We start from the raw sequence: 72,089 nt of genomic DNA, 5'->3' as shown, positions 1-72,089 counted from the left end.
ATCATCTTCTCAGTGCTGGATCTTACAAGCAATTACCAACAAACCATCACTACAGCTGTGGTCGGTCAAATGGCACCATGTGCTATATTTTCTCTACTTCTATGATTCCAAATTGTACTTGATTAGGAAATAGAGATCCTAATGCTTCTAAGACTCGTGAAAGATTCTTTGATGCTGCCGCCTGCTTTCGAACCTCAGTACAACCCCAGCGCCAGCGTCTTTCCAAAGGTAACGTTATCTACGTCGGCACAGAAGGAGAGGCCATTCTGTTCCTCGAGCCTGTTCTGACATTCAGTCAGATCATAGCCATACCGTATCTCGACCCCATTTACCCGCCTGTAATGTATGCACCAGTGAGTGTGCTCACAGGTATGCACTGTGAGTGGCTCAGCCAGTCACGTGATGTTCACAAGACTCAATAAAACCCCGGCCAGTTGGGTCTAGGTCATCCACGATGAGGTATGCAGTTGTGAGCCTGGTTGATGATTGGTAATGTGTAGTGTGATTGTTAAACCTTTGTTAATAAACCAACTAAGTTCTTAATTGCAATGTGTTGCTATGAATTCTTAAGCAAAGAACCCATGAAGCAAATACATTACCGTGCCTTTTCTCCATATCCCTTAATACCTTTACCGAACAAAAAGCTATCGATCTCAGGCGTGAAAATTTCAACTGAACCCCAGCGCATCCACAGCCTTTTAGGGGGGAGAATTAATAATTTCCACTATATTTTGTGTGATAAAATGATTCTTGATTTCACTCCTAAATGGCCTGACTCCAATTTTGTGATTTAACCACCCCCCCCTCCTTGTTCTGAATTCTCTGCATCAACCCCATCGAATCCCTTTATCACTTCAAAGATCACAGTTGGATCACCCATCAACAATCTAAATTCAAACTCATGTTTATGCAACTTGTCCTCCTAACTTAACTCTTTGGGCTGGATTTTCTTTGTAAATCGCCCCTGCCTTATCCTCGGTCTTTTCCAAACGCCGGAATGCTGCTGGTGCGCGCTCCTGCGGTTTTCGGGCGCTCCATGTTGGCGGTGGTGAAGCGGTGTGGGAGCGAAGTGCGGGAGTGAAGTGTGGGAGTGAAGTGTGGGAGCGAAGTGCGGGAGTGAAGTGCGGGAGTGAAGTGTGGGAGCGAAGTGCGGGAGTGAAGTGTGGGAGCGAAGTGTGGGAGCGAAGTGCGGGAGTGAAGTGTGGGAGCGAAGTGCGGGAGTGAAGTGCGGGAGTGAAGTGTGGGAGCGAAGTGCGGGAGTGAAGTGTGGGAGCGAAGTGCGGGAGTGAAGTGCGGGAGTGAAGTGTGGGAGTGAAGTGTGGGAGTGAAGTGCGGGAGTGAAGTGTGGGAGCGAAGTGCGGGAGCGAAGTGCGGGAGTGAAGTGCGGGAGCGAAGTGCGGGAGCGAAGTGCGGGAGCGAAGTGCGGGAGTGAAGTGCGGGAGCGAAGTGCGGGAGCGAAGTGCGGGAGTGAAGTGCGGGAGCGAAGTGCGGGAGCGAAGTGCGGGAGTGAAGTGCGGGAGTGAAGTGTGGGAGCGAAGTGCGGGAGTGAAGTGCGGGAGTGAAGTGCGGGAGTGAAGTGTGGCGGCGGAGGCCGATCGACTCACGAATTTTCGGCTCACAAGTTGCGCGCGCACGGCTGTCAAGCTCCGCCCCCCCGCCTCGAGAGGCACCGACGAGAGGCCAGAAACTGGGGGAGGTGTGGAGGGGGGGGGGGGGGAGTGAGCTCACTGTGGGGTGAGGGGAGCGGGGAAGACAATGAGATCGCTGTGGGGGGGGGGTGTAAGATCACTGTGGGGGGGGGGGGTGAGATCGCTGTGGTGGGGGAGGGAGATCACTGTGTGGAGGTGGTAGGGAGATTACTGTGTGGGGGGGGGAGAGTGAAATCGCAGGGGGGGGAGTGAGATCACTGTGGGGGGGGGAGTGAGATCACTGTTGGGGGGGGGGTGAGATCGCTGTGGTGGGGGAGGGAGATCACTGTGTGGAGGTGGTAGGGAGATTACTGTGTGGGGGGGAGAGTGAGATCGCGGGGGGGGGGAGTGAGATCACTGGGGGGGGGGGTGAGATCGCTGTGGGGGGGCAGGGAGATCACTGGGGGCGGGAAGTGAGATCGCTGTGTGGGGGGGGAGATTGGGATCACTGTCGGGGGGTGGAGTGAGATCACTGTGGGGGAGGGGAGAGTGAGATTGCTGTGGGGGGGGAGATCACTGTAGAGAGTGAGACAGACTGGAGGGGGAGAGACTGGGGTGGCGCAGAAGAGACTAATGTGAGTGAGACTAGTGAGTGAGAGAGACTAAAGGAGTAAATAAGGCTTTATTAGACCATTGATATTATTGCCTAACGCTAGAAAATACTACAATCTGTGTAATCTCAAACAAACCTGTCAGATCTGTGTCCATGCCGCCCACTTAAGGTCCACATAAGATCCAGTAAGACCTGCTTTTTCAGGGCGGTATTAAGGTCCGGTGGTAAATGGAGCTTAATGATGAAACTTCCATTTTGGGCGGTATTTGGGCGGTAATATATGAGCGGACAGTATCGAATACCGCTCGGCAGTAATGACTGTGGAATTTACCGCCGGCGGTAAGTGGGCGGTGAATGGGCAGTTTGAGAGGAAACTCTAGCCTTTGAAGCCCCGGAATCATTCTGGTGAAGCAGCGCTGTACCCGTTCCAAAGCCAACATGTCCTTCCTGGGGTGCAGTGCCCAAACTTGAACGCAATGTCCAGATGTGGTCTGAGCAAGGCTCTGTACAACTGAAACATAACTTACTCATTTTTGAATTCCAACCCCCGCTTCCCCCCCCCCCCCACTCCCCTTGAGATAAGGGCCAACATTCTATTAGCCTTTTTGAATATTTTTTAAATAAATAAAAATAAAACTTGAATTTATATAGCGCCTTTCACGACCATAACTGCAGTTATAGAAAGACTTGCATTTATATAGCGCCTTTTACAATCACCGGACGTTTCAACGCGCTTTATAGCCAATGAAGTATTTTTTGGAGTGTACGCACTGTTGTAATGTGGGAAACACAGCAGCCAATTTGCGTACAGCAAGCTCCCACAAACAGCGCTGTGATAATGGCCAGATAAACTGCTTTCTTGTTATGTGATTGCGGGATAAATATTGGCCAGGACACCAGGGATAGCTCCCCCTGCTTTTCTTCGAAATAGTGCCTTGAGATCTTTTACATTCACTTGCGAGAGCAGACGGGGCCTCGGTTTAACGTCTCATCCGAAAGCCGGTACCTCTGACAGTGCAGCGCTCCCTCAGCACTGCACTGGGAGTGTCAGCCTGGATTTTTTGTGCTCAAGTCCCTGGAGTGGGACTTGAACCCACAACCTTCTGACTCAGAGGTGAGTGTGCTGCCCACTGAACCGCAGCTGGCACTTTTCTACTGGTACACTAGCTTTTAGTGATTTATGTGCAGGGTCATCCAAATCCCTTCGCTCCTCCAAGGCAATCGCTGTCTTGCCAGTTATAAACTATCCAAATTTTCTTCCCGACTGGGAATAACATCTGCTACAGTTTTGCCCACTCACTTAATCAGTTTATGTCCCTTTGAAACTCCCGGCGCCCATCTAGACAACTTATTGTACCTCCTAACTTGATGCCATCTGCGAACTTACATATATAACTTGCTATTCCTTTATCCAAGTCTTTGATATATATATTAAAAAGCTGAGGCCCCAGTAAAGATCCGTGGGGAACGGCGCTTGTTACATCCCACCAATCAGAGATCAATCCTTCCCTCTGTCCCATACCTCCCAACCAATGACCAGCACGTGTCACACGGTTACCTATTATCTCCATATGTTGTCTGTGCAGCATCAGCTGCAGAAGAAACATCCTCTAAATTTTATTCACAGTCTTCCTCAGAGCTGAGGGAGCGCTGCACTGTCGGAGGTGCCGTCTTTCGAATGAGACGTTAAACCGAGGCCCCGTCATCCCATGGCACTATTTTGAAGAAGACCAGGGGAGTTATCCCCGGTATCCTCGCCAATATTTATCCCTCAATCAGCACAACAAAAACAGATTATTTGGTCATTATCACATTATTGTTTTGTGGGAGCTTGCTGTGCGCAAATTGGCTGCAGAGTTTCCTACATTACAACAGTGACTATACTTCTTTCCTTCCTTCCTTCCTTCCTTTCTCATAGAGACAAGGCTGGCACAGGTGGAAGTCTGGGGCACAGAGAGTGATGCCCCCTTTATATTGGACAACCACATAAAGAAGTTGTGTAAAATATTTGGAAGGCCAAATTCCGTCCTGTAACTAATTGGTGGGATCTTGGGCCCAAGCATGCCACCTTCCAATGTCCTCCATCCTTTGTGAGGAAGCATCTTGATATTGTACTTCACGCTTGTATACTTCAGGTGAATTGACTGCAAATATAAGCATAGAATCATGGAAGTTTACAGCACGGAAGGAGGCCATTTCGGCCCATCGTGTCCGTGCCGGCCGACAAAGAGCTATCCAGCCTAATCCCACTTTCCAGCCCATAGCCCTGTAGGTCACAGCACTTCAAGTGCACATCCAAGTATCTTTGAAATGTGGTGAGGGTTTCTGCCTCTACCACCCTTTCAGGCAGTGAGTTCCAGACCCCACTACCCTCTGCATGAATAAATTTCCCCTCAAATCCCCTCTAAACCGTTTCTCTAAATTTATGCCCCCTGATTGTTGACCCCTTTGCTAAGGGAAATAGGTCCTTCCTATCCACTCTATCTAGGCCCCTCATTATTTTATACACCTCATTGAGATTTCCTCTCAGCCTTTGTTCCAAGGAAAACAAATCCAACCTTTCTAATCTGTCCTCGTAGCTAAGATTCTCCACTTCTGGCAACATCCTCATAAATCTCCTCTGTAGCCCCTCCAGTGCAATAATGTCCTTCCTGTAATGTGGTGACCAGAACTGCACGCAGTACTCCAGCTGTGGCCTAACTAGTATTTTATACAGTTCAAGCATAACCTCCCTGCTCTTATATTCTATGCCTCAGCTATTAAATGCAAGCATTCCGTATGCCTGCTTAACCACCTTATCTACCTGGCCTGCTACCTTCAGGGATCTGTGGACATGCACTCTCAGCATGCATTGTAATTCTTTGTATTTCTGGTAACATAGTCACAGCACCCGCAGAAATACAAAAGTCCGTGGATGCACCGCTATTTGAAAGTCACCAAGATTTTAATTATTGGCCAAAAGACCTTTCCCAATGGTTATGGTAAGTCCATAACCGGCTCTTGTCAATTTTCAACCATCACCAAGTCTGGACTTCATGAAGTGTTGGTGCAGTGTGTTCATAGAATCATAGAATCATGGAAATTTATAGCACGGAAGGAGGCCATTTCATCCCATCGTATCCACACCAGCCGAAAAAGAGCTATCCAGCCTAAACCCACTTTCCAGCTCTTGGTCCGTAGCCTTGTAGGTTACGGCACTTCAAGTGCATATCCAAGTATTCTTTAAATGTGATGAGGGTTTCTGCCTTCCAGACACCCACCGCCCTCTGGGTGATAAAGGGTCTCCTCAACTTCTCTCTAAGCCTTCTACCTCAACTATTTTGGTAACTTTCTACCGGGGTTGAGCACTTTGCTGGAACCCTTGCATTTATTGCTACGTAAGGGTGACGACTGGGTTTGGGGTAAATCTCAAGAGACAGCCTTTAACAAGGCCAGAAACCTGCTATGTTCTAACAAGTTACTTGTATTTATGACCAGTGTAAATGTTTAGTACTAGCTTGTGATGCATCTTCATACAGGGTCAGTTGTGTGTTACAGCAAACCAATGTGTCAGGCAAACAGTAACCGGTTGCATATGCATCAAGAAGCTTGTCTAAGGCTGAAAGAGCCTACAGTGTGGTTGAAAAAGAAGCATTAGCATGCGAATACAGGGTTAAGAAAATGCACCAATATTTATTTGGGCTCCGGTTTGAGCTCGAAACCGACCACAAGCCGCTCATTTCGTTGTTCTCAGAAAGCAAAGGTATTAACACCAATGCTTTGTCCCGCATCCAAAGATGGCCACTAACATTATCTGTGTATGATTATGTAATCCGCCACAGACCAGGCACTGAGAACTGTGTGGATGCCCTCAGTCAACTACCATTGCCCACCACCGGGGTGGAAATGGCGCAACCCGCAGACTTGCTCCTTGTAATGGATGCTTTTGAGAGTGAGGAGTCACCTGTCACGGCTCGCCAGATCAGGACCTGGACTAGCCAGGACCCGGTGCTATCACTCGTAAAAAGCTGCGTCCTTAATGGGAGCTGGTCGGTGGTCCCAGGGTAAATGCAAGACGAAATTAAGCCGTTCCACCGACGCAAGGATGAAATGTCCATCCATTCGGACTGCCTCCTATGGGGGAATCGTGTAATTTTGCCCAAAAAAGGAAGGGAAATGTTTATACGTGACCTTCACAGTACCCACCCAGGCATAGTCATGAAGAAGGCTTATCGCCAGATCGCACGTTTGGTGGCCCGGCATTGACTCAGAATTGGAGTCATGCGTACACCAATGTAACACTTGCTCACAGTTGAGCAATGCACCAAGGGAGACCCCACTAAGTCTGTGGTCAAGGGTCCACATAGATTACGCTGGCCCCTTTCTAGGAAAGATGTTCTTAGTAGCAGAGGACGCTTACTTTAAATGGATTGAATGTACAATAATGTCGTCATGTACATCCACTGCCACCATTGAAAGCCTCCGGGCCATGTTCATCACCCATGGTTTGCCCGACGTCCTTGTTAGTGACAATGGACTATGCTTCACCAGCTCGGAATTCAACGAGTTCATGACCCGCAATGGAATTAAGCATGTCAGGTCTGCGTCGTTTAAGCCCGCATCCAATGGTCAAACCAAACAAGCAGAGCTTGAAATGCGTGACGGACGGTTCCCTGCAGACCCGGTTATCTCGGGTGCTGCTCAGCTACCGCACGCGACCCCACTCACTTACCGGGGTTCCCCCTGCAGAATTGCTAATGAAGAGAGCACTCAAAACCAGGCTCTCCTTAGTCCACCCGGATCTCAATGATCATGTAGAAACCCGGTGTCACCGGCATAACATGTACCACGATCGCACGGCTGTATCACGTGACATTGAGGTTAATGACCCTGTGTTTGTTCTTAATTACGGTCATGGTCCCAAATGGGTTGCTGGCACTGTATTGGCCAAGGAGTAGAATAGAGTGTTTGTTGTCAAACTTTTGAATGGACAAGCATGCAGAAAGCATTTGGACCAGACCAAACTGCGGTTCACTGACAACCAAGAACTGTTTGAAGAGGACATTACCATCATTGATCCACCCACACACACCCAACCAGCAATCGACCTCGTGGTCAACCACGAGGATGAACCCACCGTGCCCGACAGTCCGATCAGACCAGCCACACCACAGTGCAGCAATGATCCGACCAACTCCCCCACGCCAGGACTTCAACTCAGGCGATCAACCCAGGAACGCAGAGCCCCGGATCGCCTCAATAAATAACTTGTATCTAAGACTTTGGGGGGGGGAATGATGTTATGTATGTAAACAGTACCAATGTGTAAGACTTGCCACCAGGGGGCACACCTGTGGGAGACCCAAGGGTTACCTGCACACTCCGGGCAAGCAGGTATAAAAGGCAGACTACCATGCTGCTTCCTCACTCTGGAGTTACAATAAAGAGACCAAAGTCACAACAGTTTGAGCTTAAGATATACAGTCTTGTGGAGTTATTCTAACAATCCCCACTACTTTAAATCTATGCCCCCTGGTTATTGGCCTCTCTGCTAAGGAAATAGGTACTTTCTATCCACTTTTTCTAATTTTATACACCTCAATTAAATCTCCCTTCAGCCTCCTCTGTGCCAAGAAAAATAACCCCAGCCTAACTAATCTTTCCTCATAGATAAAATTCTCTAGTCCTGGCCACATCCTCGTAAATCTCCTTTGAAACCTCTCCAGTACAATCACATCCTTCCTGTAATGTGGTGACCAGAACTGCACACAGTACTCTAGCTGTGGCCTAACTAGTGTCTTATACAGTTCTCGCATAACCTCCCTGCTCTTATATGCTAAGCCTCGACTAATAAAGGCAAGTATCCCATTTTATCTACCAGTCCTGCTACCTTCAGGGATCTGTGGACCTGCACTCCAAGGTCTCTTTGTTCCTCTACACTTCTCAGTGTCCTACCATTTATTGTGTATTCCCTTGCCTTGTTTGACCTCTCCAAATGCATTACCTCACACTTCTCCGGATTAAATTCCATTTGTCACCTGACCAGTCCATTGATATCTTCCTGCAGTCTACAACTTTCTTCCTCACTATCAACCACATGGCCAATTTTAGTACAAGGTCTGCACCACACGTTAAAAAAATCCACCCACAGATATCTTCCACCCTTCAACATGTAGTTCGGGACCTGGAATGTCAGGTCCCTCATTGAAACACCTGTGAACTCATCCCTTTTTGACGTGGAAGCAAGTCATCCTCAATACGAGGGACCGCCTATGATGATGATATCTGTCCCACCTGTGACAGAGACTGTAATTCTCATAAGGATAAGGGGTAAACCATTTAGGACCGAGAGGAGGAGAAACTTCTTCACTCAGAGAGTGGTGAACCTGTGGAATTCTCTACCACAGAAAGTTGTTGAGGCCAATTCACTAAATATATTCAAAAAGGAGTTAGATAAAGTCCTTACTACTAGGGGGATCAAGGGGTATGGCTAGAAAGCAGGAATGGGGTACTGAAGTTGCATGTTCAGCCATGAACTCATTGAATGGTGGTGCAGGCTCGAAGGGCCGAATGGCCTACTCCTGCACCTATTTTCTATGTTTCTATGAATCTTTCCTCATAGCTAAAATTCTCTAGTCCTGGCAACATCCTCGTAAATCTGCTTTGTACGCTCTCCCATACAATCACATCCTTCCTGTAATGTGGTGACCACAACTGCACGCAGTACTCTAGCTGTGACCTAACTAATATTTTATACAGTTCTCGCATAACCTCCCTGGTGAGATCCTGATCTCGGCTGTGCTGTCAAGGAACAGAGGGAGCAGATTAAGGGCTCTTCTCCAGACGGATGAGAGGAAAAAGGCAGATGACTTAGCTCCGGCTGCTCCCAGAGCATCCTGAGTTGGTCAGCTCAGTAGTGCCGCAGACAGATGTCTGGTCCGGGGGTCCTGCCACTATCTGAGACAGGGAACGGAATGTAACCGGAGAGACCTGGAGATGGAGGGAGTGGAGCAGGAGGAAATCGCATTGGCTAATTAATCTATCTGCTGGTTGGATTAGCTGTAAATATCCTGTTATGTAACTAGATAAACAGAAGGTGCGGTCCAAAGTATACTTTGTGCAGCTTATTGTAATCTAAGGAGAAATTCCAGCGTTGCGATCACAATCGGATATTTCATTAAACGACAGCATATCTGCAACCCGATACGTGAAATTGAACAGACACCGGTGTCAACCTGCTGGAGGAACAGGAACGATACACCGAAATATGGGTAGCTGTCGCCAGAGCCCTGCGTTTGCAATCAAGAAGCACGGTGTGGTTGACATTCTGCAAGTCCTTTGTGGAGGGATTGGAATGACGAGAGCACCGTTCACAGCACTCATCTGTCATCTGCTTATTTACAGAAAGCCAGGGTATCAATGGTATCTGCACCGGGGAGGGGGGGAGGAGGTCTATGAGAGGTGTAGCACGCATGCTTAACTTGCGTAGGCACAGTGCCAGCCTTTAGAAATTGGAACCAGCTTACACACACGCTGGATTGGGTTTCAGTCTGTGTGTGCGCTGCCCAAGGTTTCTTCCTGTAGCTCAATCTAAGTGGGCGGGGGGGCACCGAAATGAAGGAACCCAAAATCCATTTAAGAGCAAGTTTAATCCTATCTCCTCCATTTCGTAGCTGTGTTTGTTGAGAGCCAAAGGCTGTTCCTTATTCATTCCAGCTTGAGTGCCCCCACGTGCTCGAAAGGTAACCTGGCTGGCTATTTTCCCCCGATTAAATTGCTCCACCCTAATCACCAAGGAACGAGCAGCAGTCAGGAGAAGGGACTCAAAACAACAACAACACATTGTATTTAAATAGCGTTTTTAATGTAGTGAAACGTCCCAAGGAGCTTCACAGGAGATAACAAATTTGACACCGAGCCACATAAGTAGAAATTAGCGCAGGAGACCAAAAGCTCGGTCAAAGAGGTAGGTTTTAAGGCGTCTTGAAGGAAGAAAGAGAGGTAGAGAGGTGGAGAGGTTTAGGCAGGGAGTTCCAGAGCTTCCGGCCCAGGCAACAGAAGGCTCGGCCACCAGTGGTTGAGCGAATATAATCAGGGATGCTCAAAGAGGGCAGAATTAGAGGAGCGGAGACATCTCGGGGAGGGGGGGGGGGTTGTGGGGCTGGAGGAGATTACAGAGATAGGGAGGGGCGAGGCCATGGAGGGATTTGAAAACAAGGGTGAGAGTTTTGAAATCGAGGCGTTGCTTAACCGGGAGCCAATGTAGGTCAGCGAGCACAGGGGGTGATGGGTGAGTGGGACCCGGTGCGAGTTAAGACACGGGGCAGCCGAGTTTTGGAGCACCTCTAGTTTACGTAGGCTAGAATGCGGGAGGCCAGCCAGGAGTGCGTTGGAATAGTCAAAGTCTAGAGGTAACAAAGGCATGGATGAGGGCTTCAGCAGCGGATGAGCTGAGGCAAGGGCAGAAACAGTTCGCGAACCTAATCTTTAAAAGCCCAAGATGCTTGTGCCAGACTAACTCTCACCAGTTGTATTCCACCTTTAATGTTCAACGTGGAGTCTACCGACTATCACGTTATTTGTTGCGTGGTAAAGAAAAATACAATGCAATATATTTTACAGATTACTTCAAAGCACCTCGCAGGAGTAAATAACCCAATCAATTTTGGTTTTAGTCGGGAGCAAGTTCCTGGTAAAAGAACCATTTGTTTGAATGATTTTTTTGGGGGGGTCAAGTATTCAGGTTCTTAAAAACCAGTAAGAGGAATTTATAGTTGTATATTAGAGTGGGCTGAATCCTCTTCCTGTCTCACTGCAAATGTGCAATCATTGCCTGTCCTCGCAGATTTTAAACAAAAGATTAAGCATTGTTGCAAAATTTCAGGAGCATTGAACTAATGCTTCGGAAATGTCAAGTACAGTAACATGTCGATCGGTGTTGTATTGACTTTGAATTCTGGACCATGCTGTGTCTGTCAAACCACCTTGGGCAGCAGCCCATTTGTAAACACGCTTTCAAGCCTTTCCAGGGATATCTGGTGATGTTAATCTTCAATAAATAAATAAATAAGAAATATTTGCTCATAGGCATCAGGAATGTAACCTTGCCCATAGACTCTCTGGTGTTGACTGGGGGGGGGGGGGGGGGGAGGAACGTAACACAATCACAATCACTAAGGAGGTGGTACTCAGTAAGATAATGGGACTAAAGGCAGATAAATCCCCTGGACCTGATGGCTTGCATCCTAGGGTCTTAAGAGAAGTAGCGGCAGGGATTGTGGATGCATTCCTTGAGCAGTATGTAACGGAACCAACCAGGGGGCAGGCTATCTGAGATCTGGGCCTGTGTAATGAGACAGGATTAATAAACAATCTCCTAGTAAAGGATCCCCTTGGAATGAGTGATCATAGCATGATTGAATTTCAAATTCAGATGGAGGGTGAGAAAGTTGGATCTCTAACCAGCGTACTAAGCTTAATTAAAGGAGACTATGAAGGTATGAGGGCAGAGTTGGGTAAAGTGGACTGGGAAAATTGATTAAAGTGTAGGACGGTTGATGAACAGTGGTGTACATTTAAGGAGATATTTCACAACTCTCAAGAAAAATATATTCCAGTGAGGAGGAAAGGGCATAAGAGAAGAGAGAGCCATCCGTGGCTAATTAAAGAAATAAAGGACGGTATCCAATTAAAAACAAGGGCATACAAAGTGGCCAAAACCAGTGGGAGGCCAGAAGACTGGGACGCTTTTAAAAGCCAGCAAAGAATGACTAAAAAAATGATTAAAAGAAAGGGAAGATAGACTATGAAAGTAAACTACACAAAATATAAAAACAGATAGCAAGAGTTTCTATAGGTATATAAAAAGGAAAAGGGTGGCTAAAGTAAATGTTGGTCCCTTAGAGACCGGGGAATTAGTAATGGGGAACATGGAGACGGCAGAAACTCTGAACAAATATTTTCTATCAGTCTTTACGGTAGAGGACACTAACAATATTCTGACAGTGGATAGTCAAGGGGCTATAGTGGGGGAGGAACTTAACACAATCACAATCACTAAGGAGGTGGTACTCAGTAAGATAATGGGACTAAAGGCAGATAAATCCCCTGGACCTGATGGCTTGCATCCTAGGGTCTTAAGAGAAGTAGCGGCAGGGATTGTGGATGCATTGGTTGTAATTTACCAAAATTCCCTGGATTCTGGGGAGGTCCCAGCAGATTAGAAAACTGCAAATGTAACGCCCCAATTTAAAAAAGGAGGCAGACAAAAAGCAGGGAACTATAGACCAGTTAGCCTAACATCTGTGGTTGGGAAAATGTTGGGGTCCATTATTAAAGAAGCAGTAGCAGGACATTTGGGAAAGCAAAATTCGGTCAGGCAAAGTCAGCATGGATTTATGAAGGGGAAGTCATGTTTGACAAATTTGCTGGAATTCTTTGAGGATGTAGCGAACAGGGTGGATAAAGGGGAACCAGTGGATGCGGTGTATTTGGACTTCCAGAAGGCATTTGACAAGGTGCCACATAAAAGGTTACTGCACAAGATAAAGGTTCACGAGGTTAGGGGTAATATATTAGCATGGATAGAGGATTGGCTAACTAACAGAAAACAGAGAGTCGGGATAAATGGTTCATTCTCTGGTTGGCAACCAGTAACTAGTGGGGTGCCGCAGGGATCAGTGCTGGGACCCCAACTATTTACAATCTATATTAACGACTTGGAAGAGGGGACTGAGTGTAACGTAGCCAAGTTTGCTGACGATACAAAGATGGGAGGAAAAGCAGTGTGTGAGGAGAACACAAAAAAATCTGCAAAAGGACATAGGCAGGCTACGTGTGTGGGCATAAATTTGGCAAATGGAGTATAATGTTGGAAAGTGTGAGGTCATGCACTTTGGCAGAAAAAAAAATCAAAGAACAAGTTATTATTTAAATGGAGAAAGATTGCAAAGTGCCACAGCACAGCGGGACATGGAGGTACTTGTGCATGAAACACAAAAGGATAGTATGCAGGTACAGCAAGTGATCAGGAAAGCCAATGGAATCTTGGTCTTTATTGCAAAGGGGATGGAGTATAAAAGCAGGGAAGTCTTGCTGCAGCTATAGAGGGTATTGGTGAGGCCACACTTGGAACACTGCATGCAGTTTTGATTTCCATATTTACGAAAGGATATACTTGCTTTGGAGACAGTTCAGAGAAGGTTCACTTGGTTGATTCCAAAGATGAGGGATTTGACTTATGAGGAAAGGTTGAGTAGGTTGGGCCTCTACTCATTGGAATTCAGAAGAATGAGAGCTGATCTTATCGAAACATATAAGATTATGAGGGGGCTTGACCAGGTTCCCGGTTAGGGAACCAGTGGGGCTTTGTGGCTTAATGTGTAAGGCGTCTGATCTTTGAAACAAAACACTGATGTTATCAGAAGATTGTAGATTCGAACCTCACCGTGGTCATTTATTTTAGCCAATCAGAGAATTAAGGGTTATGGGGAGCGGGCGGGTAAGTGGAGCTGAGTCCACGGCCAGATCAGCCATGATCTTGTTGAATGGCGGAGCAGGCTCGAGGGGCTAGATGGCCTACTCCTGTTCCTAATTCTTATGTTCTTATGTTCTTATGACAAGGTGGATGCAGAGAGGATATTTCCACTGATGGGGTAGACTAGAACTAGAGGGCATGATCTTAGAATGAAGAGCCGCCCATTTAAAACTTAGATAAGGAGAAATTTCTTCTCTCAGAGGGTTGTAAATCTGTGGAATTCGCTGCCTCAGAGAGCTGTGGAAGCTGGGACATTCAATAAATTTAAGACAGAAATAGACAGTTTCTTAAACAATAAGGGGATAAGGAGATATGGGGAGCGGGCAGGGAAGTGGAGCTGAGTCTATGATCATGATCTTATTGAATGGCGGAGCAGGCTCGAGGGGCCGTATGGCCTACTCCTGTTCCTATTTCTTATGTTCTTATGTATATCCCAGCAATTTGTTTTCCTTCAAGTGTTTATCCAATTCCCTTTTGAAGGCTACTATTGAATCGGTATCCAGCACTCTGTCAGGCCGTGCATTCCAGATCCTAACCACTCGTTGCGTAAAAATGTTTTTCCTCATGTTGCCTCTGTTTCTTTTGCCAATCACCTTAAATCTGTGCCCTCTGGTGGATTGGCGGTGGGGGAGGTGGGATGGGGTGGGGGATAGGGGCTGGTTGGTGGGGGGGGGGGGGGGAGTGGTGGGTGCGGAGATGGGTGTGGTCGGGGGGGGGGGGAATGGGGATGTCGGTGGAGGGGGGCGGGGGCAAGGGATGGTGAGGTCCGAGGCTCCGGCGATATTTTGTCTCGGATCTTAATGGTGCCGTCACGGTGCAATGGCCTGCCGGGGATGACTAAATGGAATACAAAAAAAAATCAGACTTCGGTAGATTGGTCCCAGGGTTGGAACGGGGATTGGGGGGGCGGGGGGTTGGGGAAAGGTGGATGGGGAGAATTTTCAGGGACGTGGGTCGAGTCGGTTGTCATTGCCCCGGTTGAGTTTGAGGTCAGGGTTGTGGTTCAAACCGGATAGAAGGTCATGGGTTAGGGGGCCCTCGAGTATTGGGGGCCAGAAGAGGAAGATCCGGTTTCGGGGCTGGGGGGGGCGGGGGTGGAGGAGGAGCAGGGGTCTGGAGTGGCAGCGTTGGGGGTCCATTAAAGCAGGGTTGGCATGGGGAAACAACACTTGAGCTGGGGTAAGCGATTTTGGCGACACTTGATGGCTTTTGGGAAGATCTATCCTCTGTGGCTTCTGAAGTCAAAATGAATCGAGTTACAATTTGCGAAGTCAGTCAGAACTTGGGCTGGGCGGTTCCAAGTACACACTCCACAGAAGATTCAGGGTGTGGCTTATCCTCCAAAGGGGACCAATCAGCATTTGGTGCAGTGAAATTGGAGAGCCAATCAGAGACAAGGGTAGTACAAATAGACGCATCCTATCCAATATGGCGGTCGGTGCACTTCCAACAAGAGGTGCGCGCACGATTTCTGCCCGCCATTTTGGGGCCTTAATAGACCACAAAACGCCTGTAAAAATCACGCTACGCGGCCAATTTCTAGGCCCAATTCTGCTTCGAATTTATGCTAAACTAGTCAGTCTCACATGATTTTATACGAAGGGATTCAAGACCAAGTATAATCTTCAGATGAAGCGGGGTTTGAAGCTGATTGATATTTGGACCAAGTGGCACCGACATAATTTAGTTTACCTTTTAAAGTCATGGATTCTGCCCTTATTTTTATATTTCCGTTATAAATTTCTATGTTCACGAGTACAATGGGAAAGTGCCTGTGTAAACTGCAGCGCCTCCACTAGGGGAAAGGCTGTAATTGCAGTAAGAGAAGTTTATATAGGCCATTCCCATTATAAATGTGGACCTAGGGATTTATAATGTTGCAAGTTGACAGGAGTTGCGTACATAAGACATTTAATATATTATAAATTACACATTAGGGTGAACAATTTCGGTGGTGGGAATACCAACTGGATGTCGCTTCTGTCAAGAGCTGGCTTTGAAACTCTGCATAAACGCTGGTTAGAGTACAATCACCATCACCCTTCTCGACAGACAACCCTCAATAAGGAGCCAATGAGTTTTAAAAATAAAACTTGCCAAAAGTCGACTTTTAAAAGCAGCTGATTATAATCCGTTTCGGCTGCTCAGGCAATAGTTTAAGACGCACAAGTGTCGAGCGCAGCAAATTGCACGCGCAGACAACTCGAGCGGAAAAAAAAATTAATCATTAAATGTTTTCGGGGGGTTGATTATTATTTAAACATTCCAATATTTATTGCATGACCGCCCAACTTTAATGGAGATCTACTGGTACAGGTCGCCCTCTCCCAACTCCAGAAAATATTCCTGCTCACTGGAGCGGACACGTTGCTCGCTGACTCTTCGCCTCCCTTTCGAACAAGGCTGTCTAATTAGGATGCCTGATGAAATATGTGCGGTTACTTTGCACAAACTGTCAGGTTCCATCAGGGTCAACGGGTCCGAGTATGAGCCAGCTGTCTCCTGGAATTAGGAACGTGTCTAATTTTGTTACTATTATTTATGCATGTGCTTTATTCCGCATCCCATGTGTGCATTAAGTGTGCTGTTGCACCGAGCGACTCGGTGTCCAGGCAATAAGTGCTGGTGGAAGGGAAAAGGACGAGGCCTGGGTTCGCCAGCCTGGTAGAGTGGAGCCACCTTCAGGCGAATTCCCCCCTCTGCCAAAAGCCAAGCTGATCTTCTGCACCCTTCGAAGGATGAGGATGAGCAATGCTCTATGCCAAAGAGCAAGTCTCACCCCTGGTTTTGCTCAGGCCTGTAACACTCTGGACATTCTTTGTTAAAGGCACTAACTTCCAATTTGCAGGCCAGTACACACCCCGCGAGCGCCCTACAGTCTGATAGATGCCCTGCGATCGCCCTACAGCCCGATAAATGCCCCGCGATCGCCCTACAACCCGATAAATTCCCTGCAATCGCCCTACAGCCCGTTACGGGTGCCCTGCAACCTGCTGCTTGAGCAAGCGAGGACGATTAGAGGTTAGACAGGGCAGGGACTGCTCAGGGATGGATTTTCAGGTTAAGACTGTTGTAATAAGAAAGGGAGAGAAATTGGGGTCATTTGCACCTCCCGTTAGCATCGCCGCAAACGACATTTCGCCCGAGCGCAGCTCCGCTAACGACACCCGCTAAATTCAGCGGGTTTTAGCGCTGGAGATAACGCCCCGCTCCGCTGCGCCGGCAATGATGATGTCACCACCATGCGCAACGCCCCGTTTTTAAACCCCGTGAACTTCCCCCGAATTTGCGCCGGGGCGATGACAACGGCGGCTTCAGGGTGCGCGTACCGGGCTGTAGGGCGCTCGCGGGGCACGTACCGAGTTGTAGGACGCTCGCGGGGCACATAGCAGCCTGTAGGGCGCTCGCGGGGCATGTACCGGCCTGTAGGACGCTCGCGGGGCGCCAGTTAAAGGAGAGGTGGCGCTCGCAAAAAAAAAAACCTGAGGACTTAACGGTCATGGCCTGATGCATCGCGGAACGCGGGGTGCGTGCCGCGATCTGGCAGCCGGGCACTCCGCTCCCTCATGGTCCAGGGATGGCCCCTTTTCCCGTCCGCAGAGTAGGCAGTTTGGCCCTCCCCTTTAATGAAGGAGAAAGCCCTTCTATGCGGCCGTGCTACGCGTCACAGCGTGTAGCTCCGCTCCCCTCGGCCTGTGTTTCCGCCCCGCCAGCGCCCCGCAGACGAGGCGGAGTGCGTTATTTTGCACTCCACTTGCTCTCGGGGGGCGGTAACCCCAATATCGCGAGCGGGGCGGGACTTCCGCGCCCGGTGCAGGAACTCTCACCTCGCAGCCGTTACCAACACCAAACGACAGCGGTTACGTTGCGGACGGCATGCTCCCACAAACGGCAAATGTGCTGAATAACTGGCTAAAAACTGTTTGCAGTTGAGCGAGGGATGGTGGCCAAGAGAACTCCCTGCTGTTCAAACAATGCCATGCTATTCTGCTACAGACAGGTGGCACCTCTGCCAGTGCAGCACTCCCTCAGTACTGTTCTCAAATGTCCGTCCAGGTGATGTGCCCAGGTCGTAGATTGGGCCTCCATCCCACAAACTTCAAGATACAGAAGGAGGAGTGCATTCGAGTTGTTTGTGTTCTCCCAATTCTGGCCTCTTTCGCATCCCTGCATTCCTTCGCCCCACCCTCATCCCTTTGTTACCTCTAGACTTGACTATTCCAACACACTTCTGGCAGGCCTCCCAAATTCTACAATACGTAACTAGAGGTGATCCAAAACTCGGCTGCCCAGGCCCTAACTCGCACCAAGTCCCGTTCACCCATCACCCCCTGTGCTCGCTGGCCTACATTGGCTCCCGGTTAAGCAATGCCTCGATTTCAAAATTCTCATCCTTGTTTTCAAATCCCTCCATGGCCTCGTCCCTCCCTATCTCTGTAATCTCCTCCAGCTCCACAACCCCCCCCGAGATGTCTGCGCTCCTCTAATTCTGCCCTCTTGAGCATCAATGATTATAATCACTCAACCATTGGTGGCCGTGCCTTCTGTTGCCTGGGCCCCAAGCTCTGGAACTCCCTGCCTAAACCTCTCCGCCTCTCTACCTCTCTTTCCTCCTTTAAGACGCTCCTTAAAACCTACTTCTTTGGCCAAGCTTTTGATCACCTGCCCTAATTTCTCCTTATGTGACTCGGTGTCAATGTTTTTGACTTATGATACCCCTGTGAAGCGCCTTGGGACGTTTCACTATGCTCAAGGCGCTATATAAATACAATTTGTTTTTGTTGAAAAGCTACAAACCCTGCAAGTACACCTTGTCAAATATTTTTGTCCTAACCCAAAGGGTTTTCTTTAAACTCAAGTTTTGTTTGTAATGCTAAAGTTCATAAGAACATAACATAAGAAATAAGAGCAGGAGTAGGCCATACGGCCCCTCGAGCCAGCTCCGCTATTCAATACGACCATGGCTGATCCGATCATGGACTCAGCTCCATTTCTCTGCCCACTCCCCATAACCCCTTAATCCCTTATCGGTTAAGAAACTGTCTATTTCTGTCTTAAATTTATTCAATGTCCCGGCTTCCACAGCTCTCTGAGGCAGCGAATTCCACAGATTTACAACCCTCAGAGAAGAAATGCCTCCTCATCTCAGCTTGTACGGGTGTGAGCTGGAAACACCAACCTCACCAGCGACGGGGACGGCCAGATTCAGAGATACATTCCACCAGCTTAATGATGGTTCGTTTATCGGCACTGGGTCTCGGCAGGAGCAGGGCAGCAGCAGATGGTGCCAGGTTACATGGGGGCAGAGCCTTGGCTGGTTGCTATGCGACGTTGCCAAGCGTCGAGGAGCCCTGTGTTGCTATGTGTGCGGCGGCGGGCTTGTGGTAGTCCGAGGAGCTCGGCCGGGGACCACCTGCATTGCTCAAGTCGTTAATATCGGCGCTCCATTTCGCTGGGAAAAGGTCAAAGTGGGATTTGTGCCTCGTTGGGCAGCAATGTTATTAAACCGAAGTTCTCGTCGGTACATTGTTGTTGCTTAGTGGTTGGCCTTCCCGGTACTCACACCTACGAAGCTATGTGCTTGTAATGTATTTGCTTCATAGGTTCTTTGCTTAAGGATTCATAGCAACGCATTGCTATTAAGAACTAATTGGCTTATTAGCAAAAGATTTAACAATCGCACTACACATTACCACTTCATCCACCAGGCTCACAACCAACGGCGTAACTAGAGGGTGTGCGCCCCAATGCAAACATAGAAATTCTATTTTTATAAATAAAATATGGAGCATAGACTTTGAACAGAACAAAAGCAAAATAGGACAGAAAGCCCTATAAAATGAAAAGTTTGAAAAAAAAAATCCTAAAGTTCAAAGGTCCCCTTCAGGAGAGAGCCCCAATGTTACTGCTTTGGCTGCAATTGCGTAGTTACGCCACTGCTCACAACCAACTGCCTCATTGTGGATGACCTAGACCCAACTGGCTGGGGTTTTATTGAGTCTTGCGAACATCACGTGACTGGCTAAGCCACTCCCAACTCAACAGCTCTACAACTATTTTGGTAGAACGTGCAATCGAGTCCCCCCCTTTGCGCAAGGGCACTACAACCCACAAATTAACAAATAAAACTTTAACGGGAACTTTAAACGGTCAAATTAAATAAAGGAAGGCCGCGAGCGTACCGGTGGATACCGCGTGCTCCATCCCCAGGGACACCCGCGGAAGAGAGGCAGGCAGGCGGGCTGAACGACCCCCTCGGCCGCCCGCTGCCTGAACCGGCTGATGCCCCCCTTGGCAAGGCCCAGGAGCAGTCCTACGAGGAGGCTTTCCGACCTGCCCGCTCCCCTCCGCACAGGATGCAACAGCTCTACAAACCTGTGAGCAGCCTCACTGGTGCATACGTTACAGAGGTTGAAGCCTCACATTAGACATCTGGGCAAGGAAAACCCACAGGTTCCATTCTGACCCCTGTACCTCCCCTTCTCACTTATATTAACTGTGCCTGTGCAACTTAAAATTGCAACAAAGCACAGTTAGATTTCACCTTCTCCACTTTTTGAACAGTAAATATGGAATCCATAAGGTGCCCATGAATTTGGCCCAATTCCCAGGCTTTTGTGAGGGAGGTGCGTTACCATTTGTCCCACTGGAGCCAACATAAAGAGCAGCAGAACACGACACGATGGGCCGAATGGCCTCCTTCTGTGCCACGATTTTTCTATGATTGTATGGGCTGGATTTTTCAGAGCTAGCCACCTCAGTTTTCGCCCCTGGAGGGGCGGAAATGGTGGCGATAAGCACTTCTGGGCGGGCAGCCAGCTTCCAGCGCCCCGCCGGGATTGTCGGGGCAGGTTTCGGCGAGGCGCGGAGCATTGCCGCCCGGGAGAGGCGGGCCGGTGTGCAACGCCCCTGCTTACGACACCAGCTCCATTTTGGAATCCTGCCCGACCCGTAGCGCCCCCTGCTGGGAACAACTGAACAAACAGGCAATCCAACCTATACCGGCTGCATTGAGGTCAGTAATGTCCACCTCAGGTGAGCGCGATTGTTTCCTTTTTTTTTTGCGATTTATGTTGTGGTGGCGTGGGCTATGGATTGGAAATGTTTTGGGTGGGGCGTTTATTCAAGGTTTTTTTCTCCCCAGAACTCTCTTGGAGCGCTCCCGGGTCAGTTCTTTAGCTCGGGATTTTCACTTGCTCAGCCGGCCTAGTCAGGAAATTGTGTTAGGGAAAGTGATTGGATTGAAGGCCGATAAATCCCCAGGGCCTGATAGTCTGCATCCCAGAGTACTTAAGGAAGTGGCCCTAGAAATAGTGGATGCATTGGTGGTCATTTTCCAACATTCTATAGACTCTGGATCAGTTCCTATGGAGTGGAGGGCAGGTAATGTAACACCACTTTTTAAAAAAAGAGGGAGAGAGAAAACAAAGAATTATAGACCGGTTAGCCTGACATTGGTAGTGGGGAAAATGTTGGAATCAATTATTAAAGATGTAATAGCAGCGCATTTGGAAAGCAGTGACAGGATCAGTCCAAGTCAGCATGGATTTATGAAAGGGAAATCATGCTTGACAAATCTTCTAGAACTTTTTGAGGATGCAACTAGTAGAGTGGACAAGGGAGAACCAGTGGATGTGGTGTATTTGGACTTTCAAAAGGCTTTTGACAAGGACCCACATAAGAGATTAGTGTGCAAAATTAAAGCACATGGTATTGGGGGTAATGTACTGACGTGGATAGAGAACTGGTTGGCAGACAGGAAGCAGTGAGTCGGGATAAACGGCTCCTTTTCAGAATGATAGGCAGTGACTAGTCGGGTGCCGCAGGGCTCAGTGCTGGGACCCCAGCTATTTACAATATACATTAATGATTTATACGAAGAAATTGAATGTAATATCTCCAAGTTTGCAGATGACACTAAGCTGGGTGGCGGTGTGAGCTATGAGGAAGATGCTAAGAGGCTGCAGGGGAACTTGGACAGGTTAGGTGAATGGCCAAATGCATGGCAGATGCAGTATAATGTGGATAAATGTGAGGTTATCCAATTCGGTGAAAAAAACAGGAAGGCAGAATATTATCTGAATGGTGACAGATTAGGAAAAGGGGAGGTGCAACGAGACCTAGGTGTCATGGTACATCAGTCATTGAATGTTGGCATGCAGGTACAGCAGGCGGTGAAGAAGGCAAATGGCATGTTGGCCTTCATAGCAAGAGGATTTGAGTATAGGACTAGGGAGGTATTACTGCAGTTGTACAGGGCCTTGATGAGGCCGCACCTGGAATATTGTGTTCAGTTTTGGTCTCCTAATCTGAGGAAACATAGAAACATAGAAACATAGAAAATAGGTGCAGGAGTAGGCCATTCGGCCCTTCGAGCCTGCACCACCATTCAATGAGTTCATGGCTGAACATGCAACTTCAGTACCCCATTCCTGCTTTCTCGCCATACCTCTTGATCCCCCTAGTAGTAAGGACTACATCTAACTCCTTTTTGAATATATTTAGTGAATTGGCCTCAACAACTTTCTGTGGTAGAGAATTCCACAGGTTCACCACTCTCAGTGAAGAAGTTTCTCCTCATCTCGATCCTAAATGGCTTACTCCTTATCCTTAGACTGTGACCCCTGGTTCTGGACTTCCCCAACATTGGGAACATTCTTCCTGCATCTAACCTGTCGAAACCCATCAGAATTTTAAACGTTTCTATGAGATCCCCTCTCATTCTTCTGAACTCCAGTGAATACAAGCCCAGTTGATCCAGTCTTTCTTGATATGTCAGTCCCGCCATCCCGGATATCAGTCTGGTGAACCTTCGCTGCACTCCCTCAATAGCAAGAATTTCCTTCCTCATGTTAGGAGACCAAAACTGTACTCCAGGTGTGATCTCACCAAGGCCCTGTATAACTGTAGTAACACCTCCCTGCCCCAGTACTCAAATCCCCTCGCTATGAAGGTCAACATGACATTTGTTTTCTTAACCGCCTGCTGTACCTGCATGCCAACCTTCAATGACTGGTGTACCATGACACCCAGGTCTTGTTGCACCTCCCCTTTTCCTAATCTGTCACCATTCAGATAATAATCTGTCTCTCTGTTTTTACCACCAAAGTGGATAACCTCACATTTATCCACATTATACTTCATCTGCCATGCATTTGCCCACTCACCTAACCTATCCAAGTCACTCTGCAGCCTCATAGCATCCTCCTCACAGCTCACACTGCCACCCAACTTAGTGTCATCCGCAAATTTGGAGATACTACATTTAATCCCCTCGTCTAAATCATTAATGTACAATGTAAACAGCTGGGGCCCCAGCACAGAACCTTGCGGTACCCTACTAGTCACTGCCTGCCATTTACTCCTACTCTTTGCTTCCTGTCTGCCAACCAGTTCTCAATCCATGTCAGCACACTACCCCCAATCCCATGTGCTTTAACTTTGCACATTAATCTCTTGTGTGGGACTTTGTCAAAAGCCTTCTGAAAATCCAAATACACCACATCAACTGATTCTCCCTTATCCACTCTACTGGAAACATCCTCAAAAAATTCCAGAAGATTTGTCAAGCATGATTTCCCTTTCACAAATCCATGCTGACTTGGACCTATCATGTCAGCTCTTTCCAAATGCGCTGCTATGACATCCTTAATAGTTGATTCCATCATTTTACCCACTACTGATGTCAGGCTGACCGGTCTATAATTCCCTGTTTTTTCTCTCTCCCTCCTTTTTTAAAAAGTGGCGTTATATTGGCTACCGTCCACTCCATAGGAACTGATCCAGAGTCTATGGAATGTTGGAAAATGACTGTCAATGCATCCACTATTTCCAAAGCCACCTCCTTAAGTACTCTGGGATGCAGACCATCAGGCCCTGGGGATTTATCGGCCTTCAATCCCATCAATTTCCCCAACACAATTTCCCGACTAATAAGGATTTCCCTCAGTTCCTCCTTCTTACTAGACCCTTTGTCCCCTTTTATATCCGGAAGGTTGTTTGTGTCCTCCTTAGTGAATACCGAACCAAAGTACTTGTTCAATTGGTCTGCCATTTCTTTGTTCCCCGTTATGACTTCCCCTGATTCTGCCTGCAGGGGACCTACCTGAGGAAGGACATTCTTGCTATAGAGGGAGTGCAGCGAAGGTTCACCAGACTGATTCCCAGGATGGCAGGACTGACATATGAAGAAAGACTGGATCGATTAGGCTTATATTCACTGGAATTTAGAAGAATGAGAGGGGATCTCATAGAAACATATAAAATCTGACGGGGTTGGACAGGTTAGATGCAGGAAGAATGTTCCGATGTTGGGGAAGTTCAGAATCAGGGGTCACAGTCTAAGGATAAGGGGTAAGCCATTTAGGACCGAGATGAGGAGAAACTTCTTCACTCAGAGAATTGTGAACCTGTGGAATTTTCTCCCACAGAAAGTTGTTGAGGCCAGTTCGTTGGATATATTCAAAAGGGAGTTTGATATGGCCCTTACAGCTAAAGGGATCAAGGGGTATGGGGAGAAAGCAGGAATGGGGTACATGAAGTTGCATGATCAGCCATGATCATAATCAATGGTGGTGCAGGCTTGAAGGGCCGAATGGCCTACTCCTGCACCTATTTTCTATGTCTATGTTTCTATGTTTCTATAAAGTATATTAGGAGAGATTAAATAGACTAGGCCTACATTCTCTAGAGTTTAGAAGAATGAGAGGTGATCTAATTGAAACTTAAACATTTTTTACAGGACTAGACAGGGTAGATGCAGGGAGGATGTTTCCCCTGGCTGGGGAGTCTAGAATCAGGAGTCACAGACTCAGAATAAGTGGTTGGCCATTTAAGACTGAGATGAGGGGAAACTTCTTCACTCAGAGGGTGGTGAATCTTTGGAATTCTCTACCCCAGAGGGCTGTGGAGGCTCAGTCGTTGAGTATATTTGAGACAGAGATCGATAGATTTTTGGATATTGAAGGAATCAAGGGATATGGGGATAGTGCAGGAAAAGTCGAAAATCAGCCATGATCTCATTGAATGCCGGAGCAGGCTTGAGGGGCCGAATGGCCGACTCCTGCTCCTAATTCTTATGTCCTTATAAGCAATGAAAACATATCTTACCGTTGAACAGTATCAGAGTAAGAACTAGAGTCAATTCTGTTTGATGAACACTGAATGGGCCCGATCTTAACTTCCCCCAGCTTGTGTAAATTGGGCGTTGAGGGTGTGGGGGGCAGTTAGGGAATAGTGGTTGTGTTACCCAGAGACATGAGTTCAAATCCCACCACGGCAGGGCTCTGGACTGGGGGAGGTTACAGAGATAAAGTTGCTCCGGTATTTGGAAAGGATTGATATAAATTATTTTTTTGTGGAAAGTTTGGATACAGCCTGGCACATCAGAATAAAAAAAGGAATCAATTAGACTTAGAAATTCAGGTGATCAGCGCCTTTGGAAAGGGTGGGAACAGGCGGCGGTAAAGGGTCAGAGCTGTGAGCTCTGACATTCGCGCCGTACGGCACATTCAGTGTGCCGGTACCGGGGGGGGCGCTGACCACTACCTCCCGGGGGCATAGCGCCAGTGTCGACAGTGTTCCGATATTAGGGTTGCGACGGCACCCATAGCACCCTCTGGTGACAGCGCCCGTGAAAGCTTTGGGAAGGAGTGATTGGACAAGGTAAGTTCAATTAACATTTCTCGGGTTTGTTTTTTGCGATTGGCCTGTACTTGGCGGGAGTAATTTATCGGGAGTGTTTTTGTGTTTATTGCCCTGACTTTTTTTTTTGTTCCCGGGGAGGCCTCTCGTAGAGCGTTCCGAAGCTAGCTCTTTGGCAACGGGTTTTCAGTTGCTTTCCCGGCTGAGCACCCGAAGAGAAGTGTGGAACGCCTCCCTTAGTGCTCCGCTCCACACTCAGGGCGCAGCAACCGAATTTGTTGGCTGCCATCGCAAACTATTTTCCGGTGCAAAATCTACTGCCCCGCCACCATTAGCGGCCTAAGCAGCCACCAATCTAACTACCACCCCAAGAAGCCTTGCTTAACGAGTATGAGACTTACCCAATCATTGATGATTAAACAGATTGACAGTACATGGCATTGTGTGAGAACTTTTGAAGCAAAGTAACAAGGTCTGTCTCCAAGCTATCGCGTTTATAGAAAAATGCAAATTAGTAAAGATAAATAGGTTGAACTCAGCACAAAGCTTGTTAAGGACTGGAAAGCTATTAAAGGAGGCTTTACTCCATTCTCACTACTACAGAAGAAGCAGAGGGGAGAGCTTGTTCAAAAGAAGTCACCCTTTCTGTCATGTATTCAACCAGCATTGTAACCTATGTATAATCTGACCTAAGTTGTACACTGTGAGAACACTGACCACTAGGTGGGAGACACTCCTAACATGAACCTTCAGGTACAAAAGGGGAAGCTCCACCCACCTTCATCACTTGAGTGCTAAGGAATAAAGGACAGGTCACAGACTGACCTTCTCTCAAGCATGGGCCTCATGTGCATTTATACTGTGTAGTAAGGACGTATCAATGGCGACAAGAAACTGGGATTTAAACCACACGAGCATGGCCACTAGCAGAACAGACGAGAGGTACTGTGTTAAGGAATGGTTGCGACAGAGATTCAACAAGTGAGGTTACATTGGCTACCCTCCACTCGATAGGAACTGATCCAGAGTCAATGGAATGTTGGAAAATGACTGTCAATGCATCCACTATTTCCAAGGCCACCTCCTTAAGTACTCTGGGATGCAGTCCATCAGGCCCTGGGGATTTATCGGCCTTCAATCCCATCAATTTCCCCAACACAATTTCCTGACTAATAAAGATTTCCCTCAGTTCCTCCTCCTTACTAGACCCTCTGACCCCTTTTATCTCCGGAAGGTTGTTGGTGTCCTCCTTAGTGAATACCGAACCAAAGTACTTGTTCAATTGGTCTGCCATTTCTTTGTTCCCCGTTATGACTTCCCCTGATTCTGACTGCAGGGGACCTACGTTTTCTTTACTAACCTTTTTCTCTTTACATACCTATAGAAACTTTTGCAATCCGTCTTAATGTTCCCTGCAAGCTTCTTCTCGTACTCCATTTTCCCTGCCCTAATCAAACCCTTTGTCCTCCTCTGCTGAGTTCTAAATTTCTCCCAGTCCCCTTAATAAGAGGGGCTAAATTCCCTTAAACTTGAGCTCATCCCAAACTCTGCTGCCCCGTGTCCTAACTCACACCAAGTCCCGCTCACCCATCACCCCTGTGCTCACTGCCCCGTGTCCTAACTCGCACCAAGTCCCACTCACCCATCACCCCCTGTGCTCACTGCCCCATGTCCTAACTCGCACCAAGTCCCACTCACCCATCACCCCCTGTGCTCACTGCCCCATGTCCTAACTCGCACCAAGTCCCGCTCACCCATCACCCCTGTGCTCACTGCCCCGTGTCCTAACTCGCACCAAGTCCCGCTCACCCATCACCCCTGTGCTCGCCGACCTACATTGGATCCCGGTCCGGGAACACCTGAATTTTAAAATTCTCATCCTTGTTTTCAAGTCCCTCCATGACCCTTGACTCCCTCCCTATCTCTGTAATCTCCTCCAGCCCCACAACCCCCTGAGATCTCTGTGCTCTTCCAATGCCTCTGCCTCTTGTGCATCCACTATTTTCTTTGATTCACCATTGGCGTCCATGCCTTCCGCTGCCTAGACCCTTAGCTCTAGAATTCTCACTCTGAACCGCTCCACATCAAACTCTCTTTTCTCCTTTAAGACGCTCCTCAAAACCGACCTTTTTGACCAAACTTTTGGTCAGCTGCTCCAATTTCTCCTTCTATGGCTCGGTGTCAAATTTTTTTGTCTTATGATACTCCTGTGAAGTGCTTAGGTTAAAGGTGCTAGATAAGTGCGAGTTGTTGTTGAATATCCTCTCTGCATCCACCTTGTCGAGCCCCCTCATTATTTTATATGTTTCGATAAGGTCACCTCTCATTCTTCTAAACTCCAATGAGTAGAGGCCCAACCTACTCAACCTTTCCTCATAAGTCAATCCCCTCATCTCCGGAATCAACTTAGTGAACCTTCTCTGAACAGCCTCCAGTGCAAGTATATCCTTCCTTATTACGGAGACCAAAACTGTACGCAGTAGTCTAGGTGTGGCCTCACCAATACCCTGTACAGGACTTCTCTGCTTTTATACTTGTCATGTATTCAATGGAGCTAGACACGGGGGCCAGCCAGTCCCTGATGGGTATCCAGCAGTTCGAAAAGTTGTGGGCGTCCAAGGCCAGGAGGCCAAAATTATCGCCGATTGACGCACAGCTACGGATTTACACAAAGCAGATCATTCCGGTGCTAGGCAGCGCCACGGTAGTCATGACCCACAAAGATTCGGAGAACAGACTGCCACTCTGGATTGTCCCAGGGGACGGTCCCGCACTACTGGGGAGGAGTTGGCTTGCTGTCATGAACTGGAAATGGGGCGATGTCAATGCAATTTCCTCTGTGGAGCGAGTATCATGCTCACAGATCCTGGACAAATTTGACTCATTATTTCAACCCGGCATTGGCACTTTCATGGGGGCCAAGTTAGTGATTCACGTAAACCCGGACGCCAGGCCAGTACACCACAAGGCCAGAGCGGTGCCGTATGTGATGTGGGAAAAGATAGAAGGCGAATTGGACCGCCTGCTGAGGGAAGGCATCATCTCGCCAGTCGAATTCAGTGACTGGGCGAGCCCGATTGTGCCGGTGCTCAAGGCGGATGCGTCGGTCAGGATATGTGGCGATTACAAGGCCACCATCAATCGGGTGTCACTCCAAAACCAGTATCCGCTACCGAGAGCAGAGGACCTCTTTGCAACGCTATCCGGTGGCAACCTTTTTTCAAAATTGGACCTGACCTCAGCTTACATGACCCAGGAACTGGCGCGTGAGTCGAAGAAGCTGACCACCATCACGACACACAAGGGGTTGTTTGAGTACAACAGATGTCCATTCGGGATTCGCTTGGCCGCCGCGATCTTCCAACGAAATATGGAAAGCCTCCTCAAGTCGATTCCAGGGACGGTGGTTTTTCAGGTCGACATCCTCATTACGGGTTACGATACTGAAGAACAGCTCCACAAGTGCCTAAGGGATGGTTTTCTAGACCAATATGTCGAGGAACCAACTAGGGGGGAGGCCATCTTAGACTGGGTGTTGTGTAATGAGAGAGGATTAATTAGCAATCTCGTTGTGCGAGGCCCCTTGGGGAAGAGTGACCATAATATGGTGGAATTCTGCATTAGGATGGAGAATGAAACAGTTAATTCAGAGACCATGGTCCAGAACTTAAAGAAGGCTAACTTTGAAGGTATGAGGTGTGAATTGGCTAGGATAGATTGGTGAATGATACTTAAGGGGTTGACTGTGGATGGGCAATGGCAGACATTTAGAGACCGCATGGATGAACTACAACAATTGTATATTCCTGTCTGGCGTAAAAATAAAAAAGGGAAGGTGGCTCAACCGTGGCTATCAAGGGAAATCAGGGATAGTATTAAAGCCAAGGAAGTGGCATACAAATTGGCCAGAAATAGAAGCGAATCCGGGGACTGGGAGAAATGTAGAACTCAGCAGAGGAGGACAAAGGGTTTGATTAGGGCAGGGAAAATGTAGTACGAGAAGAAGCTTGCAGGGAACATTAAGATGGATTGCAAAAGTTTCTATAGATATGTAAAGAGAAAAAGGTTAGTAAAGACAAACGTAGGTCCCCTGCAGTCAGAATCAGGGGAAGTCATAACGGGGAACAAAGAAATGGCGGACCAATTGAACAAGTACTTTGGTTCGGTATTCACTAAGGAGGACACAAACAACCTTCCGGAGATAAAAGGGGTCAGAGGGTCTAGTAAGGAGGAGGAACTGAGGGAAATCCTTATTAGTCGGGAAATTGTGTTGGGGAAATTGATGGGATTGAAGGCCGATAAATCCCCAGGGCCTGATGGACTGCATCCCAGAGTACTTAAGGAGGTGGCCTTGGAAATAGCGGATGCATTGACAGTCATTTTCCAACATTCCATTGACTCTGGATCAGTTCCTATCGAATGGAGGGTAGCCAATGTAACCCCACTTTTTAAAAAAGGAGGGAGAGAGAAAACAGGGAATTATAAACCAGTCAGCCTGACCTCAGTAGTGGGTAAAATGATGGAATCAATTATTAAGGATGTCATAGCAGCGCATTTGGAAAGAGCTGAAATGATAGGTCCAAGTCAGCATGGATTTGTGAAAGGGAAATCATGCTTGACAAATCTTCTGGAATTTTTTGAGGATGTTTCCAGCCGAGTGGACAAGGGAGAACCAGTTGATGTGGTATATTTGGACTTTCAGAAGGCTTTCGACAAGGTCCCACACAAGAGATTAATGTGCAAAGTTAAAGCACATGGGATTGGGGGTAGTGTGCTGACATGGATTGAGAACTGGTTGTCAGACAGGAAGCAAAGAGTAGGAGTAAATGGGGACTTTTCAGAATGGCAGGCAGGGACTAGTGGGGTACCACAAGGTTCTGTGCTGGGGCCCCAGCTGTTAACACTGTACATTAATGATTTAGACGAGGGGATTAAATGTAGTATCTCCAAATTTGCGGATAACACTAAGTTGGGTGGCAGTGTGAGCTGCGAGGAGGATGCTATGAGGCTGCAGAGCGACTTGGATAGGTTAGGTGAGTGGGCAAATGAATGGCAGATGAAGTATAAGGTGGATAAATGTGAGGTTATCCACTTTGGTGGTAAAAACAGAGAGACAGACTATTATCTGAATGGTGACAGATTAGGAAAAGGGGAGGTGCAACGAGACCTGGGTGTCATGGTACATCAGTCATTGAAGGTTGGCATGCAGGTACAGCAGGCGGTTAAGAAAGCAAATGGCATGTTGGCCTTCATAGCGAGGGGATTTGAGTACAGGGGCAGGGAGGTGTTGCTACAGTTGTACAGGGCTTTGGTGAGGCCACACCTGGAGTATTGTGTACAGTTTTGGTCTCCTAACCTGAGGAAGGACATTCTTGCTATTGAGGGAGTGCAGCGAAGGTTCACCAGACTGATTCCCAGGATGTCGGGACTGACCTTTCAAGAAAGACTGGATCAACTGGGCTTGTATTCACTGGAGTTCAGAAGAATGAGAGGGGACCTCATAGAAACATTTAAAATTCTGATGGGTTTAGACAGGTTAGATGCAGGAAGAATGTTCCCAATGTTGGGGAAGTCCAGAACCAGGGGTCACAGTTTAAGGATAAGGGGTAAGCCATTTAGGACCGAGATGAGGAGAAACTTCTTCACCCAGAGAGTGGTGAACCTGTGGAATTCTCTACCACAGAAAGTTGTTGAGGCCAATTCACTAAATATATTCAAAAAGGAGTTAGATGAAGTCCTTACTACTAGGGGGATCAAGGGGTATGGTGAGAAAGCAGGAATGGGATACTGAAGTTGCATGTTCAGCCATGAACTCATTGAATGGCGGTGCAGGCTAGAAGGGCCGAATGGCCTACTCCTGCACCTATTTTCTATGTTGCTATGTTTCTATGTTTCACAGACTGGACCGGGTAGGGCTGCGACCGAAAAAGGCGAAGTGTGTCTTCCTAGCTCCAGAGGTAGAATTCCTGGGGATGAGGGTAACAGCCGACGGGATCAACCCTACTGAGTCCAAGACGGAAGCGATCCAGAGAGCATCCAGACCCCGTAACACAACGGAGCTGCGTTCGTTCCTGGGGCTCCTGAACTATTTTGGTAACTTTCTTCCCAAATTGAGCACGCTGCTAGAGCCGCTACACGTGCTCCTACGCAAAGGTCGCGAATGGGTCTGGGGGGACAGCCAGGAAAGGGCTTTTAATAGAGCACGCAATTTGTTATGTACCAACAATCTGTTAACGCTTTATGACCCATTTAAGAAACTTGTATTAACGTGCGATGCGTCGTCCTATGGTGTCGGGTGTGTGTTGCAACATCTCAATGCCAAGGGTCAGTTACAGCCGGTAGCTTATGCCTCCAGAAGTCTGTCCCAGGCAGAAAGGGGCTATGGGATGGTAGAAAAGAAGGTGCTAGCATGTGTATATGCGGTAAAGAAAATGCAGCAGTACCTGTTTGGCAGGAAATTTGAGCTGGAGACAGATCACAAACCCCAAACGTCCCTTTTGGCCGACAACAAGGCCATAAATGCAAACGCACCGGCCCGCATACAGAGGTGGGCACTCACGTTAGCCGCCTATGACTACACAATTTGGCACAGACCGGGCACCAAAAACTGCGCCGATGCACTCAGCAGGCTCCCACTAGCCACCACTGAGGGGGCTACCGAGCATGGTGCTGAGATGGTCATGGCTGTTGAAGCTTTCGGAAGCGAAGGCTCACCCGTGACAGCCCGTCAGATTAAAGTCTGGACAAATAGAGACCCACTATTGTCTCTAGTCAAGAAATGTGTCCTGAATGGGGACTGGGCAGCCACGTACAGGGCATGCCCTGAGAAATTTAAACCATTTCACAGGCGCAAGGATGAACTCTCGATTCAGGCCGATTGCCTACTGTGGGGAAACCGCGTAGTCATGCCCCAGATGGGCAGAGAGGTGTTCACCAGAGAACTCCACAATGAGCACCCGGGCATTGTCACGATGAAGGCAATTGCCAGGTCACACGTTTGGTGGCCAGGGATAGACGCAGATCTGGAACTTTGTGTTCGCAGGTGCAACACGTGTGCCCAGCTGGGCAATGCGCCCAGGGAAGCCCCCCTTAGCCCCTGGCCATAGCCCACCAAGCCTTGGTCACGCATCCATGTGGACTACGCAGGTCCTTTCATGGGAAAAATGTTTTTGGTTGTAGTAGATGCCTACTCCAAATGGATCGAGTGTGACATTTTAAATTCAAGCACATCCTCTGCCACGGTAGAAAGTCTACGGGCAATGTTCGCCGCCCACGGTCTACCGGACATCTTGGTCAGCGACAATGGCCCGTGCCTCACAAGCACTGAATTCCAGGACTTCATAGCAGGCAATGGAATTAACCATGTTAGAATGGCACCGTTCAAGCCGGCCTCAAACGGCCAGGCAGAATGAGCAGTGCAGATAATCAAATGGGATGCTCAGAATCCAAAGGGGTTACCTACAATGCCGCTTATCACACCTCCTGTTAGCCTACAGATCCCGACCACACTCGCTCACAGGGGTTCCACCCGCAGAGCTGCTAATGAAAAGGACACTCAAAACCCGGTTATCCCTTATACACACCACCATGAAAGAAATTGTTGAGAGCAGGCGCCAGTCACAATATGACTACCATGACAGGAATGTGAGATCGCGATGTATTGATGTAAATGACCCTGTGTTTGTCCTCAACTACGCTGCAGGGCCCAAATGGCTCGCAGGCACTGTGGTTTCCAAAGAGGGAAATAGGATTCTGCTGGTTAAACTTACCAATGGACAATCTGCCGCAAACATGTGGATCAAAAAAAAAGGAGGTTCAGCAACCCCATAGAAGAAGCAGAGGAAGAACACGATGTAGAGTTCACTCCACCACAGGTGACCGAACACAGGAACCAAAGGGAGGAGAGCCCAGTCACTGTGGGCAGTCCGGACAGGCCTGAGGCACCGCAAACAGCAGACACTCAGGCCAGCGCCCAACAACCGGAGCCCCAACTCAGGCGCTCTACAAGAGAGCGTAAACCACCAGAGAGACTCAACCTGTGATCCCAATAAGACTTTGGGGGGGGGAGGTGATGTCATGTATTCAACCAGTATTGTAACCCATGTATAATCTGACCTAAGTTGTACACCGTGAGAACACTGACCACTAGGTGGTGAACTTGTGGGAGAAACTCCTAACCTAGACCTTCAGATATAAAAGGGGAAGCTTCACCCACATCCATCACTTGAGTGCTAAGGAATAAAGGACATATCACAGACTGACCTTCTCTCAAGCATGGGCCTCGTGTGCATTTATGCTGTATAGTAAGGATGTATCAATACTCTATCCCCCTTTGCAATAAAGACCAACATTCCATTTGCCTTCCTGATTACTTGCTGTACCTGCATACTCACTTTGTGTGTTTGATGCACAAGGACCCCCAGGTCCCTCTGTACTGCAGCACTTTGCAATTTTTCTCCATTTAAATTATAATTTGCTTTTCTATTTTTTCTGCCAAAGTGGATAACCAAGTGTCTGGCAGCCCCTGGCTTCGCCCAGGCCGCCATTGTGCAGTTCGGCATTCCGCTTTGGTCCCAGGCTATTGGCCCGGTCAACGGTCTCCCTGGTAACCCATTGGCTGGCCAGCAAAGGGCCTGCAGAGCGCGTAGTGGCCCTCCCCTTTAATTGGATGCTCGGCATGGCACCGGCCTCCTCAGCACTGCCGTCACGGGGCGCCAGAGACAGCGCTCCGTTTCCTTCATAGAAACATAGAAAAAAGGTGCAGGAGTAGACTATTTGGCCCCTCAAGCCTGCGCCACCATTTAGTAAGATCATGGCTGATCATTCCCTCAGTATCCCTTTCCTGCTTTCTCTCCATACCCCTTGATCCCTTTAGCTGTAAGGGCCATATCTAACTCCCTCTTGAATATATCCAATGAACTGGCCTCAACAACTCTCTGCAGCAGGGAATTCCACAGGTTAACAACTCTCTGAGTAAAGAAGTTTCTCCTCATCTCAATCCTAAATGGCTTACCCCTTATCCTTAGACTACGTCCCCTGGTTCTGGACTTCCCCAACATCGGGAACATTCTTCCCACATCTAACCTGTCCAGTCCCATCAGAATCTTATAAGTTTCTATGAGATCCCCTCTCATCCTTCTAAACTCCAGTGTATAAAGGCCCAATTGATCCAGTCTCTCCTCATGTGTCAGTCCCGCCATCCCGGGAATCAATCTGGTGAACCTTCGCTACACTCCCTCAATAGCAAGAACGTCCTTCCTCAGATTAGGAGACCAAAACTGAACACAATATTCCAGGTGAGGCCTCACCAAGGCCCTGTACAACTGTAGTGAGACCTCCCTGCTCCTATACTCAAATCCCCCAACTATGAAGGCCAACATACCATTTGCCTTCTTCACCGCCTGCTGTACCTGCATGCCAACTTTCAATGACTGATGTACCATGACACCCAGGTCTCGTTGCACCTCCCCCTTTCTTAATCTGCCGCCATTCAAATAATATTCTGCCTTCGTGTTTTTGCCCCCAAATTGGATAACCTCACATTTATCCACAGTATACTGCATTATCCAGGAGCGTAAGGCACAAATCCGCGTCGGGGGGTGTGGAGGGGTCGGGGGTGGGGGGGTGCGGAGATATCCGGGCTGTGTGATAAAAGTCCCGGCCCCAGAAGCTTATCGCCCTCAATCAGGGCGAGGGGCAACATCTCAGGAAGGATACATTGGCCTTGAAGGGGGTGAAGGTCAAATTCACCAGAAAGATAGCGGGGTCAGAGGGATAGGGGAGGGTATCAAGGAATCTGGATCTAAGGCGGGCGGAGGGAGTTGAGTTACAGAACAGCCATGGTCTAATTGAATGGTGGAACAAGCCAGAGGGGGTTCAATGGCCTTGTCCTGATCCTGTGCCACCGTGTTACTTTTGACGGAAAAGCAACACAATACTAAAATGGACAGGGGTGTCTTCGACTGGGACGCCAACCCATTTCCCAATCCCATTCACACTAGCTCTGTCGAAAGATTGGTGGCGCGAGGGCAGATAATTTCCAGCCAGGTTGCGGTGCAGTGATTGACTTTAAATATGCTTCACATTTAGCAAGTTGTTTGGAAAGATGCTCCATGGAAACAATTTGTACCAATTAGTGGCCAGCATGTTGCCAGGATCAGGAGGCACAACATTCGAAAGCAATTCGAACCAGGGAGATTTTTTTTCTCTTTGAAGGGGTAATACTTGCTATTTTCACTATTTACTTTACAGCAGGGTAGACTTAGAGGCTCGTCAAATCATGAAAGGACTGGATAGCGTTCCTATTGATAGATAATAATCCGGAGATGTGAGTTCAGATCCCACCGTGGCAGCTGGGGAATTTAAATACAGTGAATTCAATAAATCTGGAATTTAAAAAGCTCGTATCAGTAATGGCGACCATGAACCTATCGGATTGTCGGAAAACCTCAACTGGTTCGCTAATGTTCATTAGGGAAGGAAATCTGCTGCCCTTACCCGATATGTGGCTCCAGACCCACAGCAATGTGGTTGACTCGTAACTGCCCTCTGAAATGCCCCAGCGAGACGTTCAGTTGTAGCAAACCCTACAGCAAAGTCAGCACTGTGGGAGCACCTTCACCACGTGGCCTGCAGGTGGCTCACCACCACCTTCTCAAGGGGCAATTGGGGATGGGCAATAAATGCCAACCTCGCCAGCGACGCCCACATCCCGTGAGTGAATAAATAAAAAAAGATCATTCCAGTTTGACAGACTGGGGAGGGCCAGGAGGACAAGCGTTTAAACTCCGCGACAGTGGGAACAGACTGGATGGTGGGTGGATTCCCGTTTCCCAGAGAGCAGTGAGCCTCGGGAATGCATTGCTGGCTGGTGCAGTGGGTATTGGCTCTCTATACGCCTTCAAAAGGGAGCTAGAGCAGTTCCAGAGGTCGAACGGAAGCGGTTTTACAGAGAACATTTGGTCCATGCCATCTCCTGGACTGGTTTTAATCACCTGAGGCCGGGTGGGGGGGGGTTGTCAGAGAGGAATTTTCCATATTTTATTTTTTCTCCGCCTCTCCCAGGAGATTCGAGGATTTAGAAGGGCCTTGTCATGATTCTCCAGTCATTGAGCATGAAAGAAAGAAAGACTCGCATTTATATAGCGCCGTTCATGACCACCGAACATCCCAAAGCGCTTTACAGCCAATGAAGTATTTTTGGAGTGTAGTCACTGTTGTAATGTGGGAAACGCGGCAGCCAATTTGCGCACAGCAAGCTCCCACAAACAAGCAATGTGACAATGACCAGATAATCTGTATTGTTTTGTTGATTGAGGGATAAATATTAGCCCCAGGACACCCGGGATAACTTCTTCGAAATAGCGCCATGGGAGCTTTTACATCCACTTGATACAACGGCTCATCCGAACGACGGCACCTCCGACAGTGCAGCACTCCCTCAGCACTGCACTGGATGTTCAGCCTTGACTTACGTGCTCGAGTCTCTGGATTTGGACTGGAACCAACAACTTTCTGACTCAGAGGTGAGTGTGCTGCTCACCGAGCCACAGTTGACACACAGTGTAGGGTAGTGAGTATGATAGAGTAAGATTGAGTGTGAGGCAGGTTTGGTATTTAGCTGCCCGTGATTTTCGTATGTCCGTATGCTTTGGGTGGAGAGAGGAATTGACTACCACTTTTGCCATAGTGACGTTGTATTGCATTGAACAGGATATCAGTGGTCCACACGAGCCTCCTCCCACCCTATTCCATCTCACCCCATTAGCATAACCTTCTATTCCTTTCTCCCTCATGTGTTTATCCAGCTTCCCCTTGAATGCTCCAATGTCTGTGGCTCTGTGTTATTGAGGTTCCACATCACAAGCTGGACTCTGGCAGTCAGCCCGTCTGAAACCTCTTTTAACTGGATGCTGTAAGGAGGCCAGCGTGGATTGTTTAACAGCCTGCGAGTTGTAAACGTTGGAGTGCTGATTGACGAGAACAGCACATAGCAGGAAGAGCTTTCAACAGTCTCCCGGGTGACACCATGACGCGTAACATTCCTAAGCCGACAGAAGCTGCAATCAGCCAGGTTAGAAAGCAGACTCCGAGGCCTGGAAATGGGGCGTATTCCCGTTTGCGACCGGGCGCGGCACTGACACCGCCTCCCGCCATATTGGGCGGGGGTTTGGCAGCGGCGCTACGATATTGCGCCCCAACCTCCTGCGCCCGCAGACAGTGACATCATCGCCGTGTGCGTCGGACCCGAAATTCGCTTCCGCTCCCTCCAGCATCACCGAGCGGAAACACCGGCGCCGGTAGGACCCGCGGATTGGGGCGGCCGGCCGTTACCGGGGCGATGCTTAACGGCACGGTGGGCGAGGTCAGTAAAAAAAAAACACTTACCTTTGCTGCTGACGATTTTCTTCGCGGGTTCCTGCCCGCGATTGCTCAGCCCGCGTCTCTGCTCGAGTGCCGGGCTGATCGCAGGCGTCTCTGGGTGGTCCAGGTCAGTGATGTTTATATCGCTGAGCCTGCAGCGATGGCCCGTCCCTTTATGGGAGGGAAGGGCCCTTTGTACGAAGCAGCGCTGCACGGCCCAGTGCTGAAGTGTGCGCTCAGTTTGCGCTCCAAGAAGGACGTGGAGCCCATCATTTATATCATTTAGCGTTCCATTTTCTTCCTGGATCGTGAAGCCAATTTTTGGAAAGCAAGGAATTTTCCTGCCTCTCAAATGTCACCGCTCCTAAACGGGGTGATTATCACTTTCTCCCCCTTGTCTTAAACACAGGACTTTTGGCGTCCTGATTTGCGTATTGAAATGATGCAAGTAAGCCACCCAATGTATATTCCGCAGCCTCTCAAAATATTGAGCTGCCCAATCCCGAAACCAGGTGAATGACAGACCCGAACAGCATCTGAGCAATGGTGTGACTTGTCATGATACAGAAGACTTCATCGTATTATGAGCCAAGGACTCCAACCCCTTCCTTGGCACCGGTCCGAGGCTGAACCAGACTATTCGCAACCTTGGCATGGTACGTAACCCCAGGATAAGCTTTCGACCACATCTCCCCGCCATCACTACTGCCCTTGCCACAGCTCATCCGCTGCTGAAGCCCTCATCCATGCCCTTGTTAACTCTAGACTCGACTACTCCAACGCACTCCTGGCTGGCTTCCTATCTTCCACCCTCTATAAACTTGAGCTCACCCAAAACTCTGCTGCCCTTGTCCCAACTCGCACCAAGCCCGGCCACCCGCCGCCCCTGTTCTCGCTGACTCACATTGGCTTCCGAGTAAGGCCTCAATTTAAAAATTCTCAACCCTGTTTTCAAATCCCTCCATGGCCTCACCCCTCCCTATCTCTGTAATCTCCTCCAGCCCCACAACCCCCCCGAGATGTCTAACCCGAACCCTAACCCTAAATGACCTCCTGAGCATCCCCAATTTTAATCATTCCACCATTGGCGGCCATATCTTCAGCAGCCTGGGGCCCTAAACTCTGGAACTCCCTCCCTAAACCTCTCCTCCTCTCTCTCCTCCTTTAAGATGCTCCTTAAAATCTCCCTTTTTGACCAAGGTTTTGCTTATCTGGTCTAATATCTCCTTATATAGCTCGCTGTCAAATTTTATTTGATCATCATTATCATAGGCAGCCCCTCAAAGCGAGGATGACTTGCTTCCACGCCAAAAAGGGATGAGTTTACAGGTGTTTCAATGAAGGGCCTAATAATCCAGATCCTGAACTACATCCTGAAGGTTGGAAGATGCCGGGTGCGTGGATTTTTTTAACGTGGGGTGGCCGTTGCACACCAGCCCCCACACGGGCTTGACAGAGCTAGGTCTTGGTCCAGTGGCAAGGATTACCCAAGACTAACTGGAGACCAGCTCTGCTGCACGGGCCTAGTGCGCGCACATATCGCAGTGTGGGCTGGGCCCGTGCTGCCCCTGGGCCCTCGCCTCTTCTGGGTCCCAGATTCACGCCTCTCCTGGGCCCCGGTCACTTCCCTCTACAAACTCTCGCCGCTCCTTCGCCCCTCCTGCTGTGCCTGCCCGCTCTGCAATCAGTGACCTGGCTTCACAGCCGTCGCCCTCCTGCAGCAGCACACGCTGATCCCCGCAGTGGTATGCCGCCACACGCTGCTCCCTCCAATGGCCCCGGCCTGCTGATGGTCTTGCTGGCCGAGCCCACACCTCATCGGCGTGCAGCAGCGTGTGACATTTTACTATGTTATAGGTAATTCGAAGACCAGGCCCTCAAATCTGCCACCAAGCTCATGGTCTACAGGGCTGTAGTAATACCCGCCCTCCTGTATGGCTCAGAGACATGGACTATGTACAGCAGACACCTCAAGTCGCTGGAGAAATACCACCAACGATGTCTCCGCAAGATCCCACAAATCCCCTGGGAGGTCCGACGCACCAACGTTAGCGTCCTCGGCCAGGCCAACATCCCCAGCATTGAAGCACTGACCACACTTGAGCAGCTCCGCTGGGCAGGCCACATTGTTCGCATGCCAGACACGAGACTCCCAACGCAAGCGCTCTACTCGGAACTCCTTCACGGCAAACGAGCCAAAGGTGGGCAGAGGAAACGTTACAGGGACACCCTCAAAGCCTCCCTGACAAAGTGCAACATCCCCACCGACACCTGGGAGTCCCTGGCCACAGACCTCCCTAAGTGGAGGAAGTGCATCCGGGAGGGCACTGAGCACCTCGAGTCTCGACGCCGAGAGCATGCAGAAATCAAGCGCAGGCAGCGGAAGGAGCGTGCGGCAAACCTGTCCCACCCACCCTTTCCCTCAACGACTATCTGTCCAACCTGTGACAGGGACTGTGGTTCCCATATTGGACTGTTCGGCCACCTAAGGACTCATTTTTAGAGTGGAAGCAAATCTTCCTCGATTCCGAGGGACTGCCTATGATGATGATGATGATGATGATGATGTTAAAGGTGTCATGTATTCAACCAGCATTGTAACCCATGTATAAACTGACCTAAGTTGTACACCGTGAGAACACTGACCACTAGGTGGGAGACACTCCTAACCTGGACCTTCAGGTATAAAATGGGAAGCTCCACCCACCTTCATCACTTGAGTGCTAAGGAATAAAGGACAGGTCACAGACTGACCTTCTCTCAAGCATGGGCCTCGTGTGCATTTATACTGTGTAGTAAGGACGTATCAAAAGGTGCTATATAAACGCACGTCGCTGGTGTTGTTATTTGAAGGGAAAAGCTTTTGCAGCAACTTCGCGGAACTGACCAAATTGGTTATTTTCTAACTTCAACGTATAGTTTTCCATCAGCGGTGTTGAGATATGACAACAGGACATGGGCTAGTTCAAGGCATTGAGTAAAAGAGACGTAACATCTGGATTATAAATGACATGAGATGCAAAGAGAGAACAATGGATGTGTGGGTGGTAACGTAATTGAGGGAGACATGACACGTCATTCCAAGTGGTTCATAAATGTCTTCTGAAGTGACAAGATTGAATTACAGTCTGAAATCATTCCCAGTATTTTTAAACACGATGTAATACATGGTTTAATTTCCTTTGGGGGGTTTTAGTCAGATTGGGGCCTGATCTGAACTCGTAGCAGCAGCTCGTGTATCTGCCGAGTGTCAGTCTGCTCCTCATGCTTGAACTGAGATGGCACATGCACCAGACGATTAATGACTGCTTGTTAATTACTGCAACTCTACCTTCAAATAATCTGCGGTCCATTTCCTGGAGATTTTCTGTGTGCATGAGCGTATTGGTTTAAAATGGGTAGGTTTTTAGTAACTGCATTGAATGGCTCATAAGAACATAAGAAATAGGAGTAGGCCATTTGGTCCCTTGAGCCTGCTCCGCCATTCAATAAGATCATGGCTAATCTGATCTGGCCTCAGAAAGGGGAGGAATCGATAAGGGTCCTCTGAAGAAGATTGCAGGGAGCAGTACACAAATTTAGTATTGCTTTCAAGTCTGTTTTTTTCCTTCTTAAAGGGTAGTTTACCCCATCCCCCACCTTCAACATTCACTCCCTCCACCACCGGCGCACCCTGGCTGCAGTGTGCACCATCTACAAGATGCACTGCAGCAACTCGCCAAGGCTTCTTCGGCAGCACCTCCCAAACCCGCGATATATTAAAAAGTTAAAAATTGATAAAAACAGCAAAAACTATTTTAACATTGCTACCTATGGGACTAGTGCAACCGTCAATACTGTTTGAATTATTTGGTTCATTTTGCAATAGCTTTATTGATGATGTCCACAGGCACCACTTCCATGTGCTACCATATAGACAAATGTGCAAATTTTAGTTAAAGAGCTTTGCAAGACCATTTTTGTAACAGTCATTCACAAGGAATACCACCTAGAAGGACAAGGGCAGCAGGCGCATGGGAACATCACCACCTCCATGTTCCCCTCCAAGTCACACACCATCCTGACTTGGAAATATATCGGCTGTTCCTTCATCGTCGCTGGGTCACAATCCTGGAACTCCCTCCCTAACAGCACTGTGGGAGCACCTTCACCACACGGACTGCAGCGGTTCAAGAAGGCGGCTCACCACCATCTTCTCAAGGGGCAATGAGGGAGGGGCAATAAATGCCGGCCTTACCAGCGATGCCCAAATCCCGTGAATGAATTTTTAAAATTGTCAGTTACTCAGGAAAGGTACAAGAAGACTTGTATTTATATACCACCTTCCGTGACTTCATGACGTCCCAAAGTGTTCTACAGTACTTTTTCACAATATGGGCACTGTTGTAATGTAGCAGCCAATTTGCGCACAGCAAGGACACAAAAATAGCAATGAGATATATGACCAGATAATCTGTTTTATCGAATTTGGAGGAGAGATAAATATTAACCATGACGTCAAGAATAACTCCCCTGCTCTTCTTCAAATAGAGCTATGGGATTTTTCACACCCACTATAGCGAGCAGGCAGGCCTCAGTGTAGCAGCTCATCGAAAGACGGCACCTCAGCAAACTTTGAGGGAACATGATCGAGGCATGTGAAATAATAAAAAGATTAATTTCGGCCCAAGTGGATAGTTTATTTGTGCGAGACAAGACTAAAATGGACAGTAAGAATATTACAGACTCGTTAAATGAGAACTTTATATCTGTTTTTACAGGAGAAAGAGGAAAAAATACCACGATACAAGGGGACCTAAAAATGTCATGGTGAGGAACTGAATGGATTTAATGGGGTGGATTTCCCGGTCCTTTGCGCTCTGTTTTTCGCTCCGTAACGGTGGCAATGACGGCGATGAGGTTTTCTAGGCGGGCGATCAGCCTCCAGCGCCCCGTGGGAGGGTTTCTGGGCCAGTTTTGTGGCGGCGTGTTTTATGACTCCCGCCCGACCCGTACGCCCCGCAGCGAACACCTGAGAAATAGGGCAAGGAACCTATACCGACTGCAGGGAGCTAAGTAATGCAGTGCAAAGGTAAATGTGATTGTTTTTTCTTTTAAGTTGATTTGCTATTTATGTTGTGGTGGCGTGAGCTGTGTATTGGGAATGTTTTTGTGGGTTTTCTTTCTCCCCAGGCGTCTCTGGGAGCGCTCCCGGCCCGGCTCTTTAGCTCGGAGTTTCCCATCCTCGCGCCCGAGAGAGGTGTACAACGCTCCCTTAGTGCTGCCCCCCTCTGACTCAGGGCCCAGCTGCCCAAACTTACCTACTGAGGCGTACACTGTTCCCGGGCACTAACTTTACCGCCTCGCCGCCATTACCGCCCCGAAATCATCAACGCCGAAAATTCAGCCCAAAATAAGTTAAAAAAATGTAATGGAGAAAATAACGGTACTTAAGACAGACAAAGTGGGCAGATGGAGCCTCGGTTTAACGTCTCATCCGAAAGACAGCACCTCCGACAGTGCAGCACTCCCTCAGCACTGGGAGTGTCAGCTTAGATTTTTGCGCTCAAGTTCCTGGAGTTTATCAAAGTTTACAGACCACATTAAGTTGGGAGGCATGGTGAGCTGTGTAGAAGGAAGCTGAAACGACATAGACAAACTAAGTGAGTGAGCAAACATATAGCAGGTCGAGTTCAATTTGGGGAAGTGTGAGGTCATACACTCTAGATTCGAGAAAGACAGATGGCAATGTGTTTCTTAATAGTGAGAGACGAGGAGCTGTGGAAGAGCAAAGGGATTTATGTGTCCATGTACACAAAGCTAGTGCGCAAGTGCAAAAAACAATAAAAAAGCTAATGGAATATTATCTCAAGGGTTTTGGAATGCAAACCATGAAGAAGAGACGCTTCAGTTATACAGAGACTTGGTCCAAACCTATACGGAAGACCGCTTTCAGTTTTTCAACCTCAGGAAAGATATATTGACCTTGAAGGAGGTGCAGCAGAGATTCACCTAAATTAACTTTGGTGTTAGCTTAAAACCCACAACTTTCTCGCCGCCTAATTTCAACCTAATCCGCCCGGCGATAAGCTGGCAGGATTGGGACAGCAGACTGTCAGCTGTGGCTCAGTGGGCAGCATTCTCGCCTCTGAGTCAGAAGGTTGTGGGTTCAAATCCCACTCCAGGGACTTGAGCACACAACTCTAGGCTGACACTCCAGTGCAGTGCTGAGGGAGCGCTGCACTGTTGGAGGTGCCGTCTTTCGGATGAGACGTTAAACCAAGGCCCCGTCTGCTCTCTCAGATGGATGTAAAAGATCCCTATTTCGAAGAAGAGCAGGGGAGTTATCCGCGGTGTCCTGGCCAATATTGATCCCTCAATCAACACAGTAAAAAAACAGATTATCTGGCCATTATCACATCACTGCTTGTGGGAGCTTGCTGTGTGAAAATTGGCTGCTGCATTTCCTACATTATAATAGTGACTACACTCCAAAAAGTACTTCATTGGCGGTGAAGCGCTTTGAGACGTCCGGTGGTCGTGAAAGGCGCTATATAAATGCAAGTCTTCTTTTTTCCCGATCTTCAGCAGAGAGGTGTGAAATGGTCGCCCGACCCAAATCCTGCCTGCCTCTCGTCGGCATGTTAGCCTAAATTCACCCCCTCTGCCTGATAGCCAAGGCTGACGCTTCATCTACAAATTGATGTCTGTGAATAATCCTTACAATAACAGCCAGAAAAGGCAGCCCAGACGAACTTCCCCTCCTCTATTTTAGAACTGTCCAGTCTTTCTGACAAGCTTTTCTTTCAATAAAATCGAAAGCAGGCCTTTGACCCCAGGAGTTAATCCTGCCCGGCCTGTATCTGCCGAGCCCGTTTTATCTGCCGCACCGAAATAACATTTTCCTTTGCAAAAAAAAATATACACAAGCGATAGGAAACATCACGGCGAACCTTCAACCCCATGCAGACAGAACCCCAACAGATTCACCCTTTTATCTGACACTTTCAAACTGCACCGGGGGTCCCTGCGAACTTTGACATTTATCATCAAACACCCTGACTATGATTGATGGCTTTCACCTCGAAGATGACAGAGCCAACCCGGCCTATATTTGCTGTAAGGACCTGTGCTTGGATTGCAATCGGGACACTTTCTGATCAGCGAATGTGGTTTTCATTAGGGAGACAGTTTAGTTTGGGATCGGCTTACCCCAGTTGTAATTCAAAACATTCAAATCGTGCATCCACAGCACAATGTCCTTTTTATTACACTCTGCTGCCTGGTCCTGCCAGCACTTAACAGACGGGGAAAAATTAGCATTAAATGTCATGTGCAAATGCTTTGCTCTGTTGAGAGCGTTTCAAAGTGATTCCGGATTCAGACCTTTAAAGTTCATTGTTTCAAAGGAGAATTGCTTCCAACCGTTGCAAAAACATCATCCAGCAAACACTGAACAAAACCAGCCATTTGCCTGAATCGTCAGCGATGTACCGCAGATGGGAGCTGGAGGGACACCTGTATTCATGGAAAGCTGCCTGCCAAATCTTGTTTTAATCAAGAAAGCAAGCAAAGAAAGACGTGCCTTTATATAGCGCCTCTCACGATCATAGCACTTCACAGCCGACGAAGTACCTTTGGAGTGTGGCCGCTGTTGTAATCCAGGAAACCTCAGCAGCCAATGCGCGCACAGCAAGCTGCTACAAACAGCAATGTGGTAATGACCATCAGTGATGTTGGTCGAGGGATAAATACTGCCGGGGCAACTGGGGAGAGCGCCCCGCAACTATTCTTCGAAATAGTGCCGTGGGATCTGAGAATCATAGAACGGTTACAGCACAGAAGGAGGCCATTCGGCCCGTCGAGCCCGTGCCGGCTCTCAGCCAGTCCCACTCCTCCCCCCGCCCTTTCCCCGTAGCCCTGCAAATTTTTTTCCCTTCAGGTACTTATCCAATTCTTTTTTGAGTCTGCCTCCACCACCCTTTCAGGCAGCGCATTCCAGATCCTAACCACTCGCTGCGGTTTTTTTCTCACATCGCCTTTGGTTCTTTTGCCAATCACCTTAAAACTGTGTCCTCTGGTTCTCGACTCTTCCGCCAATGGGAACTGTTTCTCTCTATCTTGCACAGCCACCTGAGTTTAATGTCTTATCCAAAAGACAGCCCCTCCGACAGTGCTGCACTGGAGCACCACCCTAACTTTTTGTGCTCAAGTCTCTGGAGTGGGACTTGAACCCATAACCTTCTGACTCAGAGGCGAGAGTGCTGTCCACTGAGCCCCGGCTGACATATGGGACTCTGGCAGTTCAAGGAGAAGGCCCATCACCATCATTAGTGCCATTCGAGACGGGCAATAAATGCGGCCTTCTCACGTTGCACACATCCCAAGAAGAAATAAAACATAAATTAGTTTACAAACGTGCAACTTGGCTCAATAATGGCCTTCAGGGAAGGGAATCTGACACCCCCTTACCTGACCTGGTCAGTATAAGAATCCAGTCCCACCATATGCAGTTGACACCAATTGCCCTGTAAAGTGGCCCAACGAGCCACTCAGGCGTGCAAATATTTGCCACCAAACACTAGAAAGAAAGACTTGCATTTATATAGCGCCTTTCATGACCACCGGATGTCTCAAAGCACTTTACAACCAATGAAATACTTTTGGAGTGCAGTCACTGTTGTAATGTGGGAAACGCAGCGGCCAATTTGCGCACAGCAAATAGCTCGGTGTAAGATGGCCACCGGAGTGGCAGCTCCCTCGGGAGCTCCCCTACCCTCGTCATCTTCTGCCGTCCGACAACTTTTCACCCTCAACCTCCCCCCCTCCCACTGTCCCCTAATAGACTCTAATAGGGGGTGCATTTTTCTTAATACTTTACTTTAAACCTTAATCCCACAAATCCCACAAATTCGGGCCTACCTCAGGCGCGAACCTCCCCTCCAAACGCCCACGCCTCTCACCGAACCTCCTGCAGCGGCGACCTGGACCTGGACCTCTTTCTTCGACATCGACTCAGGTGCCCCACCCGATCCCCGATCCTCGGCGACGCCCGGTGAGCCTCCGACCAGGCGATCGGGTGCCTCCCCTTCAACGACCACCAGGACTCCTCCAGCAACAGTGGCGCTTGGGCTTCCTCCCCTCCAGCGATGACTGGGCCTCTCCTGCCCCGCTGATGACCTGGCCTCTTCTCCCCCAGCACGTGGTGAGTACCATGACTGTGACCATCCTGACCTTCCCCACTGAACTCCAGGGGACCTGCTGACCCTCTCAATGCCTGCCCCCCCAACCAGGCCTTGGACCACCTACCATCAAGGGCGCTACTCAGCGCCGAGCTTGTGGCCAACATCTCGCCGTAGGCAACTAGGCTCATACAGCAGTGCCTGGTCTCCGGTCGTCATGGACCCCCTTGCCACTGGACCAAGACCTTGCTCAGCTAAGCCCGTGTGGTAGTCAGTGTCCAATGACCACCCCACGTTAAAAGAACTCATACACAGGCATCTTCCACTCCGTTAACATGAAGCTCGGGACCTGGAATGTCAGGACCCTCATGGACAACCCCAACAGCGACAGGCCGGAACGCCGCACCGCCATAGTTGACCGGGAACTTAGACGCTTTGGCATCGACATCGCCTCCCTAATCGAGACCCGACGAGCAGGGGAAGGCCAGTTCAAGGAACAAGGTGGAGGTTACACCTTCTTCTGGAAAGGAAAACCAGAGGCAGAACGCCGTCTTCATGGAGTCGGCTTCGCCGTCAAAACTGAACCGGTCGGCCGCCTCAAAGACTCCCCCGCGGAATTAATGAACGCCTCATGACCCTTCGCCTTACCTCCCAGAACCAATGTGCCACAGTCATCAGTGCGTACGCCCCAACACTCGATGCAACGGATGAGGCTAAAGAGGATTTTTATTCCATCCCTGTCCCACGTCCCCACGGGCGACAAATTGATCCTCCGAGGTGATTATAATGCCAGGGTCGGCAAAGACACAGCCCTCTGGGGAGGCGTGATTGGCAGAGATGGGGTAAGGAAAACCAACTCCAGCGGTACCCTACTCCTGACAAAATGTCTAGAACACGAACTCCTCATCAGCAACACCCTGTTCCGCCAGAGGGACAAATACAAGGCATCGTGGAAACACCCTCGCTTCAAACACTGGCACCTGCTCGACTATGTCATTAACAGCAATGTGATAATGACCAGATAATCTATTTTTGTTAAGTTGATCGAGAGATAAATATTGGCCAGGACACCAGGGATAACTCCCCTGCTCTTCTTCGAAATAGTGCCATGGGATCTTTTACATCCACCTGAGAGAGCAGACAGGGCCTCGGTTTAACGTCTCATCTGAAAGGCAGCACCTCCGACAGTGCAGCACTCCCTCGGCACTGCACTGGGAGTGTCAGCCTAGATGTTTGCTCAAGTTCCTGGAGTGGGACTTGAACCCACAACCTTCTGACTCAGAGGCAAAAGCCCATCCCCACCTTTCCGGGGCCACTGGGGATGGAAAATTAATAAGGCTTTTCCAGCGTCGCTAACACTCCAAGCGCAATGAGATACGCTAAATATCATTGAGGTGTTCGGGCCGAATTTATAGACTCACACTCCCAGCTGGGAGCCTCACCCACTGGGAAGACATGTCAGGAAACAAGGGTGAGCAATCGTTGATTGTGATTTCCCGATCTGTGCTGCCAGTGGGCCGAGCTGACGGAAGCTGATGTAGGGGATGGTTTTGAACCCTCCCGATTAATAATCAAACTTCCTACTGGCAGATCCATTTTGTGAAATCGGCCATGTTATGATGTCAGGTCGACAAGAATGTTTTGCTCTCCCTAAACAAACAACAAAAATAGGTGGATTGTCAAACACGTTTGGACAAAAACCAGGGCACCAACTATACACGAAGAGGCAGGTTTTATGAATCTGTGCTCCTGGCTCAAAACTTTGCCCATTGGGAATTCGGGTGCGGATCCCAGTAAGCCACGTAGGATTTTCTGTTCAATAAAGAACTCCGTAAGGTCTAACGAGCGATTTCCCGTGCTCACAGTGATTTGGAGGAGACACTGTTTTAGAATCATAGAATGGTTACAGCATGGAAGAAGGCCATTCGGCCCATCGAGCCCGTGCCGACTCTCAGCCAGTCCCACTCTCCCGCCCTTTCCCTGTAGCCCTGCAAAACATTTTTCATCGGATACTTATCCAACTCCCTTTTGAAAGCCACGATTGAGTCTGCCTCCACCGCCCTCTCAGGCCGTGCATTCCAGATCCTAACCACTCGCTGCGTAAAAAAGCTTTTCCTTACATCGCCTTTGGTTCTTTTGCCAATCACCTTAAATTTCTGCAGGGACAGTATCATCATACCAGAGAAAGAGAGGGCAAAAAAGGCAGGTAATGGATGGATAATATGCAACAACAACCTGTATTTATATAGCGCCTTTAACGTAGTGAAACGTCCCAAGGCGCTTCACAGGAGTGTTATGAGATAAAAAATTTGACACCGAGCCGCATAAGGAGAAATTAGCGCAGGTGACTACAAGCTTGGTCAAAGAGGTAGGTTTTAAGGAGTGTTTTGAAAGAGGAAAGAGAGGTAGAGAGGCGGAGAGGTTTAGGCAGGGAGTTCCAGAGCTTGGGACCCAGGCATCACAAGGCACGGCCACCGATGTTTGAGCGATTATAACCAGGAATGCTCAGGAGGGCAGAATTAGAGGAGCACATATATCTCGGGCGGGGTGGGGGAGTGAGGGTGGGGAGGAGGGTTGTGAGGCTGGAGGAGATTACAGAGATAGGGAGGGGCGAGGCCATGGAGGGATTTGAAAATAAGGATGAGAATTTTGAAATTGAGGCGTTGCTTAACCGGAAGCCAATGTAGGTCAGCGAGCACAGGGGGTGATGGGTGAGCAGGACTTGGTGCGAGTTAGGACACGGGGCAGCCGAGTTTTGGATCACCTCTAGTTAACGCAGGGTAGAATGTGGGAGGCCAGCCAGGAGTACGTTGGAAAAGTCAAGTCTAGAGGTAACAAAGGCAAGGATGAGGGCTTCAGCAGTGGATGAGCTGAGGCAAGGGCCGAGACGGGTGATGTTACGGAGGTGGAAATAGGCGGTCTTAGTTATGTTGCGGCTATGTGGTCAAAAGCTCATTTCAGGGTCAAATATGACACCAAAGTTGCGAGCAATGTGGTTCAGCCTCAGACAGGAGCTGGGGAGAGGGATGGAGTCAGTGGCTAGAGAACGGAGTTAGTGGCGGGGACCGAAAACAATGGCTTCGGTCTTCATGATATTCAATTGGAGAAAATTTCTGCTCATCCAGAACTGGATGTCGGACAGGCAGTCTGACAATTTAGAGACTGTGGCGGGGTTGAGAGAAGTAGTGGTGAGGTAGAGCTGGGTGTAGTCAGCGTACATCTGGAAACTGATGCTGTGTTTCCAGATGATGTCGCCAAGGGGCAACATGTAGATGTGAAATAGGATAGTTGGAGCCAAGTAAAGTCTCAGATTGGAAAATAAAATGGCTGACCAGTTAGTGAACCAGCAAAGCAGCACTTGATCAGCTCTGCTGGGCAGGCCACATAGTTCGCATGCCAGACACAAGATTCCCAAAGCAAGTGCTCTACTTGGAACTCCTTCATGGCAAACGAGCCAAAGGTGGGCAGAGGAAACGTTACACCCTCAAAGCCTCCCTGATAAAGTGCAACATCCCCACTGACACCTGGGAGTTCCTGGCCAAAGACCCCCCCTAAGTGGTGCATCCGGGAGGGCGCTGAGCACCTCGAGTCTCGTCGCCGAGAGCATGCAGAAAACAAGCACAGGCAGTGGAAGGAGCGTGTGGCAAACCTGTCCCACCCTCCCCTTCCCTCAACGACTATCTGTCCCACCTGTGACAGGGACTATGGTTCTCATATTGGACTGTTCAGCCACCTAAGGACTCATTTTAAGAGTGCAAGCAAGTCTTCCCCGATTCCGAGGGACTACCGATGATGATGAAGATTTGTGAAACTCACACCCATTCAGTAGGAAGACTAACTTCACCTCTGAACTACTGATCCAAACAGAAAGTGATCTTTCATTTACAAAGTACCTTTTATCTGAAACATTTCATGGTTGTGACAGCAACCAGGGAATGTCTGGTGTAGCCTAGGCATTAAGTAGATAGTTGGAGAGGTAGATGGATTTATACATAACTCTCCCTAAGCCTTTACAAATCTTTAAATTTGAGCGTTTGCCATCCCAGTCACACTGAACTGAGATGGCTCTTGATCTTCAGTGAGGATTGCAGCTGCAGTGATTCAGGGGTGATGACATGGGGCCAGATGTTGAGCCTATATCACCGCACTGGTAATGGCAGGGATTGTCCTCCCAGTGGAGTTCCTGGATGCCCAGGGGCTGTGAGAAAATGACAGCTCCATTATGTTTGAGATTAGCTTCGAATTCACTGGAACAAGACACCTTGGCAGCAGAGGAGCCTTTTTGTGAAGGAACATTTCATTAATTAAAGGTAAGAGGGAACCAAATGAAGTCTCAGAGTGGAAAACAGTGCCTGGGAAATTAGTGAACCAGCAAAGCAGCATTTGTGAAACTCACACCCATTCAGTAGGAAGACTAACTTCACCTCTGAACTACTGATCCAAACAGAATGTGATCTCGCATTTGCAAAGTAGCCTTTATCTGAAATATTACATGGTTGGGACAGCAACCAGGGACTATCTGGCATAGCCCGGCATTGAAAGGGCCCTGTCATCCCCAGAAAGATGTTTGCCAACATTTTTTGTCTATTTGTTTGCAAATCCAATAGTGTCTGCTGTGGCTCAGTGGGTAGCACTCTTGCCTTGGAGTCCAAAGGTTGTGGGATCAAGTCCCACTCCAGAGACTTGAACACATAAATCTAGGCTGACACTCCAGTGTAGTGCTGAGGGAGTGCTACGCTGTCGGAGGTGCCGTCTTTCAGATGAGATGTTAAACTGAGGTCCCGTCTGCTCTCTCAGGTGGACATAAATGATCCCATGGCACTGTTTTGAAGAAGAGCAGCGGAGTTATCCTCGATATTCTGGCTAATATTTATCCCTCAATCAGCATAACAAAAACAGATTATCTGCTCATTATCACATTGCTGTTTGTGGGAGCTTGCTGTGCGCAAATTGGATGCCGTGTTTCTTACATTACAACAGTGAATGCACTCCAAAAGTACTTCGTTGGCTGTAAAGCGCTTTGAGATGTCTGTTGGTCTTGAAAGGTGCTATATAAATGCAAGTCTTTCTTTTCTTTATGGCATATACTGGGTCAAAATATGTCATAACAGCACTCACGTGCATGAAGAAAATTGCAGACGTTTCTTCACGTCCCCAAACAAAAATAGATTTTCCGAGCAGACAACTAGTGAAGCAGAACACCAACAGGAATCTGAGATCCAGTGCAGTCATCCAGGTGCAAAGCCAAAGGTTGCTGAGACCCAAAGCCAAAGGTTGCTGAGGAGCTGCTCGGGTCATAAATTGATGCTGCAATCCTGGTTTAGCACAAGGGATCACCGAAGGAACCAAAGCCGTATTAAGTCATAGAATCATAGAACGGTTACAGCACAGAAGGAGGCCATTCGGCCCATCGAGCCCGTGCCGGCTCGCTACACGACCAATTCAGCTCGTCCCACACCCCCACCCTTTCCCCGTAGCCCTGCCAGTTTTTTTCTTCGGGTACTTATCCAACTCCCATTTGAAAGCCACGATTGAGTCTGCCTCCACCACCCTTTCATGCAGTGCATTCCCGATCCTAACCGCTCGCTGCGTAAAATAGTATTTTCTCAAGTCGCCTTTGATTCTTTAGCCAATTAACTTCAATCTGTGTCCTCTGGTTCTCAACCCTTCTGCCAATGGGAACAGTTTCTCTCTATCCACTCTGTCCAGACCCCCACATCACTTTGAACGCCTCGATCAAATCTCCTCTCAACCTTCTCTGCCCTAAAGAGAACAATCCCAGCTTCTCCAGTCTATCCATGTAACTGAAGTCCCTCATCCCTGGAATCATTCTCGTAAATATTGAGTGCCCAATAGGGCAAATGACAAAGGTGCTACAAAGACACTCTGAGATTGTTCGGAAAAATGGAAGGATATGGAATTGGAGGAAGCCTATTGACATGGGTAGGTAATTGGTTAGGAGGTAGGCGACAGAGTGTAGGGATAATGGATATGTATTCTAATTTGCCTCTTGTAACTAATGGCGTCCTTCAGGGATCTCTTCTGTGGCCTCAGCTTTTCACTCTATACATAAATGCTGCTGTGGCTCAGTGGGTAGCACTCTCGCCTCTGAGTCAGAAGGTTGTGGGTTCATAGTCCCACTCCAGGGACCTGAGCGCATAAATCTAGGCTGATGCTCCAGTGCAGTGCTGAGGGAGTGTTGCACTGTTGGAGGTGCTGTCTTTTGGATGAGACATTAAACCAAGGCCCCGTCTGCTCGTAAAAGATCCCATGGCACTATTTTGAAGAAGAGCAGTGGGCGTTCTCCCCGGTGTGCTGGCCAATATTTATCCTTCAATCAGCAGAACAAAAAACGATTATCTGGTCATTATTACATTGCTGTTTGTGGGAGCTTGCTGTGTGCAAATTAGCTGCTGCGTTTCCCACATTGCAACACTTCAAAAAGGACTTAATTGGCTGTGAAGCACTTTGAGTCATCGGGTGGTCGTGAAAGGCGCTATAGAAATGCAAGTCTTTCTTTCTCTCTTTTCTTCCATGAAGGACTAGAGAGCTGTATATCCAAGATTGCAGATGACACTAAGTTAAATGGCACAGTAAATAGAGTAGATGGGGGCAGAAAGTTGCAAAGGGACATTGATAGATTAAGTGAAAATTAAGGGCAACACTGTGTCATGGAGTTTAATGTAGGGAAGAGCGAGGTCCAGCTGACCTAAGAAAGATAGATCAGAGTATTTTCTAAATGGTGAGAAGCTAGGAACTGTGGTGGAGCAGAGAGATTTAGGGGACCATGAACAGAAAGTACTTAAAACTAGTGGACTGGGCTCAAAAAAATAATTAAAAAGGCTAATGGATTGTTAGACTTCATCTCAAGAGCGTTGAAATACAAAGGGTTGGACATTATGCTACCATTGTATAAAACTCTGGTTAGACCCCATCTGGAGAACTGGGTTGAGCTCTGGGCCCCGCCCCTCAGGGAGGAAATATCGGCCTGGGGGAGGGGGGGGGGGGGGGCGGAGCAGTGCACCTTCACCGGGGCTGAAAGGGTTAAATTATGAGGATAGGTTGCACAGACTAGGCTTGTGTTCTTTTGAGCTTAGAAGATTAAGGGCTGATATAATTGAGGTGTGGAAGATGATTGAACGATTTGGTGGGGTAGATAGAAAGAAACTATTTCCTCTGGTGGGAGGGTCCAGAGCAAGGGGACAAATCATTTGTACTTTAGCCTGGCATTCCAGTATCGCACCTAACCGAGGGCGTGCTTCAAGACTGGGGCATAAAGTTGAAACATTCCCCTGTAGACCCATCAGAAGCAACAACCTGTCCTCATAATTTAACCCTTTCGTCCCCGGTGAAGGTGCACTGCTCCGACCCCCCCCCCCAGGCCGATATATCCTCCCTGAGGGGCGGGACCCAGAGCTCAACCCCAGTTTTATACCAGAGTTTTATACAATGGCAGCATAACTTCCAACCCTTTGTATTTTAACGCTCTTGAGATGAAGTCTAACAATCCATTAGCCTTTTTAATTATTTTTTTTGAGCCCAGTCCACTAGTTTTAAGTAATTTCTGTTCATGGTCCCCTAAATAGAACATAGGAACATAGGAACAGGAGGAGGCCATTCAGCTCCTCGAGCCTCTTCCACCATTCAATGAGATCTAACTCCATATATAGTTCGGGCATCTGCAATATGCTCACCTACCTCCTTTAAACCCTGGGATGGAAACCAACTGGCCCTGGGGATTTGTCGCTCTTTAGTCCCATTATTTTCTTCATTACTGTTATTTTACTTATGTTGATTTTATTGAGTCCCTGTCCCCAATTCAATATTAGCTTCCTTGAGATTTCCGACATGCCGTCCTCTTCTTTGACGGTAAACACTGACGCAAGTAATTATTTAACATGTCCGCCATTTCCCCATTGTAATTGAAAATATCAGCGCTTTCAGTTTTTAAGGGGCCGGCATTTCTCCTGACTACAATCTTTTTCCTAATTTAGCTGTAAAAATTCTTGCTCTTGATTGTGATAACCCTTGCAAGTTTCTTTTCGTACTCCCATTTTGTAGCTCTATGAAGCACATTTAACATAGAGCTACATGCAAAGGTGCATCACAGAGGCGTATTTAACATTAGGACACGACTGCTGCCAACGAACCGGAAGCGGCTGCCGTTTCATCATGGAAAAAATGCCGGGAGGGGGCAGGCCCGGAGGGAGCGGGCTGTGAGTAAAAATGCTGGTCAAAAATGCTCAGTGGAAAAAAATAGCTTCCATAGACACATAGAAATTTACAGCGCAGAAGGAGGCCACTTCGACCTATCGTGTCCGCGTCGGCCGACAAAGAGCCGCACGGCCCTCGGTCAGCAGCCCTAAAGGTTACATATAAACCTATGAACAATGAACAATGGCGGAAAGGTAAAGAGCACCCAGCCCAACCAGTCCACCCCACACAACTGCGGCACCCCTTATACTGAAAAAGTCTACACTCCACTTCCAGTTCCAGATGAACGCGCTTCCAGTCGTTGGCAGGAGTCACTCTGTTAAAATTAATGGTCTTTTTTTAAATATTCGGTCCAGGATGCGGGCATCGCTGGCAAGGCCAGCATTTATTGCCCATCCCCAATTACCCTTGAGAAGGTGGTGGTGAGCCGCCTTCTTGAACCGCTGCAGTCCGTGTGGTGAAGGTGCTCCTGCAGTGCTGTTTGGGAGGGAGTTCCAGGATTTTGACCCAGCGACGGTGAAGGAACGGTCGCTGAGCCAAATAAGGAGATATAATAAAGGATGGGTGGGTGTTAAAGGAGAAGCGGGAGGTGGAGGGGCGAAGAGGTTTAGGGAGGTGGAGAGGCAGAGAGGTTTAGGGAGATGGAGGGGCAGAGAGGTTTAGGGAGATGGAGGGGCAGAGAGGTTTAGGGAGATGGAGGGGCAGAGAGGTTTGGGGAGATGGAGGGGCAGAGAGGTTTAGGGAGATGGAGGGGCAGAGAGGTTTGGGGAGATGGAGGAGCAGAGAGGTTTAGGGAGATGGAGGGGCGGAGAGGTTTAGGGAGATGGAGGGCAGAGAGGTTTAGGGAGGGAATTCCAGAGCACGAGGTTTAGTAGGCTGAAGGACGGCTGCAAATGGTGGAAGGAAGGGAGGGGGTTGCACAAGAGGCCAGAATCAGATGAAAAGTACACATCGAAAAAACATGAAACCTTTTTTCTCTACAGATGGGTCCGCTGTGTTTTGACAGCCGTTTTGTCCTTTTTACTTGGCAAGCCTAGTTGGTACAGGGGGGGCAGAGAAGATCAAGAAAGGAGTGCACCATTTCATCAGGATGAGGTCGAACATAAGTGGCATAATAATTCACACTACCATGTCTTTGCCAACAAAGCACAGTCTATCCCCGATAATTCAAAGCTATTTTTTGCACTGAAATTGAAATGATCCAGTCCTTTGCGACAAGCAACTTTGAACTTAGAATAATAAACTGTAAAGAAAGTTCTGACAACGTGTTTTGTTGATGGAGACAATCCCCTTTTAACTGTGCCATTTACAAAGGAGACTTTCCTTTTGCCTTAGAGATAGGAACAGGAGCCCCTCGAGCAGAGTTGTATCTAGTTCCATATCCATTAATACCTTTGCCTAACAAATATTTATCAATCTCAGTTTTGACATTTTTAATTGGCCCCTCAGCGTCAACAGCTTTTTGGGGAAGAGATTTTCAGAATTCCACTACACTTTGTGTGAAGAAGTACTTCCTGACATCAAAAAATCTAGGCTGACACTCCAGTGCAGTGCTGAGGGAGTGCCGCACTGTCGGAGGTGCCGTCTTTTGGATGAGACGTTAAACCGAGGCCCCGTCTGCTCTCTCAGGTGGATGTAAAAGATCCCATGGCATTATTTCGAAGAAGAGCAGGGGAGTTCTCCCCGGTGTCCTGGTCAATATTTATCCCTTAATCAACATAACAAAAAATGCAGTCATTATCACATTGCTGTTTGTGGGAGCTTGCTGTGCACAAATTGGCTGCTGCGTTTCCCACATTACAACAATGACTACACTCCAAAAAGTACTTCATTGACTGTAAAGCACTTTGAGACACCCGGTGGTCGTGAAAGGCGCTATATAAATTCAAGTCTTTCTTTTTATCCCGAATGGTCTAGCTCCAATGACCCCTTGTTCTCTACGTGGTGGAGAACAATTTTCAATGACATTATCAATCAATATGCAGCTTTTTTATTTATGACAAGTGTTTAGTTTTGTGCGCAAGGGGAATGGCGTCCAGTATAAACAGGCCTTCCCTGATTGGAGACATGTCTCCTTAGCCTTCAAGTGACAATGGAGCAAACGAACTCAGACTATTTACGGAGATCACTTTAGCTTGGAAACAGTTTGATTAACAATCGGGAGTGCTCAAAACCGCGCCCTGCATCAGCGACTATCAGCTCTTCTCAGCCACTCCTTTTCCCCGTACAAGTGCGAGTGAAACAAGACACATATTCGCTTTTCACATTTACACCCCTTGAACATTTGTCATTTTCGCCTCTGCATTTTCACAACTCACAGGCCAGTAAATCAATGGTCCAGTCACCCTTTCTCCCTGGCCCCTGTGAGCTGCTCCTGACCCTTTTACAAATACAAGCAAGTTAATGTTTAGTTTCCAAAGGCCTTATTTTTTGTTTTCGCAAAGCTGCCAGTCGAGCAGAAACAACAGCTTCGAAAAATGTTTGGAATGCTCCCCCGTTGATAAAATGAGCCATCTATTAACGGCTGGGATAATTAATACCATCACTAGTAACTCGTCCGTGCTGAGCTGATGAATTATTTTTCATTGTACAAGATGTTGGCAGCGTTGAAGTGAAGACTGCCGAAACTCACTCCACAGCATGACCTAGTGGCCAGACCCTGCAACTACACTGTGACAGTTGACATCGTAAATCAGATGGGAAACGCTGACATCGCAATTGACAATGGGAAATGTTGAATGAAAATCGGGATGATAGATCGGGACAACGGGAATAACATCTCAGAACAAGACCTACGAACCCTTCATCGGATTTTTAACAATAATATATGGATTATGCTTACATTTCTGTGCTGCATTTGTGCTTATGTGATGTTATAGAAAAATAGGCCATTCAGCCCCTCGAGCCTATTCAATTAGATCATCTGTAACTCAACTCCTTTGCTCCCTGTCACTTGATACCCTTACCCACGAAACATTTCAAGTGACCAAGTTTCCGTAGCCTTTTGGGAGAGCGAGTTCTGGATTTCCACCTCCCTAGGTGCGGTGTATTTGCTTCATGGGTTCTTTGCTTAAGAATTCCCAGGCTACGCATTTGCTGTAAAGAACGAGCTGGTTTATTAGCAAAGGTTTAACAATCAAACCGAACCCGACCTGTTCATCCACCAGGCTCACAACTGCACGCCTCATCATGGGGAACCTGATACCAATTAATTGGGCTTTTTTTTTTACAAACCCCTGTCCTCTTTTTATTTTTATTTTTTTCTGTTTCCCAGGGCAGCTGGAAATTATTCTGCCATTCACACCCAATCTAGACCCATCTTTTGTTTCCTAACTTGTGCTATTATCATCTCAATTTGGCCCATCATTCCTTTTGTCTCTCGAATCTCTCCTGCCTTCTTCTATCACAGACCTTCCCTTTTGTTCTTTCCTCCCCTCCCCCTTTCAGTCCCCCCCACCCCGCACTTCCTTAAGAATCTGTTACATTTCAAACTTTTGCCAGTTCTGACGAAGGGTCACCGACCCGAAACGTTAACTCTGTTTCTCTCTCCACAGATGCTGCCCGACCCGCTGAGATTTCCAGCATTGGCTGTTCTTAATTCCAGATTCCAGCATCCGCGGTATTTTGCTTTTGTACCGGGGTTTTATTGAGTCTTGAGAGCATCAGGTGACTGGCTAAGCCACTCACAGTGCAACAGCTCCACAAGCCCGTGAGCATGCGCACAGGTGCACACATTACACTTTGTGTCAAAAGTGCTTTCTCCTGAATGGCCCAGCTCCGATTATACAATTGTGTCCTCTTTTTCTGGATTCTCCCATCAGAGGGAATAATTTCTCAGTATCTACCCTGTCGAATCCCTTCATCATTTGAAACACCCTGATTGGATTACTCCTCGATGTTCGAAACTGAAACATAGAAACATAGAAAATAGGTGCAGGAGTAGGCCATTCGGCCCTTCGAGCCTGCGCCAACATTCAATATGATCATGGCTGATCATTCACCTCAGTACCCCATTCCTGCTTTCTCTCCATACCCCTTGGTCCCTGTAGCCGTAAGGGCCACATCTAACTCCCTTTTGTATATATATAACGAACTGGCCTCAACAACATTCTGTGGTAGAGAATTCCACAGGTTCACAATTCTCTGAGTGAAGAAGTTTCTCCTCATCTCGGTCCTAAATGGCTTACCCCTTATCCTTAGACTGTAAGGAATGCAAGCCAGGTTTATACGACCTGTCCTCATAATTTAATCCTTTAAACTCCGCTATCATTCTGCTGAATCTGCTCTGCAGGCCAACATGTCCTTCCTGAGGTGCAATACCCAAAGCTGTACACAGTGTCCCGATGGGGTCTGACCAAGGTTCTGTACAAATAAGGCATCGCTTCCTCACTTTTGAATTCCAACCCGTCCCCCTTGAGATAGAGGCCAACATTCCATTAGCCAGTTGTAATCCCGGGATACACCTGCTCAATTTAAAATTATTCTGTTTGCATCGCCGTGGCCCAAGACCCACCCAAGATTTGGCAAGTGAAGGAGTGTGTCAGCTCCTTTGAAATATGAGGAGCTAATGCAGCTCCCGTCTATTGGATGACGCTGAACCACACAACTAAAACAGCAAAATGCAGGTCATGCTGAAACTCTATCATGCTCTGCTCACACCACACCTTAGACTCTGAGTCCAGAGGCACAAAGGAGACATTCAAGCACGGGAGGACGTTCAGAGACAAGGTTAATCCCTAATATCAGAGGTCTCAGATATGAGAAAAGACTAGAGAAACATCATCATCATCATAGGCGGTCCCTCAAACGAGGATGACTTGCTTCCACAAGAGTTCACAGATGTTTCAATGAAGATCACGATGTTCCAGTCCTGAACTCCAATCGAGGGGGTGGAAGATGCCTTTGCGTGGATTTTTTTAACGTGTGGTGACCGTTGCACATTGGCCACCACACAGGCTCGACAGAGCTAGGCCTTTATCCAGTGGCAGAGGTTGAACCAGGATGACTGGAGACCTGCTCTGCTGCACGGACCTAGTGCGCATATATATCGTGCTGGCCCGTGCTGCCCCTGGGCCCTGGGCTCTTCTGGAGTGTCAATGATGTGTCAAATACTGAAAGCAGGTGACTGAGAGGTAATGTCCCTTTAATTTTCTTTTCGGTGCGCGGCCCCTTTAAGGGACTGTGCGGCCTATTCAAATTTCCGCGTGTGTGGCTTTTCCTATTGTAAAGCCGCAGGCAACCTGTCCTCCCGACTACGTTATTGAAATGAAGCTCATATTAATGAGGTCAAAGTCTCTCTTCTTTTTTGTTATGATTATTCTCCGTAGAATGAGTTTAGACTGTCTCGGCAGGGTCCCTAAGCCATAAGACTCAACAAAAATTGGCACAACTTGCCACTTAATTGGAACGCTCCCACTGGTGCAGTAGGAGGTGCCCTCAAATCGCTGGAGAAATACCACCAACCATGTCTCCGCAAGATCCTGCAAATCCCTGGGAGGACAGACGTACCAACGTTGGTGTCCTCGACCAGGCCAACATCCCCAGCATCGAACCACTGACCACACTCGATCAGCTCCGCTGGGCAGACCGCATTGTTCGCATGCCCGACATGAGACTCCCAAAGCAAGCGCTATACTCGGAACTCCGACACGGCAAATGAGCCAAAGGTGGGCAGAGGAAACGTTACAGGGACACCCTCAAAGCCTCCTTGATGAATTGCAGCAGCCCCACCGATATCTGGGAGTCCCTGGCCAAAGACCACCATAAGTGGAGGAAGTGCATCCGGGAGGGCGCTGAGCACCTCGAGTCTCATCGCCGAGAGCATGCAGAAATCAAGCGCAGGCAGCGGAAGGAGCGTGCGGCAAACCAGTCCCAACCACCCTTTCCCTCAACCACTGTCTGTCCCACCTGTGACAGAGACTGTAATTTCCGTATTGGACTGTTCAGCCACCTAAGGACTCATGTTAAGAGTGGAAGCAAATCTTCCTTGATTCTGAGGAACTGCCTGTGATGATGATGGTGAGAAAGTGCCCTGCATAGGTTGGGGTTTTGAGTTGAGGCAGGTGTACATCTGGTGTGCGGTACCTGATCCATGAGTTCTTGCCAATCCTCGGTCACAAAAAATGGGAAAAGTGTTTCGTTCTTCATCACCTACAGCACTGCCGAAAACCAACGTCCGCCCAAATAATAACTCACTTGTAGTTCGGCTCAGGCTGAGAAATAGTGGCACAGTGTACAAGTGAAAATTCTGCAACTCTTTTTGTAATGTTCAGAATAAGTTCACAGGACTGTATTGTAAGCTCAAACTGTTGTGACCTTGGTCTCTTTATTCAGACTCCAGAGTGAGGAAGCAGTATGGTGAATCACCTTTTATATCTGCTTGCCCCAGGGTGACCCTTAGGTCTCCCACAGGTGTGCCCCCTAGTGGCAAGTCTTACATTTTGGTAAGGTTTACATACATACATAACATCACTCCCCCCCAAAGTCTTATGTGCAAGTTATTTGCAAGTTGAGGCGATCGGGCGCCCGTGCCCCAGGTCGATCGCCTGGGTTGAAGTCTTGACGTGGTGGCTTCATCCTCGTGGTTGACGGCGAACTTGATCGTGTTAGTGGGTCGCTGGGGACCAGGTCCTTTCACAGTGGTTCCTGGTTATCTGTAGTTCGCAGGTTGGTCTTGTCCAAATGCTTTACTCGTTAGCCCGGAACATGGCTTCACAATCAAACGCTCTGTTTTCATCACATACACTCCATTCCCTCCCCTTGGCTAATGCAGTTACTGCAACCGAACTGGGACCCTGAACATGGTCTACATCACTTATTCTGATGTCGCGTGGAGGGGGCGGTGTGATTATGGTGCATTCTCTGCTGATGGCATGCGGAAGGCTCGTTTCTGAGTGATTCTGTCTGGTGACTGCTTGGCACCCAGGATAACCGGGTCTGTAGGGAATCTACCGTTCCACGTGTGGTGCTAGGTGCAGTGATTTGGGCTGCCTGCTCCGACCTATTGTCGCTGACCCTGAGGTCTAGCAAGCCCAGGATGTCCGCAATGGCCTTGAGGCTTTGGGTAGTGGCGGAAGGCCTAGTGGTTCCCGTGGACCCTGGGCCGTAGTTTGGGAGCCCCGGACCTCTGACTGTGTGAAGCCGCCCTACCTTGCTTTGCAACGTTGGGATGGGCCTAACGTCTCTGCGACGGATAGGTTGCCACATCCCGGCTAGCAGTTCACCTTTGGCAGGCGATAATGTGGGATCCATGGCTGGTCCAGGTCCTAAGCTGGGAGGCCGTTACGGTTGACCCCTCGCTTTCCAGTTCTTCCACGACCGCGAGTGGGTCTGCAGGCTGCACCGTTTCCACCCCGGTGGTGGGCAACAGTGGCCTACTGAGGGCATTAGTGCCGCTCTCAGTGCCTGGCCCATGGCAGATCATGTTACAGTGCACAGACAAAGTTAGACATTCTCGAAACAACGCATCGATAATGGTGTCTCTGCTCTCCCAAGCTTGTGGGATGAGCAGCTTGTCTGAGTTGAGCATATATTGTGACACTCTTTGGTACGTCTCTTTAGTCCCGTGAACACAGGCTGCTGCTTTGTTTAACTTATTGGATACATGTTCAATCGTTTGAGGCTCGCCCGCTACTTTTGCTTGCTGCATAACACTCCTGACCCCGTGCGGTAACATCTCACTTGCTACGAATACTTTGTTAGATACATATACAACTGGTTGGGGTTCGCCCGCTACTTTGGCTCACTGTACAACTCACCCAACCCCGTGTGATAACACATCACTTGTTACAAGTACTTTGTCAGTTACATATACGATCGGTTGGTGTTTGCCCGCTACTTTGGCTTGTCGTAAGATACCCCAACCCCATATAATGGTACATCATTAGCCGCGAAAAAACGCTCACAAGGTATACATAGTGCACATAATTTATTGGAGCGTGGTGGGTTTCTGGCCTTCTCAGCGGCCACCCCTTTACATTTGCCCCAAACCCAGTCGTCTTTCTTGCTGGGCGACACATTCCTCCGTTCCGTTGCGGCGATCTCCCATGGTCTGGACGCACCTTCGTCCCGTGGTCTGGACGCACCTTTGACCCGTGGTCTGGACACTCTCTCGTCCCGTGGTCTGGACGCACTCTCGTCCGTGTCCATGATGCCGACTGCCGTGATCTTCCTCCTCAGGGATTTGGCCTCTGGCGTCGGGGAGACGCATTTGGATCATTTCGGTCGGAGTCCCACTGGAGCCTCTTCCATCGCCGCGAAGAGGTCGTCGGCTTCGGGTAGTGGGTACCGCGCCTGTACCACTGCTCGGTTGAACTTTATTTCCTCGTGGTCGTGATGAGCGGCCTGTGCCTCGGGGATCTGCCAATGGATCTGCACTTCGATGCCTGGTTCAGCTGAAGGTGGGGGTTTGCTCAGCCTTTGAGAAGGGGAGACCTCGTTCACCGGAGAAGATACACAGGGGTCTTCCCAGTTCCATAGAATCTTCCCCATCCACCTCCTGCCAAGCAGCGTTGGCCCATCACCTGAAACAATCCACAGTGGTAATTCGTGCACTGCTCCCTCATGGGATACTCATGTCCGCACTACCAATAACTGGTATCAGTTCCTTGGTGTAGGTGCTCAGCTTTGCCTGAATCGGAATCAGCTTGGGTCGCTGTGCTTCATCTCCCCACAGCCTCTCGAAAGCCTTCTGGCTCATAACTGATTGACTCGCCCCCGTGTCTAGTTCCATGGAGACTGGAATGCTGTTAAGTTCAACGTTTAACATTATCGGAGGGCTTTTGGTGGTGAAGGTGTGTATCCCATATATTTCATCTTCATCCTCAGGTTCAGTTGCCTCTCCTGCTCGTTCAGCGTGATCCTCGCTGGATCGGTCATCCTCTCCTGACTCCATCACGTGGTGAGTCAGAGATTGTTTGCACATTCGCTGGAGGTGCCCCATTGTTCCACAGCCCTTGCACAAATAGGGCTTGAATCGACATTGATGAGCTCAATGACTGCCCCAGCAGTGCCAACATGGTGCAAATGGATACACAGTCACACCCCACAACGGACTCTAAGTTACCCAAGGCCTAGGTCTGGCCTCTGCAGTCGTGTGGGCCCTGCCCTGTACAGATCTGCCTGCTGAAAACATTATTTTGTGCACAGTACTTGCCGGTGAGCTTCGATTCTGTGAAGATATCTGTTTCGTGTTATTGCTGGTGGATATGAAGACTTGGGCTCTCGTGATGGCCTTGCTCAGACCTAGGGATTCAGCAGACAGCAGTTTGCGAAGAATGACCTCGTGGCCGATTCCAAGCACGAAAAGGTCCCGAAACATTTCCCCCAAGGATCCTGCACGGTCCCGCAAGGCGTCTTAGTTCGGCGACAAAACTCGCCACGTTCTGGCCCTCGGAACGACGTTGAGTGTAAAAGCGATACCTGGCCATCAGGATGCTCTCCTTTGGCTTGAGGTGTTCCCTAGCCAGCGTGCACAGCTCTGCGTAAGATTTGTCTGGTAGTTTGACCGGTGCCAGCAAATTTTTAAGGAGGCCATATACCGATGACCCACATACGGTGAGGAGAATCGCCCTGCACTTGATCGCCATCTCAGCCGTGTCCAATTTGTTGGCCACAAAGTAATGGTCGAGGCGCTCAATAAAGGCTTCCCAATCATCATCTTCAACAAATCTCTCAAGAATACCAACGGCAGCCATTACCGGGTGAAAGTTCGTGATCCGTTACTCGTCGCCAATTTGTTATGTTCAGAATAAATCCACAGGACTATATCGCACGCTCAAACTGTTGTGACCTTGGTCTCTTTATTCAGAGTGGGGAAGCAGCATGGTGAATCACCTTTTATACCTGCTTGCCCCAGGGTGCACAGGTGACCCTTAGGTCTCCCACAGGTGTGCCCCCTAGTGGGCAAGTCTTACATTTGGGTAAGGTTTACATACATACATAACTCTTTTCTCTCAAAAAGCTGTTGAACCTCGGGGGTCAATTGAAAATTTCAGAACTGAGATTGAAAGATTTTTGTTCGGCAAGGTTATTGAGGGTTATGGAACCAATTCAGGTCGATGAAGTTACGGTACAGGTCTGCCATGATCTAACTGAATATTGAATGGCCGAACAGGCTCGAGAGGCTGAATGACCCAGTCCTGCTCCTATGTTCCTATGCAGTGTTCAACTTCACAAGATGGAATTGTGTAACCCTGAAGACAAACATCTCACAATCCCACTGACAGCACTGGACTGATCCCATCCAAACCATGAGTACTATGCCCACCTCACTCTCCGTCCTCGGCCTCCTACACTGTTCCAAGGAATCCCAACGCAAGCTCGAGGAACAGCACCTCAACTTTTGATTAGGCACTTTACAGCCTTCCGGACTCAATATATAGTTCAGCAATTTCACATCGTAAACTCTGCTCCCATTTTCTTTCAGACAGTCGCTGTTGGTAATGACGATTCTGTTCCCATTTCCATCTCCTCTAGACCCACCTCAGGGGCAATTAGGGATGGGCAATAAATGCAAACCTTACCAGCGATGCCCACATCCCACAGATGCTGCCTGACTTGCTGAACATTTCCAGCATTTTCTGTTTTTATCCGTTGAATGATAGCTAGCAGGGAGGCGATTGGTTGGTGAGTTTTTCTCTCTTTTCTGGGGCATTTGTTTAAATTAAGAGCTGGGATTAAAAAACAAAACTTGAAAGCTTAATTGATTAAATACAGTAGTGACGGCAGGGCAGGCGATGAGTCACTGCTGCAGCATGTGGGAGCTGGTTGACCCCACACAAAACATCTGCAAAGGGATATGGACAGGCTGAGTGTGTGGGCAAATATTTGGCAGATGGAGCATAATGTGGGAATGTGGGAGGTTATCCACTTTGGCAGGAAAAATAAAAAAGCAAATTATTATTTAAATGGAGAAAAATGACAAAATGCTGCAGTACAGAGGGACCTGGGGATCCTTGTGCACGAAACACCAAAAAGTGAGTATGCAGGTACAGCAAGTGATCAGGAAAGCCAATGGAGTGTTGGCCTTTATTGCAAGGGGAATGGAGTGTAAAAGCAGAGAAGCCCTGCTACAACTGTACAGGGTATTGGTGAGGCCATATCTCCTATAAAGTGTCTTTGCATGTTTTGCCACTGTGTCAGCCATGGCTCAGTGGACAGCACACTCGCCTCTGAGTCAGAAGGTTGTGGGTTCAAATCGCACTCCGGGGACTTGAGCACAAAAAAATCTAGGCTGACACTCCCAGTGCAGTGCTGAGGGAGCCCCGCACTGTTGGAGGTGCCGTCTTTCGGATGAGATGTTAAACTGAGGCCCCGACTGCCCTCTCAAGTGGATGTAAAAGATCCCATGGAACTATTTCAAAGAAGAGCAGGAGAGTTATCCCCAGTGTCCTGGCCAATATTCATCCCTCAATCAACATAAGGAAAAAAAAAAACAGGTTATCTGGGTCATTATTACATTGCTGTTTGTGGGGGATTACTTGTGAGCAAATTGGCTGCCGCGTTTCCCACATTACAACAGTGACTACACTTCAAAAGTACTTCATTGGCTGTAAAGCGCTTTGAGACATCCAGTGGTCGTGAAAGGCACTATATAAATTCAAGTCTTCTTACATTAAAGACGCTATATAAACTAATCAGAAGTTGGTTGTTGTTATTGCTGAAAATTGCACTCTCGGGAGATCAAACTGCGGCCATCCTCCTGGAATTTGTTCGCTAACTTCCTCTTAAAGTATGACAAGTGTCAGACTGTGTAGGACTGCACTCGTATCCACATGCTGCACTGTGCACTGAGGCAGACGGTACGGATTATAGTCTCGCGATTCCCCTGAAGATCGGAATCAATTTGTTTCACAGCTGGTTTAAGTTGACATTGGTAAATGGGTGTTTTGTTGCTTTTTTTTCACTCCAAAGTTGATTGGTTTCCATGGTATTATTTAATTGAAAACAGATGTAAATCCAGAACCAGTCCAGCTGTTGTTGTGCAATCTGGTCTGATGCAGTGGCCACGAAACGCACAGTATATAGGGCTGATCTCTCTCTATGGGTGTTTGCTTCTTCTCAGGCCCGGAGTCGAGGCTGACTTGCTTCCACACTAATGTGAGTTCTAAAGTAACGGATGAGACCAATGCGGGATCTGCAGTCTCTGTCACAGGCGGTGTCTGGGGCAGATGGTGGTTGGAGGGACGGGTGGGTGGCTTGGTTTGTCCTGCGCTCCTTCCGTTGTTTGTACTTGGCTTCCGCATGCTCCCGACGAAGAGACTCGAGGTGTTCGGTGCCTTCCTGGATGCTTCTCCTCCACTTTGAGCAATCTTGGGCCAGGGGTTCACAAGTGTTGGTGGGGATGTTGCATTTTTTCAAGGATTTTTGAGGGTCTCATGAAAGTATTTCTCTGCCCTCCTGGGACTCACTTGCCGTATCAGAGCTTGGAGTAGAGCGCTTGTTTCGGAGGTCTAGTATCGGGGATGAGGACAATGCGGTCTGTTCATCGGTCAGGTCGGTGCCTACTGATGCCTGGCAAGGGCAGTGCACCTGCTGTGTACCTGTCATCGAAGAGGATCCTGTGAAATAGCCACTGCTACGCTCTTCCCCCCCCCCCAACCCCACCCCCCCGCTGAGCCTCACTCCCCAACATCTGGGCGCGTTGCACCAAATCACCATGTTCCTCCCACGGCACCTCCCAAACCCGCGGCCTCCACCACCCAGACGGACAAGGGCAGCGGGAACACCAACACCATCCAAGGTCCCGGCCAAGCCACACACACCACCCCCCCGCCTTGGACATGTACTAACATTCCTTCATCATCACCGGGACAAGAACCTGGAACTCCCTCCCTAACAGCACTGTGGGAGCACCTTCACCACACCGACTGCAGCGGTTCAAGAAGGCGGCTCACCACCACCTTCTCAAGGGGCAATTGGGGATGGGCAATAAATGCTGGCCTTGCCGGCGATGCCCACATCCTACGAATGAAAAACAATCCATGTGGAAGAATGGGCAAGGCTACAGTTCTTTCGGGATAGACTAATAGAGGTGTACAAGATTATGACGGGTTTAGAGAAGGTAGACAGAGAAAGGCTGTTCCCATTAGCTGATAGTACAAGGTCTAGGGGATTTAAGGTTTTGGGCAAGAGATATAGGGGGGATGTGAGGAAGAATTTTTTTATGCAGTGAGTGGTGAGGACCTGGAACTCGCTGCTGACGAGGGTGGTGGAAGTGGAGACGACCGATGGATAGGGACTTGAGGGAAATAAACTTGCAGGGCTGTGGGGATAGAGTGTGAGAAAGGGATTGGCTGGATTGCTCTGCAGGGAGCTGGCATGGACTCGATGGGCCGAATGGCTGTGATAACTCTATGATGTGATGGACCAACAGGTCTTTTCCTGCCCTTCAGTTTGGTATGTTCGTGTGGTTTGCTTGCAGCTGCCGATCATCCATTGAGCACCAACCAGAACCAAATTGTGAGTATTTAATTTTGTGGCTGTAGATTTCTGGTTTTTGCGAAGTAGATTTAACCTCGCCAAACCCATTTCATCCAAAATTTACAGCTGGCATGAATAGGAGAATTTCGTTCAAGCAATTTTGTTGGGTTCAAACACAGTTTAACCGCGACCAAAAATAGTATTGTACCCAGTGTACCATCCAGCCCCCAGTCCCAGCCACAAATTAGCACTAGTTTCTGGAGAGTAGTTAGACTTTGACATCACGGTACCTGTATCTACAGCACCAGTTTGTGGATGGAATCCACAATCTGGTTTCCCACTCTGCTAGACTCTTCCTTGTGACGTAAGGGAATGGGAAACATAGAAACATAGAAACATAGAAAATAGGTGCAGGAGCAGGCCATTCAGCCCTTCTAGCCTGCACCGCCATTCAATGAGTTCATGGCTGAACATGAAACTTCAGTACCCCCTTCCTGCTTTCTCGCCATAACCCTTGATCCCCCGAGTAGTAAGGACTTCATCTAACTCCCTTTTGAATATATTTAGTGAATTGGCCTCAACTACTTTCTGTGGTAGAGAATTCCACAGGTTCACCACTCTCTGGGTGAAGAAGTTTCTCCTCATCTCGGTCCTAAATGGCTTACCCCTTATCCTCAGACTGTGACCCCTGGTTCTGGACTTCCCCAACATTGGGAACATTCTTTCTGCATCTAACCTGTCTAAACCCGTCAGAATTTTAAACGTTTCTATGAGGTCCCCTCTCATTCTTCTGAACTCCAGTGAATACAAGCCCAGTTGATCCAATCTTTCTTGATAGGTCAGTCCCGCCATCCCGGGAATCAGTCTGGTGAACCTTCGCTGCACTCCCTCAATAGCAAGAATGTCCTTCCTCAAGTTAGGAGACCAAAACTGTACACAATACTCCAGGTGTGGCCTCACCAAGGCCCTGTACAACTGTAGCAACACCTCCCTGCCCCTGTATTCAAATCCCCTCGCTATGAAGGCCAACATGCCATTTGCTTTCTTAACCGCCTGCTGTACCTGCATGCTCACCTTCAATGACTGATGTACCATGACACCCAGGTCTCGTTGCACCTTCCCTTTTCCTAATCTGTCACCATTCAGATAATAGTCTGTCTCTCTGTTTTTACCACCAAAGTGGATAACCTCACATTTATCCAGAGAAGGAAAACTGGTTCATCCTTGTTTACAAATCCCTCCACGGTCTCGCCCCTCCCTATCTCTGTAATCTCTTTCAGCCCCACATCCCCCCTGAGATATCTGCGCTCCTCAAATTCTGTCCTCTTGAGCGTCCCCGATTATAATCGCTCAAACATCGGTGGCCGTGCCTTCTGCTGCCTGGACCCCAAGCTCTGGAACTCCCTCCCTAAACCTCTTCGTCTCTCTACCTCTCTTTCCTCCTTTAAGACGTTCCTTAAAACCTACCTCTGTGACCAAGCTTTTGGTCACCTGCCGTAATTTCTTCTTATGTGGCTCGGTGTAAAATGTATCTGTTTTTTCTTACAACACCGCTGTGAAGCGCCTCGGGACGTTTCGCTACGTTAAAGGTGCTATATAAAGAAAAGTTGTTGTTGTCTTTTGTTGTTGGTGGTACAAGACCCTTTCCCACACAGTCCAACAAGAAGCAGTAATGGTGCCTGTGGAGGTGTCTGCAGTGATGCCTGTGGAGTCTAGACCATCTTTACAAACCATTGTAAATCACAGGTTAGCACTCTGCTGAAGTTTTGTGTCCAAGTCTGGACACCATACTTTAGTGAGGATGTCAAAGCCTTGGAGAGGGTGCACAGGAGATTTACCAGAATGGCACCATGATGAGGGGCTTTAGTTATGTGGCGAGATTAGAGAAGCTGGGATTGTTCTCCTTGGAGCAGAGAAGTTTGATTTAATAGAGGTGTTCAAAATCATATGACGTTTCGATAGATCAGACGGGGAGAAACCATTTCCACTGACAGGGGGGTGTCGGTAACCAGGGGAGACAGATTTAAGATAATTGGCAAAAGAACCCGTGGGGAAATGAGGAGAAATTATTTCACACAGCGAGTTGTTATGATCTGGAACGCGCTGCCTGAAAGGGCAGTGGAAACAGATTCAAAGGTTACTTTCAAAAGGGAACCGGATAAAAGCATGAAGGAAAAATGTCCCTCTGGACTGATTAAAATACTAAAAAAACTCTCAAGAAATTTCTGAAAAGCATCAGCTGAAAACGAGGAAAATATTTATAGATCACTGTAACCTGTGTTACTTGAGCACAAGCATCTAAGCTGACACTCCCAGTGCAGGGAGCGCCGCACTGTCGGAGGTGCTGTCTTTCAGATGAGGTGTTAAACCGAGGCCCCGTCTGCTCTCTCGGGTGGATGTAAAAGATCCCACGGCACTATTTCAAAGAAGAGCAGGGGAGTTTCCCCCGCTGTCCAGGCTAATATTTATCCCTCAATCAACATAACAAAAACAGATTATCTGGTCATTATCACACTGCTGTTTGTGGTAGCTTGCTGTGCGCAAATTGGCTGCCGCGTTTCCTACATTGCAACAGTGTCTACACTTCATTGGCTGTAAAGCGCTTTGGGACATCTGGTGGTTGTGAAAGGCGCTATATAAATGCAAGTCCTTCTCTTTTTTTTCTTTTTAACCTCTTCGGCAAAGAAGGTTCCAATGAGGAAATGATAAAGGAAAGGGAGAAGTAATTATGGGTTAAAACACATTCATTCCCTCAGCATTGCATTCAAATCTACAGTATAATGAGTTGAAAGTAAATGTAAAGCATACTTCAGCTTCAGCATATTAATTTCATCTGGCAACTAATACAGGATTTGAAGGCCCATAATGGTTCCTTGTTTGGCCGCCGAGACCTGGGGCTTGTGCTCTGGGAGGGGTACAAACTTCCGTTACATCACTTGCTGCTCGGTTCTGGTGGAGTACTCATTGATGGTTGGGTTTCCACCATCTCAGACCATCTCTGCTTTGTGTCAGTGGCCAGAGAAAGATTTGCAAAGTTATCTCAAACCGCTGCTGGACTATGTTGTAATATTCAGGGCCATCGTAGAACCTCGGGACTGGAATGCGTCACACAATTACCATTTTTATATTTTGGAGACTGGAAGAAATGATCCAATGTTTATATGACGCTGGTTGGTCACCCATGATCACGCTCCTTTAGCAGACCCAGCGTAGTTTGCATGTCTATTTACCAATGTGGCTTGTATCTTGACGTCCGCTGCTCTACGTAGGTCGGTCTATATAATTGTAGCTATTTATGAACTTGGGTCAATCAGCAGAAAGTTGCGACTGGTTGTAGATTCCAGGATGCGCTTCCCTCCTCTTTTATAAAGGAATGTTTTGCCTCAGTGAAAGAAAGTATGACGTCTGGTCTATGTAATCTACTGTGTGACGTCTGGTGTATGTTGTCTGATGTGTGATATGTAGCATGTGGTGTCTGGTGTGCCTGACATCCAAAGCGTAATGTTTGCTGTGTAATGTTTGCTGTGTAA

General features: G+C 48.4%; 1 long non-coding RNA gene across 1 annotated transcript; it reads left to right on the top strand.

Moving 5' to 3' along the window:
* The first annotated feature begins 37,448 nt into the window (after positions 1 to 37,448).
* LOC139233731 (uncharacterized) lies at positions 37,449 to 57,795 on the top strand. Its single transcript, XR_011588204.1, has 3 exons — positions 37,449 to 37,763; positions 42,523 to 42,571; positions 57,732 to 57,795. It is a non-coding gene; the product is annotated as an uncharacterized lncRNA (long non-coding RNA).
* Positions 57,796 to 72,089: the final 14,294 nt, after the last annotated feature.

Source organism: Pristiophorus japonicus, chromosome 21, assembly GCF_044704955.1.
Source record: "Pristiophorus japonicus isolate sPriJap1 chromosome 21, sPriJap1.hap1, whole genome shotgun sequence".
Lineage (NCBI taxonomy): Eukaryota > Metazoa > Chordata > Chondrichthyes > Pristiophoridae > Pristiophorus > Pristiophorus japonicus.
Note: the sequence above shows the minus strand (reverse complement) of the source record. Positions and strands in the feature narration are given on the sequence as shown.